At 34.6% G+C, this 72,089-nt stretch overlaps 1 protein-coding gene across 1 annotated transcript; it reads left to right on the forward strand.

Annotated features, from left to right (window-relative positions):
- The first annotated feature begins 36,905 nt into the window (after nucleotides 1-36,905).
- Nucleotides 36,906-42,044, forward strand: LOC110672353 (uncharacterized). Its single transcript, XM_021835115.2, has 4 exons — nucleotides 36,906-36,994; nucleotides 38,151-38,453; nucleotides 38,752-38,837; nucleotides 38,935-42,044. Exon 4 carries the CDS (start codon nucleotides 39,238-39,240, stop codon nucleotides 40,717-40,719), a length of 1,482 nt encoding a protein of 493 aa, XP_021690807.1. The 5' UTR covers nucleotides 36,906-36,994; nucleotides 38,151-38,453; nucleotides 38,752-38,837; nucleotides 38,935-39,237; the 3' UTR covers nucleotides 40,720-42,044.
- Nucleotides 42,045-72,089: the final 30,045 nt, after the last annotated feature.

Consider the following 72,089-nt stretch of genomic DNA (forward strand, 5'->3'; position numbering starts at 1 on the left):
CATTTATATGATTTATGAACTGTGATTTAAAGTTGTATTTGGTTAATGTTGTGTATCACTGAAACATTGTCTCAGCGATAGCTTTTCATTGCTGTCGCAGGTAGACAGACGGACAGGGCAGCAGACTAGGCTGCTAGTACATCCAGCGAGAGATTATCGGGTATAATGAGTATACCACATTTTGCATTTTGTACTATAATGTATATACACTGTATGTATATATTGTTTTTGTTTTTGAGCAGTTGTAAATTAAAATTGTACATTGAAGTGGTAAAGTAAATTATGAGTTATTTTGACTTGTAAAAATTGTATTATATTTCTTGTATCTCAGTCTTTGAAAAATCACTGTGGATTTGAGTTGAGAAATATGTTGTGTTGAGAAAAATGTTGGAGTTGAGATTTGGAAATATATTGAAGTGCTTTTTACAGGCTTTCTGAAGAACTGTTTTATCCAAAATAAAGATGGCACTCTGCCAAAATTTTTACAGAAATTCCAAATAATTTAAATGTGTTAGTTCTATCACTTCAGTACAAAAGGGTTTTTAACACCTGTAAATAGTGCTCACCACTGTAAAAGAAGTAAGAAAAGTTTTAAAATCCCTTATATTGTATTTAATGGGTTATCAGTAAACAAAGTTGGTAATTCATTAGGTATACTACGGGATCATGTTATGCCTTACAGAGGGGTAGGGTGTGACAGGTGTAACACCCTCCCGGTAACTACTCCGTACATCCTACTGTTCCGGTGACCAGTGTCGGTCCGGACAGCTAGAATGTCTGGAAAAATATTTAAACTAAAGTGAAGAACCATAATCAACTCAAATATTGATAAGAAAAATTTAGTAAAAATTTTAAAATTAAAATACAACCAAATTAAACGAGCCGGTGCCCTAGCGATGGGCAACCCTGAGGGAAGTTGCGGTTCTCGCAACTAGGAGCCCTAGACCCGAGAGAAAATTTATAAAATAATTTTTGGGACTCCAGAGAAGGGTTATTGAGGTTCCCATGGCATTAGAATGCCAAGAAAATACCTAGAAAAATTTTTCAATCGGTACAGACAATTTTGACCCGTTAAGCCAAACGGAGGGCATTTTGGTCATTTCGCCTTTAGAGGTGATTTTTGGCCGACTTGTCCAGTTGAGTAAATAATTAATATGACACAAAATATGAATAAACATTACTAGAAATTAAATTGAAAATGAGTAGTAAAGAAAAGAAAAGAAAATGAGGAAAAAGGCTTATTTGTGACATCATGATGATGTCATTTAAAAGCTATAACCAATTATAATTAAACAACCAATTCATTAACTAATAAAAGAGATAAATGAAGACCAAAATCATCAAAAAGCCAGCAGCTATCCCCTTTCCTCAAGTGCAGCCAAAACCCTTGCATGCCCAAACCTCCATTGACAACTTCAATCAAAGCTCAATTTCCCTCTTTATTTCACCTTAAACCGTAGACACCTTTCACCAAAAACTTGTCTATACCTCTTGGGAAGTGTTTGGAAGCCAAGAAAAGGAAAGAAAGTGAAGTTTTGAGCTTAGGAAAAATCTGCCTACAAGAGGTTAGTGCACCTATCTATTTAAAACTCTTATTTTCTATGTTAGGGACTTGAAATCAACATGAACTTGTGACTTAAATGAACAAAAGTTAAGTGTATGTAGCCCATGGATTTCGGCTGCCCCTAAGTAAGGAACAAGATTGAGTGTTTTGATGGACTTGGAGTGCACTAGAGATTATGTTTAAAGTATGTAAATATAAGTATAATGGATTAGTTAGTTAATTAAAGCATGTTGTGAAAACTCATATGGGAATTAGGGTTTTGAGAAGTGAAAATTTGGCTTGGCTTAGGAAATTGTTAGAGAACATTTTAATGGTCAATTAGTGACCATTTTAGGTAAGTTGACCATAATTTGGACTGAAATATAGCATGGCAAAGTGAATGAGTATGCTGCCTAGGGACAGCAACAAGGGTGGCTGTTATTCCAACCCACTTGGACTGCCATATCTTTGGCTGTGTTGGTCCAATTGGTGTTTGGACAATTGGACATGAAACTAGGCTTATAATGGCACATTTTTTTCTGAAGAAACCATGCCCAAAAGACCAAAGCAAGAGGACCAAAAGTTGGCCCCAATCCGGATACCCTGCAACAGCACCTGCAGAAATGACCAAATGAACAGTAACTGTTCATTTGGCCATAACTCACTGTAGATATGGTCAATTGACCTGAAATTTTTGCAGAAACAAGTTAAGACATAGAAAAACAACTTTCATGAAGAAACTTACCCCAAATTATGACCAGAACCTAACCCAAATGGCAGTCACAATCACTGTTCATGGTACTATAGATTTGGTAATTCTGCAGTTTTGGCAATCCGGCCAGCTGTGGTTTTTGGACCATATCTAGAGCTACAAAACTCCAAATGGAGTGATTCAAAAAAAGAAATTCAACTAGACAAAATAAGGAACAACTTTCATGTTTACCATTTCCTCAAATTCCCACTACAACAGGGCCCAATGGAACAGTAAAGTTAGGTCACAAAAACTGAAAATTCTGCTCTCTAGGTTTTAGGTTTGGAAATGGAATTAGGGGTTAATTCCAACAAGTTTTAAATGCAAAATGTGGTATGTTGGGAGTGTCACAACCAATATACCTATTTTCTATCCAAAAGTCAACATTTTTGTTGACCAATGGGGTGAATAGTGACACCAAAACTTGAAATTCACAAATTGAAGAATTTAAAAGTTTCAAATGCCCTAGTATACCTAACAAGATTGGTTTGGATAGTTTGGCATGCCAATAGGGTTCAATTAGCAGTACTGCACATGGCAATATGCCATTCTGTGATTTTATGGCTTTTAGCCATTCTGAACTTGTATTGAGATTTGGCCTTGTGCCTGATGTTATCACAGCTTGTTAGCTGTTCTGTTGCACACCGGGAGATGCGTATGTGACCGATGGTGTGACGGCCCGAGGTACTTGATACCCAGTGCCAGTTTACCCGTTTATCCAGTCCAGTCATCTAGTGTAGGTTACTTGGGCAAACAAATGAATGAAAGTGGACAAAGTTAATGATATACAAATTCAAAACAAATAAAACATATACATTCACTACATATTTATTTTCTGCTATTTTCTTTTATTTTATTATTGCACCACTAAGCATTATTGCTTAGCGCGTTACTTTTGCCACGCGTAGGTTCTGGAGATACAGATCGTGAGCCCAGTAGACCGTAGACTAGGTGAGTCCATCCTGCAGCTCTGTACAGTGTCCGGGTCACCTCAACTTCTACAATGCATTGGTAGGACACTAGGTGTCATTTTGGTCTTTTGTAATTAAATTTTCAGTTTCTCATATGTAGTTGAACTTATGAAATGTATTTTAATGATCATTCAAATAATGAGAATTGTGTTTATGAATGGAAAAGAGAATGTTTATTTGTGATTTATACTTGATTATTACATGAGATGAATGAATGAAAAATGTTGAGATTTTGATATTGGAGTTTGAGAGTAATGAGATATGAATATTGGAAGTGTTTTTAACAGGTTTCGAAGAACTGTTTTCTCCATTTTTAGCCGGTACTCTGCCGGATTTTCTTTAAAATTTTCGGAACCTCAAATAATTTATAATTTCGATCAATGGCTCAAATATATTATATTTCACAAGTTATATTCAAAAGCATGATAAAAATTAATTAAGGTATATTAGAGTGTGCCGATACACCGTGTGACATTGCTTACTCGGGTATACTGTACACGGGTATGGGGTGTCACAACAGGTTTCGCCAAAGGCAAGGAATTGACTATGAGGAGACTTTCTCGCCTGTTGCCATGCTTAAATCAATTAGGATTTTATTAGCAATAGCTGCATACTATGATTATGAGATTTGGCTGATGGATGTCAAAACAGCTTTTCTCAATGGATACATTGAAGAAAACATTTTCATGGAACAACCTAGGGGATTTGAATCCCAAGATGGTTCCAAGGTATGCAAGCTAAAGCGATCCATTTATGGGTTGAAATAAGCTTCGAGGAGTTGGAACATTCGTTTTGATAAAGCCATTAAATCCTTTGGTTTTATCAAAAATGAGGATGAACCATGTGTATATAAGAAGGTTAGTGACAGTGCTATCACTTTCCTTGTCTTATATGTGGATGACATACTGTTAATGGGTAATGACACAGATATGTTGACAACTATAAAGGTATGGTTGTCAAATACATTCTCCATGAAAGACTTAGGGGAGGCAACCTATATTCTTGGGATTCGCATCTATAGAGATAGAGCGAAAAGAATAATTGGTTTATCCCAAAGTCTATACTTGGAAAAGGTGTTAAAGAGGTTTAACAAGCTTGATTCCAAGAGAGGATTGTTCCCAGTGAGACATGGTATCCACCTTTCTAAAGAGATGTCTCCAAAGACACCTGAAGAACGAGATAAGATGGCCAGGATTCCATATGCTTCGGCTATTGGAAGTTTAATGTATGCAATGTTATGTACTAGGCCGGATATCGCATATGCTATTAGTTTGACTAGCAGGTATCAATCCAATCCAGGTTTGGAACACTGGATAGCTGTCAAGAATATCCTTAAGTACTTGAGAAGAACTAAGGATTTATTCTTGATTTATGGAGGTGGAGACTTGCAATTAGATGGTTATACTGATTTTGATTTCCAATCAGATATCGATGATAGAAAGTCTACCTCTGGATATGTGTTCATTTGTAATGGAGGTGCAGTCAGTTGGAAGAGTTCCAAACAGAGCACGACTGCAGATTTCACTACAGAGGCTGAGTATATTGCTGCATCAGATGCTGCAAAGGAAGCTATTTGGATAAAGAAGTTTGTGACAGAACTTACAGTAGTTTCTTCCATTGAGTCAGCAGTTCCACTACATTCTGACAATAATAGAGCAGTCATACAGGCTAAGGAACCAAGGTCTCACCAGAAATCCAAACACATAGAAAAGCACTACCACATTATCAGAGAAATAGTTGGGCGAGGCGATGTAGCCATGCAGAAAATAGCATCAGCTGAAAATCCAGCTGATCCATTCACTAAGCCTATGTCACAGACTCAGTTAGACCGACATCTTGAGAAGATAGGTCTAAGATATTGTAATGAATGGCTCTAGTGCTAGTGGGAGATTGTTAGTAGTATGCCCTAGAGCATATCATTTAGTATTTATCTTGTACATATTTTTATTAATAAAAGGCATTTCCACTTTTCCGTTTACATAATATATTTATGTGTAATAGAAAAGGTCCATTGATATTTTGTTAGAAATATTATTCTTAAGTTGTTAAGAATATGAGTGACAATATTTCTAGCACAAAGTATCATAAATAGGTTCACAATCGAGGATACTTCATAATAAGGACATGACTTATCCAGAAAGATTGTATTCATATTTGTTCCCAAGTTATTTATATGAGATATAAATAAGATGGAATGGTGAGTCTCATGCCATATGACAAACATGATAGGCACTTATAAATGATAAGTAGGCCGAAGCAATGACACTTATGACAAGCACATGGAGTTTACTCTTGTCAATGTTTTGTCATAAATCATATCAGTGCATATAATCTTTAGACCTGAGATAGCACAGTTATCTTGTATATAGGTAGTTTGAGTTTGATACTGCTTTCATACTTGTACTATGTATGGTTATATGGGCATGTGTTGGCTCCTACTAGTTATATATGGAGGTAGATGTTGATCAAGATGGAATCTGTTCCTCTAAGTAAATAGAGATAAAATCCTATGTTCATTTAATTGTTCTTGATGTTTCAAATTCCTGGCCAGGACAGATAGATTTATTCAGAAAAGAGTTTCTGATGAGAAAATCTTTTTAATCAAGACTAGAATTAAAAGAGAACATAATATTCATAGCAAATAGAGTTTGACATAAACCATGACTCCAGCTTGAGTTAGGATTTTGTAACAGAGAGATTCTAATGCATGGTAATATATGATTATAGGTTCATTTAAGGTAAACCTTATTACTAATTGGGTGGCCATGGCATGCTATGCTAGGTGTTAACCATGGTCTATGAGGTGCATAAAATGATTTAGAGAAATCATTTATGGTAAGAAAGAGTTCTGATGATATTAAGAGTTGATATCATGTCTCATTGCCAATTAGTGATGAGCCTAGTAAGTCACACACATATACAAGTTATCACCTATTTAAATATGATTTAATTAATTAATTAAAGAGTTTAATTGATTAATTAAATAGGTTTGGTTTGCAATTAAATTGCACAGTTCCTAGCATGACTTGAAACCAAATCTAGATTATTGGATGTGTAATATAAATTAAATTTATATTTAAACTGTTTAAATATGAATTTAATTAATGAGAAATTAATTAATAGAGATTAATTAATTAATTTATATTTGATATAAATTAATTAGAAGAAGAAAAATAATTATTTTGGGTTAAGAACTCAAAATTAAGACACAGGGGCATTTTGGTCATTTCACAGTGTGACACGTGGCACCATGAAATGGTGATACATGGGATTACACATAAGCTTGCCAAATTTTTTTTAATCATGTAAGATGATTAAAATCAACATTAAATATAGGTTTGACACTTGGCACAATATGATTGGGTCACTTAAACCTAGAGCTAATCAAAGGGTGACATGTGGCAAGGGTTTAATGTGTTAACCTAGCTATTTAAGTGTGGTTATGAAAAGAAAAATAACCAGCAGCCACTCCTCTCCTTTGTCACGCCACTTTGAGGCTTTTCATCTATTCTTCTTCATCTCTCATCAATTCAAAGAGATTAGCCATCAATCTCTTGAATTAAGAACACTGGAAATTATTTCTAGTGTCCTGTTTACATCTCTAATCTCTTAAAAGGCAGAACTTGAATTTCTAATTAATAGAAAAAGCTTTAGAAGTTGTTCAAGGGCTACCATAGGTGTTCTTGGTGTGGACAAGCTAGAGGGACAACATCCGTGTCTCAAGACGAATCTCAAAGCGCAGAACACGTGCGATTGCATCAAGTGGTTAGTGTAATCGTTCTTGATTTAATCTAAGGTTCTAAAATTAATCTGATTAATTTTAAAATTTTAAATGGCAAATACAGATCCAAAAACATATTAAAAGAGTTTTAATATGTTGTTTATCATTGAAATCAAATAGATAAAAATAGATCTTGCATGATGCATGTGACCCTAGGTGAAAATTTTTGAATTCAATGGTATAAACTTGTGTTTTTCACGCTTCCATTCCTTCAATTGGTATCAGAGCCACTATATTTGCCATTTAGATTGTTGATTATATGATTTAATTGTGTGTTTGATCATGAGATCAAAAGATCATTGCTGGTTGCAAAGCAAGGTAGCGGCATATTTAAAACTGGAGAAAATGGGGATTCTATCCTCATTGGGCTCTGAGCCTACTCCAACTTGTGAATCTTGCCTTCAGGGCAAAATGACTAGATCACCCTTTATTGGACAAGGGCTAAGAGCTGAAAATATTTTGGAGCTAATACATAGTGATGTATGTGGTCCATTTAAAGAAATGGCTAGAGGGGGTTTTCATTATTTTATTACCTTTACTGATGATAAATCAAGGTTTTGGTATTTGTATTTGATGAAATACAAACATGAATCTTTTGAAAAGTTCAAAGAATTTAAATCTGAAGTAGAAAATCAAACACGAAAGAGTATTAAAGCTCTTCGATCAGATCGTGGAGGTGAATATTTGTGTACTGAATTTGATGAATACTTGAGAGAGCATGGCATTGTTTCTTAGCTGACTCCTCCAGGAACGCCACAACTGAATGGTGTATCTGAAAGGAGAAATCGTACTCTATTGGATATGGTACGTAGTATGATGAGCTATACTGATATGCCAATCTTCTTTTGGGGATTTGCATTAGAATCAGCTTTGTATATTCTGAATAGGATTCCATCAAAAACAGTTTCTTCCACACCTTATGAGATATGGCATGGAAGAAAACCAAGTCTTAAGCATGTTAAGATTTGGGGTTGTCCAGCTTATATCAAAAAGCTGAACACTGATAAATTGGAGACCAGATCAGAAAAAGGTCGATTTGTTGGATATCCAAAAGATAGTTTTGGATATTATTTTTATTTGCCTACTTCACAAAAGGTTATGATAAGTAGAGATGCCACATTTCTTGAACAACAGTTTGTTCAAGAAGGAGGCAAAGGAAGGCAAATAGAGTTAGAATTGGAGAATTCTGACCAACCAACAGATCAGATGGATATAGATCCATCTAGTCAACCTATACCCGTTGATGAAACATCTACAGCTGTTCCTCATAGAACAACTAGGGTATCTCACCCACCAGTGAGATATGGTTTTCTTCATGAAGAAGAACAAGAGTTGTCTACTCATGAAGAAGTAGATCATGGAGATGATTCACTTACTTATGAAGAAGCTATATCAGATATAGACTCTTCAAAATGGATTGATGCTATGAAGTCTGAAATTGATTCCATGTATAAGAATCAAGTTTGGGATCTTGTTGACCCACCTGAAGGTATTGTACCTATAGGGAACAAATGGGTTTTCAAGAAGAAAATTGGTTCTGATGGAAAGGTAGAGACCTATAAGGCAAGGCTAGTAGCGAAAGGGTTTTGTAACACCCCTAAGTTCGGTAGTGCGTTCTACTGTTCCGGTGACCAGTGTTGTCCGGACAGCTAGGATGCCTAGAACTACACTTCGTTATGATTGAGGAGACATAAAATAATGAAATACAAGAAAAGAAAATACAAGAAAAACAAAGGAAAAATAATAGCAAAGAAATGTAACCAAGTTAAGCGAGCCGAGAACCCTGGAGATGGGTGACCGCACCGGGAAGTCGCGGCGTGGATCGTTGACTAGCCCTGGACTGCAGGGAACCCTAGAAAATATTTTTAGGACTTAAATAGACACCTATTGAAGTACAAATACCATTAAATATATCAAAGAAAAATTAATTAATTAATACAAAGAAAAGTGAGAAATCGAAAAACGGACAGAACCCGGTGCTACCAAAAAATCGAGAATGCAACCCGAACAGGGGCATTGTGGTCATTTGATACCCCGAGTTGTCTTTTGACCTAAATGTCCATTAAAAATAAATAATATTACACTTGGAAAATATAATGAAGAATTAAATTAGGGGTACCTAATGTAAATAGCAAAAATGGGATTCAAATTGAGTAATTAACACATTTAACATATAATATTAATTAAATAAAGTTTAGTGGAGAGTTAGTGGGAATTATCTACACCTAAGTGGACAGCCACATCATTCAGCAACTTCATCTTCTTCATTCCTCTCTTCCAGTCGAATTGGAATCCCTCCCAAAACCTCCATTGCCATCCATGTGTGGAGCTTCATCCACTCAAGATCAAGCCACAATTTCTTCAAGCCTCCTTCATTAAAGTTTGAGTAGACACCTTGGGCAGTATTTTGGGAGCAAAAAGGGAGAGATTTGAAGAGGTTTGACATGCTCCACTTGAGGTATATGTCCATTTCCTTCATCCTTGCTTCATTAAAGTTTGTGTGGGTGTTATGGATAGTTGAATTGTGGAAGGAATTTTGGAGTTTAATGTTCTAAGGGGGATGTGTACTTTTGGCAGCCATGGAAACACTTTGAAGGCAGTTTATTTTTGCTTGTAAATGGTGAATTAAATGATTGATTAAATGTATATTGTGTATGAAATTGTTTGGGTGATGTATACTTAGTATATGTAAATGTGAATTGAAATTTGAAGCTTGGAAATTAATGGAATGTAAAGGTACCATTGCGGCAGTTTGTTAAATCTTGAGGAATGCTGGAATTCATGCTTGGTTTATGGAATAATGGTGTTGAATTGTGATAGTGGTTATGGCAGTTTGAGGGTATGTATGATGGTGTGAAGTTGAACATGTAAAAGTGTTATGGTTAGGTACTTGAATTGTTGTAATTGAGTTGAAAAATTCTGCACTTTATGGTGTATGTTGAATGTAATTGTAAGCTACCAAAATGACCTATAATATGTTGTAAATTATGTTTAGGTTATGGTACAACCAGAATTGACTTGAATGTTGAGTTTGGTAAGTGTTAGGAGTGATCCTTGATGTGTATGAAAGAAATGCAATAAGGCAGTTTGAGTTTTAGGCATAGAACTTTGAGTGTGTGGCTCCAATTGGTATGAGACCAATTGGAGGTGAAACTAGACACAAAATGTGCCAACTTTCGTGGAGAAAACTTGCCAAAATTCTGCTTGCAAGGTAGCTTGAAAAATGACCAAATCCGTATTAAGTGCAAATAAGGCCTGAAAATTGATCATTTGGGCAACAGTTAGTGTTTAGGCTATAACTCACTCAAAACATGTCCAATTAACCTGAAATTTTGACCATGAATAGTTAAGACCCATATCTACAAGTCTTATGAAGACACCAAAGCCCAGAAATGACCATAAGCAAGCCAAACAGCTTGCACAATTTCGGGTCCAAAAACTGGCCGAACCAAAATTGACCTAAAGTGACCAATTTTGATGCAATTTGACCAGCAATAGTAAAATGACCATAACTTGGTCTACATAACTCAGAATGACCTGAAATTTTGCCCCGCGTTCCATAAGACATAGATCTACAAGTTTGTAGTTTTGACCGAAACCCAAAAACCGAGGGAACTAGGTCGTACGGCTAGGTCAAACTAGTATCCCGGAATCCAGCAAATTGCAAGAAAATGCAAGATACATGGAAATGAATTTGGTAACATGTACCAACCCTAAAAGACTATCGAATGTGACATATTGGTAACCTTAAAACCTAATTTACCTAGAACGCATCGAGGGTTGATATATTAGGTTGATTAAGCAAATAATAGCATTCAGTGAATTACTTATCAAGCATTATCGTTAGAGACAGTTTAATTAAGTACTGAAACACTTCAAATTGTATTTCTCAGTTAGCAAAGACTCAGGAAAAGGGAAGGAAACACTGAGTCAAGGCCAGGAGACAGTTATCAGAGATTTGTGCACAACAGTTATTTCTTTTGAATTATTCAATTGAAATAAATTATAACTATTTGTATATTATTGTTTTCAATTATGGAAATATGTTTGAATGGATACTTATTGCTTGAAAAGCATTGTAAATGGTTTGAAACTGTGGAAAAATTGATTTAGTGTGATTTGTGAAAATTTGAAGTTAATTATGAATTGTGTTGCCATTTTGTGAATGAATTTATGACTTTAGAAATTTATTGGATTCTCACGAATCATTTCAATAAAATGTTTGGAATTTATTTTGTGTTCACACTTAGCATGACAGTATCATATCATTCCTTCTCCATTTATGGGGTTGTGATCATTTATTTTCCTTCTCCATTTATGGGGTTGTGATCATTTATTTTCCTTCTCCATTTATGGAGTCGTGATCGTTTATTTTTCTCCCTCTCTGGTTTACCAATTGAGGTGACCGGATGAGTACTCATTATATAGCTAGCTCCCTTCCTCATTGATTTCAATTAGTGGGGTTGTGATTGCTTTGTCGTGGTGTACAACGCGGCATTGATCGGAAGTTTTGTGTCATGGCTTAAGTTGTGTATGAATTGGCAACACTGTGTTCGTAAATTATTTGACTAAATTGTGTTATTATGAGCTTTGATAATTTGTGAAATGGAGTATAAATTCTTATTGACATTCACTGTCTTTTGAATTTTACTACATTTTGATTACTGAGATTTATTGTGATATTGTGTTAAATTCCTTATGACATTATTGTCTTGAATTTAACTATGGTTTTACTTATCTATCATTTATATGATTTATGAACTGTGATTTAAAGTTATATTTGGTTAATGTTGTGCACCACTGAGACATTGTCTCAAATGATAGCTTTCATTCTTTGTCGCAGTGAGTGAAGCAGAAGAACAGGCGTGAGACTAGGTTGCTAGTACATCCAGCGAGAGATTATCGGGTATAATGAGTATACCACATTTTGCATTTTGTACTATAATGTATATACACTGTATGTATATATTGTTTTTGGTTTTAAGCAGTTGTAAATTAAAATTGTACATTGAAGTGGTAAAGTAAATTATGAGTTATTTTGACTTGTAAAAATTGTATTATATTTCTTGTATCTCAGTCTTTGAAAAATCACTGTGGATTTGAGTTGAGAAATATGTTATGTTGAGAAAAATGTTGGAGTTGAGATTTGGAAATATATTGAAGTGCTTTTTACAGGTTTTCTGAAGAACTGTTTTATCCAAAATAAAGATGGCACTCTACTAAAATTTTTACAGAAATTTCAAATAATTTAAATGTGTTAGTTCTATCACTTCAGTACAAAAGGGTTTTTAACACCTATAAATAGTGCTCACCACTGTAAAAGAAGTAAGAAAAGTTTTAAAATCCCTTGTAGTGTATTTAATGGGTTATCAGTAGACGAAGTTGGTAATTCATTAGGTATACTACGGGATCATGTTATGCCTTACAAAGGGGTAGGGTGTGACAGGTTTCGCCAAAGGCAAGGAATTGACTATGAGGAGACTTTCTCGCCTGTTGCCATGCTTAAATCAATTAGGATTTTATTAGCAATAGCTGCATACTATGATTATGAGATTTGGCAAATGTATGTCAAAACAGCTTTTCTCAATGGATACATTGAAGAAAACATTTTCATGGAACAACCTAGGGGATTTGAATCCCAAGATGGTTCCAAGGTATGCAAGCTAAAGCGATCCATTTATGGGTTGAAACAAGCTTCGAGGAGTTGGAACATCCGTTTTGATGAAGCCATTAAATCCTTTGGTTTTATCAAAAATGAGGATGAGCCATGTGTATATAAGAAGGTTAGTGACAGTGCTATCACTTTCCTTGTCTTATATGTGGATGACATACTGTTGATGGGTAATGACACAGGTATGTTGACAACTATAAAGGTATGGTTGTCAAATACATTCTCCATGAAAGACTTAGGGGAGGCAACCTATATTCTTGGGATTCGCATCTATAGAGATAGAGCGAAAAGAATAATTGGTTTATCCCAAAGTCTATACTTGTAAAAGGTGTTAAAGAGGTTTAACATGCTTGATTCCAAGAGAGGATTGTTACCAGTGAGACATGGAATCCACTTTTCTAAAGAGATGTCTCCAAAGACACCTGAAGAAAGAGATAAGATGGCCAGGATTCCATATGCTTCGGCTATTGGAAGTTTAATGTATGCAATGTTATGTACTAGGCCGAATATCGCATATGCTGTTAGTTTGACTAGCAGGTATCAATCCAATCCAGGTTTGGAACACTGGATAGCTGTCAAGAATATCCTTAAGTACTTGAGAAGAACTAAGGATTTATTCTTGATTTATGGAGGTGGAGACTTGCAATTGGATGGTTATACTAATTCTGATTTCCAATCAGATATCGATGATAGAAAGTCTACCTCTGGATATGTGTTCATTTGTAATGGAGGTGCAGTCAGTTGGAAGAGTTCCAAACAGAGCACGACTGCAGATTCCACTACAGAGGCTGAGTATATTGCTACATCAGATGCTGCAAAGGAAGCTGTTTGGATAAAGAAGTTCGTGACAAAACTTACAGTAGTTCCTTCCATTGAGTGTAACACCCCTATGTTCGGTAGTGCGTTCTACTGTTCCGGTAACCAGTGTTGTCCGGACAGCTAGGATGCCTAGAAATACACTTCGATATGAGTGAGGAGACATAAAATAATGAAATACAAGAGAAGAAAACACAAGAAAAATAAAGGAAAAATAATAGCAAAGAAATGTAACCAAGTTAAGCGAGCCGAGAACCCTAGCGATGGATGACCGCACCGGGAAGTCACGGTGTGGACCATTGACTAGCCCTGGACTGCGGGGAACCCTGAAAAATATTTTTAGGACTTAAATAAACCCCTATTGAAGTATAAATATCATTAGAAATATTAAATAAAAATTAAATAATTAGTACAAAGAAAAGTGGAAAATCGAAAAAAGGACAAAACCCGGTGTTACCGAAAAATCGGGAATATAACCCGAACGAGGGCATTGTGGTCATTTGACATCCCGAATTGTCTTTTGACCTAAATGTCCATTAAAAATACATGATATTACACTTGAAAAATATAATGAAAAATTAAATTAGGGGTACCTAATGTAAATAGCCAAAAGTGGAGTGAAATTTGGGTAATTAGCACTTAAATAATATTAAATCAATTTCTTATGTGAGTGGACCACTAAGGGATTATAATATGCATTAAGTGGGCAGATTACTCCACTAAAAATAATCTTCAACCTTTGAAGACCACCATTGCCGTAAAGAAAGCTTTAGAAACCACCATTGTTGTCCCATTTGTGAGCTTCATGCATCCATGATCCCAGCTTCAAGTGGTAAGGGTTTCTTCACTAAAAGTAACCACCACACCTTGGGCAGCATTTAGGGAGTGAGGTAAGTTTTGATGAGTTTTTAAGAAGCTTCAAAATAGGTAAGTTTGTGTTTTTGAATATTGCTTTGTTAAAGTTTGTAAGGATATTATGGGTGTTTGATTTATGGAGAAATTTTTGAGTTTTGATGTTGAATGGGAATGTGCACTTTTGGCAGCCATGGAAGCACCTTGAAGGCAGTTTACTTGTGCTTGTAAATGGTGAATTAAATGATTGATTAAATGTATATTGTGTGGGAAATTGTTTGGGTGATGTATACTTAGTATATGTAAATGTAAAATGAAATTTAAAGCTTGGAAAGTAATGGAATGTAAGTGTACCATTGTGGCAGTTTGCTAACCCCCTTGAGGAATGCTGAAATTCATGCTTGGTTTATGGGATAATGATGTTAAAGTGTGTTGGTTGTTATGGCAGTTTGAGTGCATGTATGATGGTGTAAAGTTTGACATGAAAATGAGCATGAATTGGTGATTGAATTATTGTAAATTGAATTGGACAAATTCTGCACTTGTTGGTGCACATTGAATGTAATTGTAAGTTGCCAAAATGACCTATAAAATGTTGTAAATTATGTTTAGGTTGTGTTACAACCAGAATTGGTTTGAATGTTAAGTTTGGTGAGTATTAAAAGTGATGCTTGATGTGTATACAAGAATTGCAATAAGGCAGTTTGTATTTTAGGCCTATAACTTTAAGTGTGTGGCTCCAATTGGTATGAGACCAATTGGAGGTGAAAATAGGCACAAAATTTGCTAACTTTTATGAAGAAAGCTTACCAAAATTCTGCTTGCAAGGTAGCTTGAAAAATGACCAAATCCGGATTGAGTGCAATTGAGGCCTGAAAATTAACCATTTGGGCAGTAGTTAGTGTTTAGGCCATAACTCACTCAAAATAGGTCCAATTGACCTGAAATTTTAACCATGAATAGTTAAGACCCATATCTACAAGTCTTATGAAGATACCAAAGCCCAGAAATGACCATAAGCAAGTCAAACAGCTTGCACAAGTTCGGGTCCAAAAACTGGCCGAACCTAAAATGACTTAAAGTGACCAATTTTAGTGCAAGTTGACCAACAATAGTAAAATGACCATAACTTGGTCTACATAACTCAGAATGACCTGAAATTTTGCCCCGAGTTCCATAAGACATAGATCTACAAGTTTGTAGTTTTGACCAAAACCCGAAAACTGAGGAAACTAGGTCGTCCGGCTAGGTCAAACTAGTATCCTGGAATCCAGCAAATTGCAAGAAAATGCAAGATACATGGAAATGAATTTGGTAACATGTACCAACCCTAAAAGACTATTGAATGTGACACATTAGTGACATTAAAACCGAATTTACCTAGAACGCATCGAGGGTTGACATATTAGGTTGACTAAGAAAATAATAGAATTCGACAAATTAATTATTGAACCTTATTCTTAGAGACAGTTTAAATGAGTACTGAAACACTTCAAATTGTGTTTCTTAGTTAGCAAAGACTCAGGGAAGGGGAAGGAAACGAGTTAGAGCCAAGAGACAGTTATCAGAGGTTTGTGCACAGCTAGTTTTTAACTGATTTTATTTTGAATATTTTATATGATTAAATGACATATTTTCTTATGTATTATGTTTAACAAGCATTGGATTTAATTCAATGATTATTGAAATTGTTATAGTATATATGAATTTAGCTTTGTGAAATGGTATTTCCACAAGTATTAAGCATTGTTATGGATTGAATAAATTATGTTTTGGAAAATTGTGATAGAACATGTTTTGAATTGTGATGGTAATTTTCATGGAAAAATGCAAATTTATGATTTGAATTGTGATGAGCATAAAAATTATTGGATATTGGAATTGACTTTGAATCGAATTATATTGTGATTTATGTTCACTAAAAGGATTGTGATATTATTTTATATCTCACTATAGATGCTTGACTAGGTTATTACCCGTCTCTCTCATTTGTTGAGAAGACAATGGAGTTAGTTGTGTTTTGATTACCATGGTACGTGCACAGGCTTAGATTTTTCTCTGATTTGAGGTTAGATCTAAGTTTATTTTATCATTATGGCCCTTGCGGAAGATTCATTATTGTGATGGTACTGTGCACGATGATTCGACCTCCCCGACCATAGGGAGTTAGAATCACATCGAATATGGCCCTTTCGGATTAGTCTTGCATAGTTAGTGAGATAAAGAATGATTTTTGAGATAAAGAATGATTTTTGAGATACATAATGGTTTTTGAGATACAGAATGGCTTTTGAATGGTAAAGAATTATGATTTCAATTATGATTTATATACAATTGATTTTGTTGGAATTACCTAAATGGTTAGTTATGATTTGATAAATTGAATTTCAAGATCGAAGTCATTTTATATAAATGATTTACATTATTGGCAATGAATATTTTGAGTTTTAGAATTTGATGAGTATTCAGATTTCCAAATTATTTACTGTAAATTTTGTCAATGTATATTGTACTATGTTTTAAATTATAGTTGTGCACCACTGAGTTCACCACTCAGTGATAGTTTTGTATGCTGTCGCAGGTAAGAAGAGCATAGAGCAGTGAGTAAGTTTCTTTAAAGACACTTTCAGTTCAGCTCCAGGTATATCATAGGTATACCCATGTACATAGATTTTGATGTATGCATGTAATAATATGTATGTAAATTATTTGAGCAGTTGTATAAAAACTCTTGTAAAATATTTTAGTATGTAATTAAATGTAAATTATTGTAAATGTAAATTTGGAATTTCAATTATCTGAATAGTTTTGTAACATTAATTTTGAGTCTTGTAATCAATGAAATGTTTCTTTTTATGAGGAGATTGATTTGATTATTGAGATTTGAATTATGGGTTCAAATGAAGTTATTGAAGTTGTATTTGAGAAAACATATTGGAAGTGTGTTCTTTGCAGATTTTGAAGAACTGTTTTCTCAAAATACAACCGGCACTTTGCCGAAATTTTGAAAAAAATTTTATAACACCAGATTTTAATCGATGATTTAAATTTCATGAAAATTGTTTTAAAATCCCTTGTAGTATATTTAATGAATTATCGGTAGGCGAAGTACGGTAATTCATTAGGTGTACTATGGGATCATGTTACATCTTACAAGGGAGTAGGGTGTGACATTGAGTCAGCAGTTCCACTACACTGTGATAATAATGGAGCAGTCATACAAGCTAAGGAACCAAGGTCTCACCAGAAATCCAAACACATAGAAAGGCGCTACCACATTATCAGAGAAATAGTTGGGCGAGGCGATGTAGCCATGCAGAAAATAGCATCAGCTGAAAATCCAGCTGATCCATTCACTAAGCCTATGTCACAGACTCAGTTAGACCGACATCTTGAGAAGATAGGACTAAGATATTGTAATGAATCGCTCTAGTGCTAGTGGGAGATTGTTAGTAGTATGCCCTAGAGCATATCATTTAGTATTTATCTTGTACATATTTTTATTAATAAAAGGCATTTCCACTTTTCCGTTTACATAATATATTTATGTGTAATAGAAAAGGTCCATTAATATTTTGTTAGAAATATTATTCTTAAGTTGTTAAGAATATGAGTGATAATATTTCTAGCACAAAGTATCATAAATAGGTTCACAATCGAGGATACTTCATAATAAGGACATGACTTATCCAGAAAGATTGTATTCATGTTTGTTCCCAAGTTATTTATATGAGATATAAATAAGATGGAATGGTGAGTCTCATGCCATATGACAAACATGATAAGCACTTATAAATGATAAGTAGGCCGAACCAGTGACACTTATGACAAGCACATGGAGTTTACTCTTGTCAATGTTTTGTCATAAATCATATCAGTGCATATAATCTTTAGACCTGAGATAGCACAGTTATCTTGTATATAGGTAGTTTGAGTTTGATACTGCTTTCATACTTGTACTATGTATGGGTATATGGGCATGTGTTGGCTCCTACTAGTTATATATGGAGGTAGGTGTTGATCAATATGGAATCTGTTCCTCTAAGTAAATAGAGATAAAATCCTATGTTCATTTAATTGTTCTTGATATTTCAAGTTCCTGGCCAGGACAGATAGATTTATTCAGAAAAGAGTTTCTGATGAGAAAATCTTTTTAATCAAGACTGGAACTAAAAGAGAACATAATATTCATAGCAAATGGAGTTTGACATAAACCATGACTCCAACTTGAGTTAGGATTTTGTAACAGAGAGATTCTAATGCATGGTAATATATGATTATAGGTTCATTTAAGGTAAACCTTATTACTAATTGGGTGGCCATGGCATGCTATGCTAGGTGTTAACCATGGTCTATGAGGTGCATAAAATGATTTAGAGAAATCATTTATGGTAAGAAAGAGTTCTGATGATATTAAGAGTTGATATCATGTCTCATTGCCAATTAGTGATGAGCCTAGTAAGTCACACACATACACAAGTTATCACCTATTTAAATATGATTTAATTAATTAATTAAAGAGTTTAATTGATTAATTAAATAGGTTTGGTTTGCAATTAAATTGCAAAGTCCCTAGCATGACTTGAAACTAAATCTAGATTATTGGATGTGTAATATAAATTAAATTTATATTTAAACTGTTTAAATATGAATTTAATTAATGAGAAATTAATTAATAGAGATTAATTAATTAATTTATATTTGATATAAATTAATTAGAAGAAGAAAAATAATTATTTTGGGTTAAGAACTCAAAATTAAGACACATGGGCATTTTGGTCATTTCACAGTGTGACACGTGGCACCATGAAATGGTGATACATGGGATTACACATAAGCTTGCCAAATTTTTTTTAATCATGTAAGATGATTAAAATCAAGATTAAATATAGGCTTGACACTTGGCACAATGTGATTGGGTCACTTAAACCTAGAGCTAATCAAAGGGTGACATGTGGCAAGGGTTTAATGTGTTAACCTAGCTATTTAAGTGTGGTTATGAAAAGAAAAATAACCAGCAACCACTCCTCTCCTTTGTTACGCCACTTTGAGGCTTTTCATCTATTCTTCTTCATCTCTCATCAATTCAAAGAGATTAGCCATCAATCTCTTGAATTAGGAACACTAGAAATTGTTTCTAGTGTCCTGTTTACATCTCTAATCTCTTAAAAGGAAGAACTTGAATTTCTAATTACTAGAAAAAGCTTTAGAAGCTGTTCAAGGGCTTCCATAGGTGTTCTTGGTGTGGACAAGCTAGAGGGACAACATCTGGTATCCTGAAGACGAATCTCAAAGGCGCAGACACGCTGTAGTGCATCAAGAGGTTAGTGTAATTGTTCTTGATTTAATCTAGGGTTCTAAAATTAATCTGATTAATTTTAAAATCTTAAATGGCAAATACAGATCCAAAAACATATTAAAAGAGTTTCAATATATTGTTTATCATTGAAATCAAATAGATAAAAATAAATATTGCATGATGCATGTGACCCTAGGTGAAAATTTTTGAATTCAATGGTATAAACTTGTGTTTTTCACGCTTCCGTTCCTTCAGCTGATGCTTTAAGCAGGAAATCCATCACAGCTTTAAGATCACTCAATGCCTGTCTGTCCATAGCTCAAGATGGAGCTATTTTGGCTGAGTTGCAAGTGAGGCCAAACCTACTACAGCAGATACAAGATGGGCAGAGGGCAAATGAAAAATTAATGGCCATTGTGGGTAAAATTCCAGAGGGAAAGGAAACTGATTAGGAGGTGAAAGCAGATGGGTGTCTGTATTACAAAGGAAGAGTGTGTGTACCAGATGATGGGGAACTAAAGACTAGTATTCTGAAAGAAGCACACACTAGTGTTTATGCTATACACCCGGGAAGCACGAAAATGTATAATGATTTGAAGCCTCATTATTGGTGGCCTGGTATGAAGAGGGATATAGCTGACTATGTGACTAAGTGTTTGACATGTCAGCAAGTTAAAGTAGAATATCAAGTTCCATCAGGATTGCTACAGCCTATAAGCATACCTGAATGGAAATGGGACTGGGTCACTATGGATTTTGTTAGTGGTCTACCTCTCACCCAGAAGAAGCATGATGCAGTATGGGTGATAGTGGATAGATTGATGAAGTCAGCACATTTTCTGCCTGTTAGGACTGACTACTCACTAGAGAAGCTAGCAGAATTGTATATCAATGAGATAGTTAGACTGCATGAAATCCCACATTCCATCATATCTAACCGAGACCCAAGGTTTACATTGAGATTCTGGAAAAAGTTGTAAGAAGCCTTGGGCACACAACTCCGCTTTAGCATTGGATGGACAGTCAGAACGAGTAATCTAGGTAAACCTAGAAACTAATTGAATTTTCATAATTAATAAATTGAAATGATAGTAACAATGTGAATTATGTGATAGATCCTGGAGGATATGCTAAGAAGTTGTGTCATTGAGTTTGAGGGGAGTTGGGATAGATATCTCCCACTGGCAGAATTCGCATATAACAATAGCTACCAAGCTAGCATTCAAATGGCTCCGTATGAAGCACTGTATGAGAGGAAATGTAGAACCCCAGTGTGTTGGACTGAATTGGGCAAAGATAAGCAAGTAGGACCAGACCTGGTGAAATAGACTGAGGAGAAAGTGAAGATAATCAAAGCTAACTTGAAGGTTGCCTCAGATAGACAGAAATCTTATGCTGACTTGAAGAGAAAAGAGATAGAGTATGCAGTTAGTGATAAAGTGTTTCTCAAAGTCTCATCGTGGAAGAAAGTACTAAGGTTTGAAAGGAAGGGTAAGTTAAGCCCTAGGTTTATTGGCCCATATAAAGTCATTGAACGTGTGGGACCAGTGGCCTATCGGCTAGCTTTACCATCAGAATTGGATAAAATCCATAATGTATTCCATGTTTCTATGCTGAGAAGATATCGCTCAAACCCTTCACATGTCATTTCCATGGAAGAAATTGAAATCTAACCGGACTTGACATATACAGAAGAACCTATACAGATCCTAGCTCGGGAAGTGAAGGAATTGAGAAATAAACAAATTCCACTAGTGAAAGTGCTTTGGAGGCACCACAACACTGAAGAGGCAACTTGGGAAAGTGAAGAGACGATGAGGCAATAGTTTCCTCAACTGTTTGCATCAGGTAAATTTCGAGGACAAAATTTTTATTAGAGGGGAAGAGTTGTAACATCCTCACTTTAGCTAGTCCGTACAGTCTACTGTTCCGGTGACCAATGTCGTTCCGAGCAGCTAGAATGTTTGAAATTATAAATAGACTAGAGTGAGGAGTTATAAAGAAACTAAATAATGCTCATAAACATCAAGAAAAAATTTTAAAAATAAAATACAACCAAGTTAAACGAGCCGAAACCCCAGGGATGAGTAACCCGAAGGGGAAGTGACGGTGAAAGCCGTTAGCAACCCTAGACTCAGGGAAAAAAATTATAAAATAATTATTGGGATTCCAGAAAAGGCTTATTGAGGTTCTTATGGCATTAGAATACCAAGAAAATGCTTAGAAAAATTTTTCAATCGGTAGAGATAATTTTGGCTCGTTAAGCCAAACGGAGGGTATTTTGGTCATTTCGTCTTCAGAGATGATTTTTGGCCAACTTGTCCAATTAAATAAATAATTTCTATGATATAAAATATGAATAAATATTGTTAAAAATTTAATTGCAATTAAATAGACAAGAAAAGACAAGAAAAAGAAAGAAAATGGACTTATGACATCATAATGATGTCATTAAGATTCTCCCAACCAACCCTATGTGGACACATGGCATAAACTTATTTAAAAGAGACAAAATGGGCTGGAAAAATGAAAAAAATCAGAACTCTTTCTTCTTCTTTCTTCTTTGCCGTGACCCTCCTCCATAGCCACCCATTTTCAAGCTTTTGAAAGCTTGATTTCACTAGCTTCTACCCCATTAAACCTTATACTCCCAACACAAAAAAATGTTCTTACACCTTGGAGATTCTTTTGGGAGCAAAAAGAAAAGGAAAACAAGAACCCTAGCAAGTGGGAAACTTCACTCCATAAAGGTTTGTGACCTAACTTTGAATTTCACTTTAAATTTATGTTAAGGACTTTGAATGAGTGTAAATTACAAAGAAAAATTGTTGAATACCATTGGTATGCTAACCCTAGATTTCAACAGCCTTGGTTGGGGTATGCTTGTGATGAATTCTATGGAGCTAACATGCTATTGTGGCTGCCCTTAATATGCATCTTGTAAGTGGATTGAAGAAATACAATGATAATGCATGAATTGTAATGTGTGAGTTAGGGTTTGGGGTGAAAAATGAGACCTTGACCATGTGATGATGAAAGTAGGCTTTAATGGTCAATTAGTGATCATTTGGTTCTGTTTGAATCAAAAATGGAGTAAATTGTGTAGTGGGATTAGAGTTTGGTGTGGCTGCCCTTCGCTGACCTGCAGGAGTGACCATGAGTCCAGCAGGTTTGGGCAGCAATAAATTGAATTGTAGAGGTTCAATTGGTGCAAGGCCAATTGGATATGAAACTAGGCACATAATGGCACAACTTTGGTGAAGAAACCATGCCTAGAAAACCAAACCAAGTTAATCAAAAGTTTGCCCTAATCTGGGTGACCTGCATTCTGCCTAGGCAAAATGACCAAATGAACAGTGTTTGATCATTTAGCCATAACTCTGTGTAGAAAGGTCCAATTGACCTGAAATTTTACCAACAACAACCTGAAAATATAGATCTACAACTTTCATGAAGAAACCTAACCCAAATTATGACCAGAACATATTCAAAAAGTGAGTTGCAGGCACTGTTCCAAGTACTGTAGATTTGGTCAGATCAGAAATTCTGGATAAAATTTTAATTCGGCCAGTTGTGGTTTTTGGGCCATAACTAGAGCTACAAAACTCCAAATGGAGTGATTTAAAAAAGGAAATGCAACTAGACAAAATAAAGAACAACTTTCATGTTGATTATTTTGCCAAATTCCCACTGCAAAAATGACTAATGAAACAGTAAAGACAAAGCATGAAAATTGAAAATTTTGTCCAATTAACATTAAGTTTAGAAATGGTATTGGCAATCAATACCAACAAATTTAAAATGCAAAATGTGGTATGTTGGGAGTATTAGAACCAATGTACCTATTGCCTATGCAAAAGTCAATATTTTTGTTGACTAATGAATATAATAGTAACACTAAAACTTAAATTTCAAAAATTGTGAAACTTAAAAGTGTAAAATGCCCTAGTATACCTAGCAAGATTGGTTTGGATAGGTTGGCATGCCAATAGGGTTCTGTTAGTAGTACTGCATATGGCTTCATGTCATTTTGTGTTTCATTGCTGTCCATGCCATTCTGTGACATAATAGCCTTTAGCTATGTTATTTGAGTTGTTACACTCGAGTTTTATCCCTGATAATTATTACAGCTTATTAGTTGTTCTGTTGCACACCGGGAGACACAATGTGACCGATGGTGTGATGGACCGAGGTACTTAGTACCCAGTGTCAGTTTACCCGTTTATCCAGTCCAGTCGACTAGTATGGGTTACTCGGGCAATGTTAATAAATCTTACCAAATTTAAGTCGAATAATACTATAAATAATATCAGAAATTAAGTCTACCCAAAGATGTAAACATACATTCTGCCTGCTTATCTTTATTTTATTTTATTTTATTTTATATTATCACCACTAAGAAGAATTGCTTAGCGCGTCACTTTTGCCACTCGCAGGTACTGGAGACCTAGCTGGGGAGCCCAGCAGACATCAGACAGGGTGAGCCTTCAGAGTTGCATTCGGAGTCCAGAATCACCTCACATCTGCAGTGCATATGGTAGGACATTAGGACTTTGTGGTAGCATTTTGTATTTTGTATTTTGTATTAGTTTTGGATTGTAACTATAAACTCTTGAAATTATTTGATGGTGTAAATATATGAAATTTCATGTTATTGAAAATTTCTGTATAATGTATGTTGATAAATGATATGTTGAGAAATATTTATGAATGAGCTTCAAGTGATGAAGTGAACAGAAAAATTTCTGAAAATAGTGTTGTGATTTGAGATTGAGATTTTGAGATTGATTTGAAATGTGTATAATGGAGTTTGAATTTGAAAATTATATTGGAAGTATTTTTAAACAGGTTTAGAAGAACTATTTTTTCAAATTACAGCCGGCACTCTGTCGGATTTTCTATAAAATTTGCGAAAAAAAATTGGACTTATCAAAAATTGTAAATAAATGAATTAAAAGGGATAAATTGTAATTAAAATATGAATTGGTGCTCTGGCACACTGAGTGACATAACTTGCTCGGCTACGCTGTAGATGGGTAAGGGGTGTCACACTAAAGCATGACAAGGAGACTTTTGTGGATAAAAAATTTAGGGCGATACATGTACGGTATACTTTAATTTATTTCACCTCAATTTTTTTATTGTATTATATGATGAATGAATTATAATTGATTTTCTTTTTTTTCTTTATTACATACAGGAGGCTATAGTAGCAAGAGGGAGGAGCTAATGCAAAACATACCCGACAACATCAATGAGAACCAACTTTATTTGGATGTTGTTGAAGGCGATGAGAAGAGATGAAAGGTGTATGGCCTTGGATCTAATCATCTACCTTTTACCCTTTAGTTGGAGCATCTTTGAGTCAGGCATCATTAAGCTCTACTCAGAATGCTGCTTTATAACAACGAATACAAGAGTTGGAGAAATAGCTTGAGGATGAGAGGCAAGCTATGACAGATTGCATGAATCAATTGAAGTTACAAATGGAGTTGCAAATGGAGACGAATATAGAATGTATGAGAAGCTCTATGATATAGGAGGTTATGAGACTAGTTAGAAGGCTACCAACGCTTCCAACTCCACCTCTATAAAATTATGGGTTTAAATTTTATATTTGACTTATTGGATTTTAGTATACTTTATTTTCCTGATATGAATTTTATATTTAATTTGCTATGTTTAGTAATTATCTTTATTATTATTATTATTATTATTATTATTATTATTATTATTATTATTATTATTATTATTATTATTATTATTATTATTATTAACGTTCGAATTAATTATAAAATATTTTAAAATTTAAAAAATTAAAAAAGTTATAAATAAAAAATCTGAGGTAATTAATTAAAAAAAATACGGATCAAAATATTTGGCCAGTACTAATTTTCAAATTAAATACAATTTAAAAGAATAATGTACAAAATTTAGCTACTATCTTTTTTGTAGGTTAATAAATAGTAAATAATTCAAAATATTACTGACTAATGTGTTCAGTTGGTAAATTTTATAAAATTAAAATATAATTGATACTTTACTGACTAAATGGATTATAGTGTTAGTAGTATGCCCTAGAGCATATCATTTAGTATGTATCTTGTACATATTTTTATTAATAAAAGGCATTTTCACTTTTCCGTTTACATAATATATTTATGTGTAATAGAAAAGGTCCATTGATATTTTGTTAGAAATATTATTCTTAAGTTGTTAAGAATATGAGTGACAATATTTCTAGCACAAAGTATCATAAATAGGTTCACAATCGAGGATACTTCATAAAAGGACATGACTTATCCAGAAAGATTGTATTCATGTTTATTCCCAAGTTATTTATATGAGATATAAATAAGATGGAATGGTGAGTCTCATGCCATATAACAAACATGATAGGCACTTATAAATGATAAGTAGGCCGAACCAGTGACACTTATGACAAGCACATGGAGTTTACTCTTGTCAATGTTTTGTCATAAATCATATCAGTGCATATAATCTTTAGACCTGAGCTAGCACAGTTATCTTGTATATAGGTAGTTTTAGTTTGATACTGCTTTCATACTTGTACTGTGTATGGGTATATGGGCATGTGTTGGCTCTTACTAGTTATATATGGAGGTAGGTGTTAATCAAGATGGAATATGTTCCTCTAAGTAAATAGAGATAAAATCCTATGTTCATTTAATTGTTTTTGATGTTTCAAGTTCCTGGCCAGGACAGATAGATTTATTCAGAAAAGAGTTTCTGATGAGAAAATCTTTTTAATCAAGAACTGAAATTAAAAGAGAACATAATATTCATAGCAAATGGAGTTTGACATAAACCATGACTCCAGCTTGAGTTGGAATTTTGTAACAGAGAGATTTTAGTGCATGGTAACATATGATTATAGGTTCATTTAAGGTAAACCTTATTACTAATTGGGTGGCCATGGCATGCTATGCTAGGTGTTAACCATGGTCTATGAGGTTCATAAAATGATTTAGAGAAATCATTTATGGTAAGAAAGAGTTCTGATGATATTAAGAGTTGATATCATGTCTCATTGCCAATTAGTGATGAGCCTAGTAAGTCACACACATACACAAGTTATCACCTAATTAAATATGATTTAATTAATTAATTAAAGAGTTTAATTGATTAATTAAATAGGTTTGGTTTGCAATTAGTTTGCAAAGTCCCTAGCATGACTTGAAACCAAATCTAGATTATTGGATGTATAGTATAAGTTAAATTTATATTTAAAGTGTTTAAATATGAATTTAATTAATGAGAAATTAATTAATAGAGATTAATTAATTAATTTATATTTGATATAAATTAATTAGAAGAAGAAAAATAATTATTTTGGGTTGAGAACTCAAAATTAAGACACAGGGGCATTTTGGTCATTTTGCAGTGTGACACGTGGCACCATGAGATGGTGACACATGGCATAACACATAAGCTTGCCAAATGTTTTTTAATCACGTAAGATGATTAAAATCAAAATTAAATATAGGTTTGACACTTGGCACAATGTGATTGGGTCACTTAAACCTAGAGCTAATCAAAGGGTGACATGTGGCAAGGGTTTAATGTGTTAACCTAGCTATTTAAGTGTTGTTATGAGAAAATAAAATACAACCAGCAGCCACACTCCTTGGTCACGCCATTTTGTAGCCCTCCCTCTATTCTTCTTCATCTCTCATCAATTCAAAGAGATTAGCCATCAATCTCTTGAATTAAGAACACTAGAAATTGTTTCTAGTGTCCTGTTTACATCTCTAATCTCTTAAAAAGCAGAACTTGAATTTCTAATTAATAGAAAAGGCTTTAGAAGCTGTTCAAGGGCTGCCATAGGTGTTCCTGGTGTGGACAAGCTAGAGGGACAATATCTGGTGTCCGGAAGACGAATCTCAAAAGCGCAGACACGCTGCAGTGCATCAAGAGGTTAGTGTAATCGTTCTTGATTTAATCTAGGGTTCTAAAATTAATCTGATTAATTTTAAAATCTTAAATGGCAAATACAGATCCAAAAACATATTAAAAGAGTTTTAATATGTTGTTTATCATTGAAATCAAATAGATAAAAATAAATCTTGCATGATGCATGTGACCCTAGGTGAAAATTTTTGAATTCAATGGTATAAACTTGTGTTTTTCACGCTTCCGTTCCTTCAATTGGTATCAGAGCCACTATATTTTCGATTTAGATTGTTTATTATATGATTTAATTGTGTGGTTTGATCATGAGATGATTGATCCATTGCTGGTTGGATCAAGAGGTGTGGCAGCATGCTTGATGAACTCCAACATGGTGCGCATGGCTTTGGAAGATCATGGTGCGCATGGTTGTTATTAAATTCTGCAATTGTTGCATGGTGAAAGGTTCATCATATGACTAATTAAAATGTTTAATTAGGATTTTTAATCACATAATTAAATTATGATTCAAATCAGAATTTTAAAAATTGTTTGAATGTGATTCAAATCTGAATTTTAAAAGTTGTTTGAATATGATACAAATCTGAATTTTTAAAGTTGTTTGAATCATATTTAAATCTGATTTTTTAAAATTGATTGAATAAAATTCAAATCTGATTTTTTTAAAAATGTTTGAATGTGATTCAAATCTGAATTTTTGAAGTTGTTTGAATGTGATTCAAATATGAATTTTTAAATTTGTTTGAATGAGATTCAAATCTGAATTTTTAAATTTATTTGAATCATATTCAAATCTGGATTTTTAAGTTGAATATGAGATATTCAATTTAATTTAAGTATGTATGTTTTATTTAATTGTTAAATAGTGATATGCATGATGGATGATCATGGACTATAAAAGACCAATGTGATTGGATTTATTTCTTTTATGTTTCTTTGGGATTGTAAATTAATTAATTTATTTAATTTATTTTGGGCATGTATTATTAAGTTTGTAATAATTTTTGGGTTGCAGTTTCATTTATTTAAGTTCTTGTAAATTCACCTTGGTATGCCAAGGATTACTATGTAATATTGGATTGCAAGAAGTTCAAGGAGAGCATTGGTAGGACCAGTGGGAGGAATTCAAGATCAAGTGTTGATTATGTACTCCTTCAGCAACTCTTGTAAAATGAATGAATGAAATGCACCTAGGAATGCCCTGATTCAATTCTTGGTGGCTCAAAATTGAATCCCTTAGAAAGTCCATGATCATACCATATTTACTGCTTATCCATGAATGCATGAGATGTATGAGAATGTATGCAATTATATGATATATGCATGCTAAATGGATAATGTGCAAAGTGAGACCTTAATAGTAATTAGAATGACCATAAAATCTTCCAAACAAATGATTAAGTTGGATATGATATAATTAAAGTAATTATAAAATAGGCCCTCCATTGGGGCAATTATTTTAAGAAATTTTAAATAGTTGCATGAGATGCAATTAATTTAAGAGATTTTCTTAAGAATAATTGTTAAGCATGAGATGTTGTAAATATGTAAATGGTTTGGTGGCCAATATTGGATGTACCTGAGGACATTAAAATTATTTACATAATTACTGGCTCAATGGGATCAACTTAACTAATGCAAGATAAGTCAATAATGGATGTACCTGAGATTTTGAGCATTAGGGGCTAGGTAAAGGATTGAACCTCACATGAGATGTGATGAGCAAGGAGTTGCTCACTTATAGTTTATTGTAATTCCAATAATGGATGTACCTGAGGATGATCAATAGAATTATAAGAATTCAATCACCCCACTAGAAATCCATCAACTAAAGATTTCCGTTTCCTACTTTGGAAGTGTAGGATTCGCTAAGTTAGTGGGATGACCAATTGGATTAAAAAACCATAATCATTTTGGTTAATTACATAATACATTTACTAATTAATCTGGTTATTTTCTCAGCTTAATTTTCTCGATAAAAATGAGCACAAAACAACCACCACCATCCAATATCCTTGCAAGCATACTTGATCACAATAGGTTGACTGGACCTAATCATGCGATTGGCTAAGAAATTTGAAACTTGTCTGAACCTTGAACATATAGGATATGTTCTAGATTCAAATGTTCTGGTCCCTTACCTCCGGAGGCCACTCAAGAGGAACATGAAACTTTGGACAAGTGGAAGGAGCAAGATATGAGAGCTAAGTGTTACATGCTTGCTACCATGAGTAATGAGTTACAGAAGCAGCATGAGAACATGCAGAGTGCGAGTGAGATCATCCTTCACCTACAAGAGTTGTATGGTGAGCACAAAGAGAATGCTAGGTATGAGATATCTAGACAGTTATTCCGTATGAGGATGTCTGAGGGACAGAATATTAGGGATCATGTCCACAAGATGATTCGGCTGATTGAGCAGTTGGAACATCTTGACTTCAACATGGATTTCCAACTACAGACGGATTTGATCCTTCAGTCCCTTCCTGAGTCTTTTGGGAATTTTGTGACAAATTTCCATATGACTAAACAGGAATGCACCTTAGCTGGTTTACTCAACATGCTGGTTATTGCCCAAAAGAATATGCCAGGCAATAAAGGAAAAGAGGTAGCTTTGGTTGCATCTTCTTCTGCTGGAAAGTCCAACAAGAAGAAGGGCAATAGGAAAAAGAAACCTCTGATTCCTGGTCCTTCCAAGAAAATAGCTAAACAGAAAAGGAAGACTAAAGCTGATTGAGGCAAAGGAAAGTGTTTCCACTGCCAACAGGAAAGTGTTTCCATTGCCAGTAAGAAAGTGTTTCCACTGGCCAGAGTATAGCAATCTAAATGAATGCAATGCCATGGTGAAAAACCAACTCAAGTTCAAAATATATTTGGCACTTAACGTTATGTCATGTTGCAGAAGATAGGATTACAAAATTGGAGAAAATGGGGATTTTATCCTCATTGGGCTCTGAGCCTACTCCAACTTGTGAATCTTGCCTTCAGGGCAAAATGACTAGATCACCCTTTGTTGGGCAAGAGATAAGAGCTAAAAATATTTTGGAGCTAATACATAGTGATGTATGTGGTCCATTTAAAGAAATGGCTAGAGGGGGTTTTTCATTATTTTATTACCTTTACTGATGATAAATCAAGGTTTGGGTATTTGTATTTGATGAAATACAAATATGAATCCTTTGAAAAGTTTAAAGAATTTAAACCTGAAGTAGAAAATCAAACAGGAAAGAGTATTAAAGCTCTTCGATCAGATCGTGGAGGTGAATATTTGAGTACTGAATTTGATGAATACTTGAGAGAGCATGGCATTGTTTCTCAGCTGACTTCTCTAGGAATGCCACAACTGAATGGTGTATCTGAAAGGAGAAATCATACCCTATTGGATATGGTACGTAGTATGATGAGCTATACTGATATGCCAATCTTCTTTCGGGGATTTGCATTAGAATCAGCTTTGTATATTCGGAATAGGATTCCATCAGAATCAGTTTCTTCCACACCTTATGAGATATGGCATGGAAGAAAACCAAGTCTTAAGCATGTTAAGATTTGGGGTTGTCCAGCTTATATCAAAAAGCTGAACACTGATAAATTGGAGACCAGATCAGAAAAAGGTCGATTTGTTGGATATCCAAAAGATAGTTTTGGATATTATTTTTATTTGTCTACTTCACAAAAGGTTGTGATAAGTAGAGATGCCACATTTCTTGAACAACAGTTTGTTCAAGGAGGAGGCAAAGGAAGGCAAATAGAGTTAGAATTGGAGAATTCTGACCAACCAACAGATCAGATGGATATAGATCCATCTAGTCAACCAATACCCGTTGATGAAACATCTACAGCTGTTCCTCATAGAACAACCAGGGTATCTCACCTACCAGTGAGATATGGTTTTCTTCATGAAGAAGAACAAGAGTTATCTACTCATGAAGAAGTAGATCATGGAGATGATCCACTTACCTATGAAGAAGCTATATCAGATATAGACTCTTCAAAATGGATTGAAGCTATGAAATCCGAGATTGATTCCATGTATAAGAATCAAGTTTGGGATCTTGTTGACCCACTTGAAGGTATTATACTTATAGGGAACAAATGGGTTTTCAAGAAGAAAATTGGTTCTGATGGAAAGGTAGAGACCTATAAGGCAAGGCTAGTAGTGAAAGGGTTTCGCCAAAGGCAAGGAATCGACTATGAGGAGACTTTCTCGCCTGTTGCCATGCTTAAATCAATTAGGATTTTATTAGCAATAGCTGCATACTATGATTATGAGATTTGGCAGATGGATGTCAAAACAGCTTTTCTCAAAGGATACATTGAAGAAAACATTTTCATGGAACAACCTAGGGGATTTGAATCCCAAGATGGTTCCAAGGTATGCAAGCTAAAGCGATCCATTTATGGGTTGAAACAAGCTTCGAGGAGTTGGAACATCCGTTTTGATGAAGCCATTAAATCCTTTGGTTTTATAAAAAATGAGGATGACCCATGTGTATATAAGAAGGTTAGTGACAGTGCTATCACTTTCCTTGTCTTATATGTGGATGACATACTGTTGATGGGTAATGACACAGGTATGTTGACAACTATAAAGGTATGGTTGTCAAATACATTCTCCATGAAAGACTTAGGGGAGGCAACCTATATTCTTGGGATTCGCATCTATAGAGATAGAGCGAAAAGAATAATTGGTTTATCCCAAAGTCTATACTTGGAAAAGGTGTTAAAGAGGTTTAACATGCTTGATTCCAAGAGAGGATTGTTACCAGTGAGACATGGTATCCATCTTTCTAAAAAGATGTCTCCAAAGACACCTGAAGAAAGAGATAAGATGGCCAGGATTCCATATGCTTCGGCTATTGGAAGTTTAATGTATGCAATGTTGTGTACTAGGCTGGATATCGCATATGCTATTAGTTTGACTAGCAGGTATCAATCCAATCCAGGTTTGGAACACTGGATAGCTGTCAAGAATATCCTTAAGTACTTGAGAAGAACTAAGGATTTATTCTTGATTTATGGAGTACTAAGGATTTATTCTTGATTTATGGAGGTGGAGACTTGCAATTGGATGGTTATACTGATTCTGATTTCCAATCAGATATCGATGATAGAATGTCTACCTCTGGATATGTGTTCATTTGTAATGGAGGTGCAGTCAGTTGGAAGAGTTCCAAACAGAGTATGACTGCAGATTCCACTACAGAGGCTGAGTATATTCTTTGCATCGGATCTTTGCAAAGGAAGCTGTTTGGATAAAGAAGTTCGTGACAGAACTTACAGTAGTTCCTTCCATTGAGTTAGCAGTTCCACTACACTGTGACAATAATGGAGTAGTCATACAGGCTAAGGAACTAAGGTCTCACCAAAATCCAAACACATAGAAAGGCATTACCACATTATTAGATATATAGTTGGGCAAGGCGATGTAGCCATGCAGAAAAATAACATCAGCTGAAAAATCCAGCTGATCCATTCACTAAGCCTATGTCACAAACTCAGTTAGACCGACATCTTGAGAAGATAGGTCTAAGATATTGTAATGAATGGCTCTAGTGCTAGTGGGAGATTGTTAGTAGTATGCCCTAGAGCATATCATTTAGTATGTATCTTGTACATATTTTTATTAATAAAAGGCATTTCCACTTTTCCGTTTACATAATATATTTATGTGTAATAGAAAAGGTCCATTGATATTTTGTTAGAAATATTATTCTTAAGTTGTTAAGAATATGAGTGACAATATTTCTAGCACAAAGTATCATAAATAGGTTCACAATCGAGGATACTTCATAATAAGGACATGACTTATCCAGAAAGATTGTATTCATGTTTGTTCCCAAGTTATTTATATGAGATATAAATAAGATGGAATGGTGAGTCTCATGCCATATAACAAACATGATAGGCACTTATAAATGATAAGTAGGCCGAACCAGTGACACTTATGACAAGCACATGGAGTTTACTCTTGTCAATGTTTTGTCATAAATCATATCAGTGCATATAATCTTTAGACCTGAGATAGCACAGTTATCTTGTATATAGGTAGTTTGAGTTTGATACTGCTTTCATACTTGTACTGTGTATGGGTATATGGGCATGTGTTGGCTCTTACTAGTTATATATGGAGGTAGGTGTTGATCAAGATGGAATCTGTTCCTCTAAGTAAATAGAGATAAAATCCTATGTTTATTTAATTGTTCTTGATGTTTCAAGTTCCTGGCCAGGACAGATAGATTTATTCAGAAAAGAGTTTCTGATGAGAAAATCTTTTTAATCAAGAACTGAAATTAAAAGAGAATATAATATTCATAGCAAATGGAGTTTGACATAAACCATGACTCCAGCTTGAGTTGGGATTTTGTAACAGAGAGATTTTAGTGCATGGTAACATACGATTATAGGTTCATTTAAGGTAAACCTTATTACTAATTGGGTGGCCATGGCATGCTATGCTAGGTGTTAACCATGGTCTATGAGGTTCATAAAATGATTTAGAGAAATCATTTATGGTAAGAAAGAGTTCTGATGATATTAAGAGTTGATATCATGTCTCATTGCCAATTAGTGATGAGCCTAGTAAGTCACACACATACACAAGTTATCACCTAATTAAATATGATTTAATTAATTAATTAAAGAGTTTAATTGATTAATTAAATAGGTTTGGTTTGCAATTAGTTTGCAAAGTCCCTAGCATAACTTGAAACAAAATCTAGATTGTTGGATGTATAGTATAAGTTAAATTTATATTTAAAGTGTTTAAATATGAATTTAATTAATGAGAAATTAATTAATAGAGATTAATTAATTAATTTATATTTGATATAAATTAATTAGAAGAAGAAAAATAATTATTTTGGGTTGAGAACTCAAAATTAAGACACAGGGGCATTTTGGTCATTTTGCAGTGTGACACGTGGCACCATGAGATGGTGACACATGGCATAACACATAAGCTTGCCAAATGTTTTTTAATCATGTAAGATGATTAAAATCAAGATTAAATATAGGTTTGACACTTGGCACAATGTGATTGGGTCACTTAAACCTAGAGCTAATCAAAGGGTGACATGTGGCAAGGGTTTAATGTGTTAACCTAGCTATTTAAGTGTTGTTATGAGAAAATAAAATACAACCAGCAGCCACACTCCTTGGTCACGCCATTTTGTAGCCCTCCCTCTATTCTTCTTCATCTCTCATCAATTCAAAGAGATTAGCCATCAATCTCTTAAATTAAGAACACTAGAAATTGTTTCTAGTGTCCTGTTTACATCTCTAATCTCTTAAAAAGCAGAACTTGAATTTCTAATTAATAGAAAAGGCTTTAGAAGCTGTTCAAGGGCTGCCATAGGTGTTCCTGGTGTGGACAAGCTAGAGGGACAACATCTGGTGTCCTGAAGACGAATCTCAAAGGCGCAGACACGCTGCAGTGCATCAAGAGGTTAGTGTAATCGTTCTTGATTTAATCTAGGGTTCTAAAATTAATCTGATTAATTTTAAAATCTTAAATGGCAAATACAGATCCAAAAACATATTAAAAGAGTTTTAATATATTGTTTATCATTGAAATCAAATAGATAAAAATAAATCTTGCATGATGCATGTGACCCTAGGTGAAAATTTTTTAATTCAATGGTATAAACTTGTGTTTTTCACGCTTCCGTTCCTTCATATAGTTGGTAATAATAAAAATTTAGTAAGGAATTACTGACTAAATGTCAATTGGTAAATAGTAGATAACTCCCTAAGTTTTGGCGATAAACTTACGTACTGAATTTTGTATATTACCGATTATATAATTCGTAGGTAATTATTGACTAAAGTTTAGTTGGTAAAGTAGCTAACTTCTGTTCTAACATAAAGTTTGGCTACAAAATTACTAACTAAATGTTGCATATTACTAATTATATAGTTAGTAGGAAATGGCCAACTAACATCTAGTTGGTCAATAGTAGCAAACTTTCATTCTAGTATAAAGTTTGGCGATAATATTACTGGCTAAACGTTGCATATTATCAACTATATCGTTAGTAGATAATTATTGATTATATAGTTAGTAGATAAGTACTGATTAACATCTAGTTGGTAAGTAGTGGCTAACTTCCATTCTAGCATAAAGTTTGGTGACAATGTTACCAACTAAAAGTTGCATATTACCGATTATATACTTGGTAATTACTAACTAATATCTAGTAAGTAAATAGTAGCTAACTTTCGTTCTAGCAAAAAATTTAGCTTCAAAATTGCCAAATAATCTTTGCATATTATCGACTATACTTTTAGTAGATAATTGCCGACTGAATTTCTGTTGGTAAAAAGTAGCTAAGTCTCTTTTTAACTGAAAGTTCAGCGATAAAATTACTTACTAAATTTTACATATTACCGACTATATTCTTAATAGGTAATTACTGACTAAAATAAATTTAGTAGGCAAGTAATAGCGACAATTCAATTATTGTTCAACTCAAATTTTGTCGGTAATTAATTAGTAACAAAAATTACCTTTTAAATATCCTCATATTTAGTCAGTAAATTTAGTAACTTTTTTTTTAAAATTTTCTTGTAGTATTTGCTCATAAATAATTAGATATTTACTAGATTATATATATATATATATATATATATATATATATATATATATATATATATATATATATATATATATATATAAGGATTAATTGACCCCATTTGACACTATAAATCCAGCACTATACAAGAGTTTTACTTTTTGAAAAACAATTTTATTTTATATTTTTAAGTTATTTAATGATAGTTAATTGATAATGGTAATTTAAATAAAAAAGTTTAATTTATTTGACAATTATTAATTTTTCAAGAGTAAAGATGTAAATTTTTTTTTATTTTCTTAAAGGTTGCAAATTTTTTTTTAAAAAAATTTAATTAAAATCTTTTGAAAATTTTGCCTCCTTTTAAAATGGGAGAAAATATAAAATACATATGACAATTATTTTAAATAAAATTATTATTATTTTTATTTTAGTTATAAATAATTAATATTTAATGATATTTTTATATTTTTTATTTTAATTATATATTATATTGAATTATGAAAATAAAAATTCATATATATATATATATATATATATATATATATATATATATATATATATATATATATATTTTTTTTTTTTTTTTTATCCATGGAGTGAGGCCCAGCAGGCCGACGTGTCATGTGGGGTTTTACAGAATTACGGAAAAGCCACGAGACTCACTGTGACACTATACCACTTGGACCGCCTATAAATTTGCTCATTTGGCTTCGCAAACATCTGAATATTTCTCTCCCTTTCCTGTGCGATAATCACAAAGTTCTCCTTTCCAAAGTTCAACGTTTCTCCTTCCTCCTTCTCGGTAAAACCCATTCCCCTCTCTCTATCTCTTTTTGTTTGACGAACTGCTTTCCATCAAATATGATACGTTTTAAGATATAAATTCGCTCATATGATATGGATTTCTGTATATTTTCTATCTTGGTCCTTTTCCCCAGAAAATTCTTATTTCTTTATACTATAAAGGACTGAAAATTTTTCCGGAATATGACATTTAACCTTCAATGATTTCGTGTTGTTATTCTAATTCTTGTTTGCGGATTGCACTTTCCTTTTGGGTGTTATAAATATTCTGCCATAATAATGTTAATCTGTGAAATGATTTCCTATTGTTTATGTTTGTATCTCAGTTCATGGTGAACTGATGCTAAAATTGTATGTGGTGTAAATATTGTTATTATTTGTTTTATTATCATCACCATAATGAAATCATCGGTAATTAAATTTGTAAAAGTTTTGAGCGTGGCCAAATATACACTTTGTTTTATTTTACTTTAATTCCTGAAGTTGGTTAATGGTTTCAAATTTCAGTCCTTGAAATTTTAAAATTTGATTACATTTTTGCCTCTGAATTAGACATTATTGTAGAATAATTTTGTTTGTTAAAATCTTACACTTTTCATTGAGTTTCTAATTTTGAAATGCAAGGATGGAAGTGTGTTTATTAGGTCAAATTTCAAGAATTTTTTGGTAAATCATATAAAAGGTAGACATAATGCCAATATCAGTTGAGGCATAATGGTTAGGTTTGTATGTTTTGCTTGTAATTTGTTGAGTTTCTATTCATTTCTTTCCCCAACCTTGAAATCATGGCCAATGCTATCGAGTGGCATGGAAGTATTTTTCCCTTCATTTGTTGTTTGCTGCTAGCTTTTTATTCTCTCTCTCTCTCTCTCTCTCTCTCTCCCTCTCTCCTTTTTCCTTATTTGATGAAATGAAAGATTAGCAATTATCAGGCTGCTTTTAAGTTTTTTAGATAATGATATTCTGTTGTTCTCCAAATGTTCTCATTCCTCATTTTATCTTTCTTAGTTTTGCTGTGGGTTCTCACTTTGTACTTGGCACTTAAGTACTATAGTTGGAATTCTAACATGATACCAGCAAATATACTGATTCTTGTTGCATGTAGTCCATCTAAGAACTATTGTTTGTGTCTCTTATTGTTGTTATCTTTGCAGCATGTCATGATGGCATCAAGGGAAGTCGATGTGGACAAGAATAGTGTCGCTGGAAAAATTCCTGACTATGGTGCCATCTTTATTTCTAACCTTGAGACAAAGAAAGAATGTTTTAGAAGGAAACTATTAGGCCTTCCAATGGGGCAAGCACACTTTGTAAAGCAGATTAAAGCTGGAATGATCTTATTTCTGTTTGAATTTGAGAGGAGAGAACTTCATGGCGTATTTCAGGCATCCACTGATGGTGCGATTAACATTGTGCCCCATGCCTTCAAATCTTCTGGAAAGCAATACCCTGCACAGGTATGCATTTCTTACTTGACCATCAGAGACAGGAATTTAGCGAGATCTAGTTCTCTTCTACGCTTAGGCCATTCATAGGCAAATTTCCCCTATGATGACAGGCGGACTAATGAACCCAACCCAAAATAAATAAAAATAAAAAAGGAAGCCAAAGGAAAGGCTATAAAAGTTTTAAGTGGAATCATCCATTGGTACTATTACTGTAATTGATTATCTTTTGTGGGAATTATCTGTAACTTGTTTCATTCTTTTTTATTGTTTTTGTCTATGTAAGTTTCGTCCCAATTTGGTTTTGCAGCCCGCTCCCTGAAAGTGAATTTCGTGGTGCAATCAGAGAATTATTTTTCAGCATACAAGTTTAACTTTGGGCTGTCTGAGAAACAGGTTCTTTCCGTATCAATATGAGACGTAAATGAGATGAAGAGTTTTATATATATTGTATTTAATCAGTTTTTCTGACTGTAAATTTCTGTAATCATAGGTTCGCAAGCTCTTGTTATTTTTCAGTTTGAGAAAGTTAAAAGATAAATGTCTTCAGAGACATTTCACCAATTTTGAGGTTGGATGCCCTATGAGTAAGGCTAGAAATGCTGTTACTGAGGGCAGCAATGTAATAATTGATGACGGGGAAGATGAACAAAATGCAGAGGCCAATTTCTCTGGTGACTCCATTAACAACTATTGAATCAGTAATGATAGGTTTGTGAGTGCTTCTGCAGGAAATGGGCTTAAATTGGGCCATGAGTCTGGGCCGCTAGTTTCAAATGAGCAGGTTGGGGACCCAATGGGAGTGAGAAGATTTTTTTATGATATCCGGTTTGTAACAAGAAATGCAATGCGAATTGAGCATAATGTGGATATTGATCCTATGTCAGTTGTTATGACCAACAATCTTGGGCATGCCACTCCAAGCAAGGCTGATCATATCACTACTGGAATGATTTCTGGGCTAGAAGACAAGTGGAATGAGCAAAATGGTTTTGGGATGCAAATCTCATCTGAGTACCCTTGTTTATATCAGTCTATTTCACCCGTGCATTCTAGCAAGTCCAAATTTGAAGAAAATTCTTTGGTTAATAGTCAGCATCAGCTGTCAATGGAGTCACAAAACTTGAATATTTTTAATTCAACAACTTGTGGCGATGCAACCATTAGTAGCGCTCTTACTGCTTTACCTTATTACACTGATGCCTCTGTCCTTAATTATAGGCACTCATCATTGCTTGAATGTACTCTTCACAACAGTATATTTCCTTGCCTTGAAAACGAATCATTATCATCATATATGGAGTCGAAATGTACTAGCAGATCTGGGATCATCAGTTCTGGTTTATCTGCTAATGTTCCAAATGTTCTGTCACGTTGTCCTGTTCCATACCAGTACTCTGACAGGGCCGGTATGCCTTTCCCAGGGCCCAAATATTCTAAAAACATGGTGAGAGTGTCCTATGAGTATGAAGGCTCCAAGGGCTTTTCTGTTCCAAATCCCTCTTCAGATCCTTTTCTCTTGTCAGAAAGTGGAAATAATGAAAGAACGGGTAAGGGTGCATCTTTTTCCTACAATTCCAGTATGCTTGATTGTAGGTGTCCTGTTGCTTCACAAGACAAACATGAACATAAACTCATGCACGTAGAAAACAATGAAGCTTTTGCAGACTGCCATGAAGACAAATTAATGGACCTGGATATCTGTCCTTACTCAGAAAACATGTATTCGGTTTGTCAGAAGAAGAAAGTAAGTGTATTTTCTCGCTTGGCCTTGCCTCCAAAAATATGTGAACAAGGTAATGGTAACCAAATTCAACATGATGAATGCAGTACGGATTCATCAGTGGATAAATTGTGTGAACTTCTTCATTTTGAAAACAATGAAGCATTTGTGGGTGATGTTCCTGTGTTGAAAAAGGGTAAATCTAGAAGCATAGACTATGAGGATGACTCATCAATGCAACTTTCAGAGAAAATGTATTCCGTTTGTCAGAAGAAGAGAAAAAGTGTGTTTTCTCGCTTGTCCTTTGCTCCAAAAGTATGTGAACAAGGCAATGGTACTCCAGTTCAACATCATGAATGCGATATGGATTCATCAATGGATGAAGTCATGACCATGTTGAACCAGAGTCATTGCAAATGGGTGAGGAGGGAAAAATGTTTCAAGCAGATGACCAGTGATCTCACAAAGAAGATAAGAAGAAATGTTGACTCCAGCTGGAGAAGAGGTCCAAATAGAAGAACAGATACCTTTTGTGGATTTCAAACGTCGCAGTGAAGTGAGAAAGGCTGAAGATGATGCCAATCCTGGGAGCTCCATTCTTACTGTTGAAACCCATGGCTTCTCAGATGGGCAGCAAAAAAGGAGAAAGTTGATTAGGCCAAACTTCAGCATGAATGAATCATCTGGCAATGTCATGGTCGGAAGCCAGGATAAAAAAGGCAATATATCACAAGTCTTTGAGTTACCGCATTTTGGCATCGGAAACAATGTAGTTAATGAGCAAAATGTTCATTTTAGCTGTGAAGAGAAGAATGTAGAAGTTGACAAAGACTCAAATTATGAAAGAGGAGAATGTGAAAAGTTTTGTGCTGTCCAATACAGATAAAGAGAGGAAAGAAGGATCACATAATGTTGGCATCCAACATGTGCCTTTTTGAGGTTTTTGGAAAGGTGAAAGCTGTAAAGATGAAGAGCATTCAACTTCCAAGAATTTTGAGGATGATGGATCATCACCGAATCATGATAATACTGTTTATTCCAATTTTCAAGAAAAATCTGTAGGTGGAATAGCTTATGTTGCACTTGACTGTGATGGGGATAGTAAAAAGTCATTTCAAAATGTTGAACTTGAGAATAAAGCTTTACCAGCTGCTGATAGCGGCATGATGAGTAGCACAACTGATAATGCTTATGAATCAGAAAAGTTAACTGAAGAACTTGGAGATAGTAAAGGAAGCAAACGACATTTATCTGTAGAATCTGTTACTGTGGAGGGCAAGGCATTTGTTGAGACTGTCAGTTGTCTCAATATGCAAGAACCATCTGAAGGGATAGGTGAAGGAAATGGTGTAAACGGAGAACTATTGCATGCAACTGCAGGAAAAGACTGTAAAATGAATTTTGAGGATAATGTTGGAAATGGAAATAAGATTCTTCCTGTGCGTTGTGAAACCATGGTTGGGCACTCTGAGATCTGTTTAAGTAATCAGCAGTCGTCATCGTTTCAAGAGGTAGAAGATATTGGTTTCACTGGGCGAAGGCCAGGACAGAGAAATGAAACCTATGGAATTTACTGCTATATAGGTTGACGTGTTAAAATGGCACCAGCAGGCAATAGCTTTTTAGTTCTCTCTCATTCTGCCGCCACATAGTACATGCACATTTTGTCCTCTAGCATCAAGGGCTGATACTATTCTAACGGAGCTATGATTCCATCAACTTTTGGGCCTTCCATGTTTGCTTGCTAGTTTCATTGCAGCTATTTTACCCATGGAGATGATATTTTGCCTAGTTTTTGTACGTGGATGGACTATTTTTCTGGTTGTTTACGAATGGAATGTGGTTGGAGACCTGTTAAGGATTTTGGTCGTTGACTGGAATTTCTCCTTAAATTTTGATTTTAAACATATTTGTCTAAATCGGATCGGCTGATTGGATTGAGTTAATTGAGAATCGGACCATTAGCTAATCTTGTTTAGTCAAGAAAAAAAAATCCCATTTTCTTAAGAATCGGATTTAACCTATCAAATTGGTTTGTTAACTATTGAATTCTTCAACACAGTCACGGTTTAATGGGTTTAACCGGGTTTTTAGGTGGGAATTTAGCACAGAGGGCAATTGCAATGGAATCCTCATTTATTAAAGGGGAATTAGCAAAATAAATTCTCAAATTTTGCTTTTTTTTTTTTTGGCAACTAGTAACTTAAATTCCCAAAAATCATCTGAACTAATGATCAGTGCTTTTGGAATGGAGCGAAGGCACAAAAGTCCCCTTGGATATTGCAAGTATAGGTATCTTTGTTTGGTTCCTGTGTCCAAAAACATGGTGCCTCTTTGCTTTTTCTTCCTTGATTCCCATTTAAGTTTTTGCCAGTAAAATGTTTCTGATTCTATATAGAAATTTGACCTTAAGCATGCCAGGGCAAGTTACTTGTAAATCCCCAAAAAACTATGTGATTCTACATAATAGTTGTCTACCATTGGGCTCAAGCATGATGCATGATTAACAGATGCCAACTTACATTGAATGTAAAATTACCTAAATGATTTGCTAAACACATAAGTCATAGGAAAACACACTTGGAACCTATGTTTCCATCATGTATAAAATAACAATACTTATATATGTATAGTACATGACATAAAATAATGAAAGTGATAAATACATAAGTTATATGAATATGTACTTGGGACCTTTGTTCTCATTATAATGACATGAAAATGGTATAAAGCATAGATAGTACATGAATTGAAATAACAATATGTTATGAACCCTTAATAGTACATAACATGAAATAATAAAACTATAAGTGCTTAATAATACTAATTTGCCCAAAGTGTACCTAGACTTATATATATAGTTGGATCGATTGGTATATCAATTAGTAACTACAGATAGCAGTACTGCCTACATGAATAATCATTGATTGACAAAATATGTCTGATATGATTTCTGACTGTTGGCCTTGTGCCTGACAAACAGTTGTATACAGGTTATTATATGCCTGCCCATTGGCCTTGTACCTGACATGACAGATGCCATTGTATATAATTGTATTTTTGGCTTCAACAGCTTGCCCACTAGCTTTGTGCCTAACATGACAGTTATATACAGGATAGACATATAGAGGTCTAACTCATATACTCCCATGTATTCAGCATTATAGTTTGTTATAAGTTACTTAGGCACAAATACACTGATATGATATGAAATACACTTATATAACATGAAAGACACTGAAGTAATTTTAAAGACTCTAACATGAGTTTAAAAAGACAGAGAATGAAATTAATACACAGAGAAGATACTGCTTATTCCCAAAGTGCAGTAAAATATGCAAATGACCTAGAATTGCAAAAGTTTACACAGAACTAGTATTTATAATTATTTAGTTGAATTTCTTTAAAATTATGCACCACTAAGCAATTTGCTTAGCACGTTGGATTTTTCATCGTGTATGCACTGGAGACTAGACACAACAACCGACATAGTAGTAGCCACCACAGTAGTACTTTGATTACAGTTGTTCAGATCTACTACAGTCCAGAACTCACGTCAGTAGTGTTTATTTTGGTAGGGCCCAATGTAATTAGGGTTTTGCATTTTTGTTCATGTATAATGAAATGTATATTAATTTTGAACTCTGTAAATAAATTGTAATTATATTTTGAGACTGTAAATTAAGTTTGAGAATGTATGTATATAAATTTCTATATGAAGGAACGAATGAAAAACATATTCACTTGAAATTGTATGTGTAACACCCTCCCTATAGCAATTCCGTACATTCTACTGTTCCGGTGATCGGTGTCGGTCCGAATAGCTAGAACGTCTGAAAAAATATTTAAACTAAAGTGAGGAACCATAATTAACTCCAATATTAATAAGAAAAATTTAGAAAGAATTTTAGAAATAAAATACAACAAAGTTAAATGAGCCGGCGCCCAAGCGATGGGTAACCTAGTAGGAAGTTGCGGTTCTCGCAACTAGGAGCCCTAGACCTGGGAGAAAATTCATAAAATAATTTTTGGGACTCCAGAGAAGGGTCATTGAGGTTTCTATGGCATTAGAATGTCAAGAAAATACTTAAAAAAATTTTTCAATCGGTACAGACAATTTTGGTCTGTTAAGCTAAACGGATGGCATTTTGGTCATTTCGCCTTCAGAGGTGATTTTTGGCCGACTTGTCCAGTTAAGTAAATAATTATTATAACATAAAATGTAAATAAATATTGCTAAAAATTAAATTGGAAATGAGTAGAGAAGAGAAGAAAAGAAAATGAAAGAAAATACCTAATTATGACATCATATGATGTCATTAAAAACCTATCCACCAATTACAATTAAGCACCACTTAAATAACCTATTAAAGAGGATAATTGAGACAAAAAAAAAAACAAAAGCCATATGCTCTTCCTCACCCAAACCAGCGTCACTTTCTCTCCCAAAGCCATTCCACCATGAAAGCTCACTAAAGCTCCCAAACCTCACCTTATTTCACCTTAAAACCACAAACTTGCTTCACAAAAAATTAACCTAGCAACTTGAACATCCTCTAGGCAGCCAAAAGAGGAAGAAAAAAAGAAGTTGGGTAGCTTGAAATTTTGCTCCATTCAAGGTTAGTGCCCTAAACAATTTCTTTTCTTTCTTTAATCTTGTAAGCATGCTAAATCAAATAGAAATTGTGTGAAATTAAAAGAAAAACTTGAGTAAATGAAATCTCTAAATTTGGCAGCCATGAGAAATTTTAAGCATTGTTGGTTTTTGATGAAATTAAGTGGCTTAATTATGTTATTGATGAGTATAGATGATTGATAAAGTGATTTGGTATGAGTTTGGTATGTGTATGCCATGAATTGGAAATTGGAGTTAGGGTTTGAGCATGAAAATGAGACTTTGATCATGTAATGATGAAAGTGAGTTTTAATGGTCAATTAGTGACCATTTGGTTATTGGTAAAAAAGAAATGAAGTGTGTTTAGTGATGGGATTTAGGTTTAGAGTGGCTGCCCTAGGTGACCTGCAGAATTAGACATGAATCCAGCAGGTTTGGGCAGCCATAACTTGAATTGTAGAGGTTCAATTGGTGCAAGGCCAATTGGACATGAAATTAGATACATAATGGCACAACTTTGGTGAAGAAACCATGCCCATAAAACCAAACCAAATGGACCAAAAGCTTGCCCCAATCCGGGTGACCTGTAGTCTGTTTCTGCAGAATGACCAAATGAACATTGTTCATTTGGCCATAACTCAGTGTAGAACGGTCCAATTGACCTGAAATTTTACCAGCAATAAGTTGAGATATAGACCAACAACTTTCATGAAGAAAACTAACCCAAATTATGGCCAGAACCTATCCAACAAGTGAGTTACAGTCACTATTCACTGCATTGTAGATATGGTCAGTTCAGAAAAATTCCAATCCGGCCAGTTGTGGTTTTTAGACCATAAATTGAGCTATAAAACTCCAAATGGAGTGATTCAAAAAAGGAAATTCAATTAGACAAAATAAGGAACAACTTTTATGTTGATCATTTTGCCAAATTCCCATTGCAAAAATGACTAATGGAATAGTAAAGATAAGGTATGAAAACTGAAAATTCTGCTCAATTAACTTTAAGCTTAGAAATGGTATTGACAACCAATACCAACAAATTTTGAATGCAAAATGTGTTATGTTGGGAGTATTAAAACCAATGTACCTATTGTCTATGCAAAATTCAACATTTTGATTGACTAATAAAGTGAATAGTAACACCAAAACTTGAAATTCAAAAATTGTAAAACTCAAAAGTATAAAATGCCCTAGTATACCTAACAAGATTGGTTTGGATAGCTTGGCATGCCAATAGGGTTCAGTTAGCAGTACTGCACATGGCATTATGCCATTCTGTGATTTTATGGCTTTTAGCCATTCTGACATTATGTTGATACTTGGCCTTGTGCCTAATGTTATTACAATTATTAGTCGCTCACACACCGGGAGACACATATGTAACCGATGGTGTGACGGCCCGAGGTACTTGATACCCAGTGCTAGTTTACCCGTTTATCCAGTCCAATCGTCCAGTATAGGTTACTTGGGCAACCAAAAATGAAAGTGGATAAATTTAATGAAATAATGAATATAACCAGTACAAAATAAGTACGACTACAAATACTGATCGAAAATTTATTTGTAATGAGACATCAATACATTCACTGCATATTTATTTTCTGTTATTTCTTTTTATTTTATTATTGGCACCACTAAGCATTATTGCTTAGCGCGTTGCTTTTGCCACGCGTAGGTTCCGAGATATCTGCCGAGAGCCCAAGAGACCACGCATCGGGTGAGACCTCCTGCAGCTCTGCATAGTGTCCGTGTCACCTCACCATCTTCAGTGCATTGGTAGGACACTAGGTTTCATTTTGGTATTTTGTAACTAACTTTTATTTTCTCTTGTGTAATTGAGACTTCTGTAATGTATTTTAATGTTAATGTAAATAGTGGAAATTGTGTTTATGAATGGAAAATTGAGTATTTATTTATTGCTTGTATATGAATACCATGAGAAATGAATGATTGGGAAATGGAAATGTTGTTGAAAAATATTGAGATTTTGATGATGAAATGGAGTTTGGGATTGGTTGAAAATTTTGAAAGTGTTTTTCACAGGTTCCGAAGAACTGTTTTCTCCATTTTTAGCTTTGATCACTGCGGATTTTCTATAAAATTTTCGGAACCTCAAATAAATTATAATTTCAATAAATGACTTAAATGAATTATATTTCATAAATTTTACTTCATAACTATAAAAAAAAAAATAATAATAAATTAGGGAAAAAAATGATTGAATTAAAATAAGGTGTTCCGATACACTGCGTTGCATATCTTGCTCGACTATACTGTAGACGGGTAAGGGGTGTCATAGTATGAGTAAAGAAAGGATATAATATGACATGTAGAGTTATGAATAGATATAAAACTGTTTTTAACAAGTAGCCAATGGAACCCGCCAGATGCTAATAAAAAAAAGGGGACTCTGCCCGAGTTTCCACAGAGATAAATTGTGATTAAAAAAATATATTCCCACATGATTTCTATAAGTTAAAAATTAACAAGAGACACGACAGGACAAGAGAGGGTGCCCTGGCACCGAATGCGGCACACTTTGATCAGTTATACTGTAGACGGGTGAATGGTGTTATATTTAGTGGCATCAGAGCAAAGGTTTAGGCGATTCTAGACCTAGATAGATAGAAAGAAATAGTTTGCATCACATGCATGGGCCTTTAGATAGAGTCGAGGTGACACTAATGCAGATCTGTTTTCTCTGGTTATTTTAGGTTAAGGTATGGATCTCAGTCCACAGAAAGTCATAGATTCGAAAAGGATAAGTATAGAAGGAAAAATCTGATCTATTGGGACATACCGTCATAACTACGCAATATTCTCGATGTATGTGCTGTAAGCTATAGATTACAGTAACAACTTGGGACTATTGTACAGAGCTACATATTTCCGATAGTAAATCGAGATGAGGATAAGATTGTAAAGCTAGGACCAGTAAGAAAGACTAAAGAGAAAGTGAAATATTATAATACGAAAAAGCAGAAAGATAAGGAGATAGCAGTTCCTTGATTATTTACACTGGATAAATTTCGAGGACAAAATTTTTATTTAGAGGGGAAGAATTGTAACGCCCTCACCGTAGGTAGTCTGTACGTTCTACTGTTTCAATGACTAACGTCTGTGCGGATAGCTAGAATGTCTGGAACTACACTTAAAGGATAGTAAGGAGAAATGAAATGATGAAATAAATGATAAGAAAATGCAAGAAAAATTAAGGAAAAATAAAAGAGATAAAATGTAACTAGGTTAAACAAGCCGGAATCGTAGCGATGGGTGATCACACCGGGAAGTTACGGCGAAGATAATTGCTGACCTAAGGATCATGAGGAGCCCCAAGGAATAATTTTTGGGACTTAATTAAAGGTCTATTGAGGTATAATTGAAATTAAAAATGTCAAAAAAAATTTAGTTAATTAGTACAGTGAAAAACAAAAAATTAAAGGAATCGGCGGATCAGGGATTAAATCAGTAATAAAAAAGTTGAAATATAACCCAAAGAGGGGCATTTTGGTCATTTAACACCTAGAGTTGGCTTTTGACCTAAATTTCCATTAAAAATAAGTGATATTAAATTTAAAAATTCCATGAAAAATGAAATTAAATATAAAATATAATTAAAGGAAAAGTGGGGGATTAATTTGTAAATATTGAAACTTTGAATTATAACAATAATTACCCTGAGTTAGTGGGCATATAAATAGTGTAAGATGACATGGATTTCTCCACTAACTCTCATCTTCTTCCTTTCATTCTAAAATGGCTGAATTTCCTCCCAACTTCCTCCATGAAAATTGTTCATGCAAAGCTTCCATTTCCGATGTTCATGCCATGATTTCTTACAACTTCCTTCATTAAAAGTGATCCTCACATCATGGGCAGTATATAGGCAGCAAGAAGGAGAGGATTTGGTGAAGATTTACAAGCTTGGGAAATCCTTGGTTTAAGATTAGTGCTTAATCTTCCCATTTTCTTTCATTAATTCTTGTTTAGAGCTTTGGATGAGTTGATTTGCTAAGAAAAATTGATGAAAATTGATGAGTATGTAGGAGCCATGAATTTGGCAGTCATAGACATTGAAGGAGTTTGAGTTATTTTTACATGTAATTAATGGGCAATGAAGTTGATTAGGCTAATTACATATATTAGCAATTTGATGTTATGTGTAAGTTTGAAATGGATACTTCGAAGTAGGGTTATGAAATGAATATGGAAGTTAGGAGCAATCTTCAATTCGGCAGCCTTAATATTCATGAGAATATGATTAATTCTTTCATGTATATGGTGATTAGTAAGATTGATTAGTGTGCTTACATATACTAGAACTAATTGTCATGGGTATGCTTGAGGTTGATACATTGAAGTAAGGTTTTGAAATAAATATTAAAGATTTATATGAATGTGTGATTCGGCAGCTTTGAGGTACCTAGGAGATGGATTATTTCATGAATTTAAATGGTAATTTGTAATGTTGATAAATAAGCAAATGAGGGTTGTATGTTCATTGATGAAAATATTTATACTAGAAATTTAATGGAATGTGAATTGAATGTGTAATTACTGGACATTTGACTTAATTGAGTTGAGTAGAATGTGTAATTGCTGGACATTTGATCAAATGGCATTGAATGTATTATTGATGGACATTTGCCCAAATTGAGATGTGATTGATGCCAATTAGAAGTGCTATGTATGCAATTTATAGTTTGGGAGAAGGAGGAATGAAAATTGGAAGTGCAATTTTCTGTGCAAGTTGAGTTTTATTGAGGGTAGTATATATTTTGACCCATAACTGACCTTGTGCGACCCCAATTGGTATGAGGCCAATTGGAGGTGAAATATGATCTATAATGGACCAATTTTCATGTAGATGTCATGCTAAAATTCTGCCTAGAAAGTGACCTAAAAATTGACCTAATCTGGATTACCATTTAGTGAACTCAGAAATTGATCAAATGAATAGTATTCATTCATTTGGCCATAACTCACTCTAGACAGGTCCAAATGACCTGAAATTTATATCATTGGAAAGTTTAGACATAGGGCTACAATATTTATGAAGATCATAGAACCCAGAAAAGCCATTAACCATGTAACACCCTCCCGATAACCACTCCGTACATCCTACTGTTCCGGTGACCGGTGTCGGTCCGGACAGCTAGAATGTCCGGAAAAATATTCAAACTAAAGTCAGGAACCATAATTAACTCAAATATTAACAAGAAAAATTTAGTAAAAATTTTAGAAATAAAATACAATCAAGTTAAACGAGCCGGTGCCCTAGCGATGGGTAACCGGAGGGAAGTTGCGGTTCTCGCAACGAGGAGCCCTAGACCCGGGGGAAAAATTATAAAATAATTTTTGGGACTCCAGATAAGGGTAATTGAGGTTCCCATGGCATTAGAATGCCAAGAAAATACCTAGAAAAATTTTTCAATCGGTACAGACAATTTTGACCCGTTAAGCCAAACGGAGGGCATTTTGGTCATTTCGCCTTCCGAGGTGATTTTTGGCCGACTTGCCCAGTTGAGTAAATAATTAATATGACATAAAATATGAAGAAATATTGCTAGAAATTGAATTGAAAATGAGTAGTGGAGGAAAGAAAAGAAATTGAGGAAAAATGGTTATTAATGACATCATTTAAAATTTTCCAACCAATCAAATTTAAGCAAGTCCATAAAAAGGAAATTAAAGTGGGTAATGAGGCAGAATTTTAGAAACCCAAAACCAGCTCCCTCTCCTCTTCTTCACGCCACTCACTCACCCTTACCCATTCCACCATTAACAACCTTTCATCCTTCATTTTTCTTAGTTTTCTTCCACTAAAAACCCTAACTACCAACACAAAAATTCATTCTATCATCTTGGTGATTATTGTGGGAGCAAAAAGAAAAGGAAACCAAGACTTTGAGGAAGGGAAAAATCTGCCCTAAGTGAGGTTAGTGCTACAATCTTATTTTCCTTCTTTTAAATTCTAGTTAGAACATTTTTGAGCTAAGAAATCTTAAGGAATTGAAGTCAATTACATGTGTTAAGGGTACCTTCAATTTTCAGTAGCCCTATGGAAGATTGAGTTTGATTGTTTAATAAACTTATAGTGGCTGGAAATGAGGGTTAAGGTATTAAAATGCATGGATATTGAACTAATTATGTAATTAAGGTTTATGAGTAAATTTAGTTGAACATTAGGGTTTGGGAAGGTGAAATGGTGACTTAGCTTTGGAAATGGTTAGAGGACTTATTAATGGTCAATTAGTGACCATTTTAGGTAGGTTGACTCTAATTAGAACTGAAAAATGGGATGGTAAAGTGAAAGTATAAACTGCCCTATGGACAGCAGCATAGGGACTGAAATTTCAGTCCCTTTGCACTGCCATAACTTGGGCTGTGCTTGTCCAATTGATGTTTGGCCAATTGAACATGAAACTAGGCTTATAATGGCACATTTTTGCTGAAGAAACCATGCCCAAAAGACCAAAGCAAAAGGGTCAAAACTCAGCCACAATCCGGAACCCTGAAACTGCCTCTGCAGAATTTGACCAAATGAACAGTAACTGTTCATTTGGCCATAAGTCACTGTAGATTTGGTCAATTGGTCTGAAATTTTTACAGCAACAAGTTAAGACATAGACAAACAACTTTCATGAAGGAACCTACCCCAAATTATGGCCAGAACCCATTCAACCAAGTGACTCAAGTCACTGTTCATGCACTGTAGATATGGTAAATTTCTGCAGACTGCATATCCGGACAGCTTGGGTTTTTGAGCCATATCTGGAGCTACAAAACTCCAAATGGAGTGATTCAAAAAAGGAAATTCAACTAGACAAAATAAGGAACAACTTTCATGTTTTACATTTCTTCAAATTCCAACAGTAACAGTGTCCAATGGAACAGTGAAGTTGACTCACCAAAACTGAAATTTTCTGCTTGTGTGGGTTACACTTTGAAATTGCATTAACACTTAATGCCAACAAGTTTTAAACACCAAATGTGGTATGTTGGGAGTGCCAAAGGCAATGTACATATTTTTATTCCAAAAGTCAACATTTTTGTTGACCAATGATGAATAGTAACACCAAAAAAGTTGAAATTCACAAATTGACGAATTTAAGAGTTTCAAATGCCCTAGTATACCTAACAAGATTGGTTTGGATAGTTTGGCATGCCAATAGGGTTCAGTTAGCAGTACTGCACATGGAAAAAATGCCATTCTGTGATTTCATGGCTTTTAGCCATTCTGACTTTGCATTGAGACTTGGCCTTGTGCCTGATATTATTTACAGCTTGTTAGCTGTTCTGTTGCACACCGGGAGATGCATATGTGACCGATGGTGTGACGGCCCGAGGTACTAGGTACCCAGTGCCAGTTTACCCGTTATCCAGTCCAGTCGTCTAGTGTAGGTTACTTGGGCAACCAAATGAATGAAAATGAGCAATGTAGAAGAAATAAAGGAATGAATATACAAATACATGACAAACAAAACATGCACATGCAATACATATTTATATCTGCTATTTTCTTTTATTATATTATTGCACCACTAAGCATTATTGCTTAGCGCGTTGCTTTTGCCACGCGTAGGTACTGGAGACCCCGATCGTGAGCCCAGTAGACCACAGACTGGGTGAGTCCATCCGACAGTTCTGCTCAGTGTCCGTGTCACCTCACTACCTGCAGTGCATTGGTAGGGTACTAGGTGTCATTTTGTCATTTTGATATTTTGTAGCAGATTTTTACTTTTTCATATGTATTTAAACTCATGTAATATATTTTGATATTCATGTAAATAATGAAGGTTATGACTATGAATGCAAGATTTGAGCATGTATTTATTGCTTGTATATGAGAAATGGATGTTGAGAAATGAAAAGATTATTGAGAATTTGCTATTGAGAAATATTATTGAGATTTTGAATATTGGAGTTTGAGATGATGGAATAAAAATATTGGAAGTGTTTTTAACAGGTTTCGAAGAACGGTTTTCTCCATTTTTAGCCGGTACTCCGCCGGATTTTCTTTAAAAATTTTCGGAACCTTAAATGAATGATACTTTTGATAAATGGCTTAAATAAATTGTATTTCATAAATTATATGCAAAAGCATGATATAAATTAACTGAGGAATATTAGAGTGTGCCGATACACCGTGTGGCATTACTTACTCGGGTATACTGTACACGGGTAAGGGGTGTCACAAACCAAGTCAAATTGCTTGCCAAATTTTGGGTACCAAAACTGTCCAGAATTGACACTGCTCAGAATTGCTAAATAAGACTACTTAACCACTTTTGGCAAAGAAGCCATAACTTGGTTCATAGAACTTCAAATTCTCTGAAAACAATGCCAAAATTTCAATAAGACATAGACCTACAAGATTGGTACTTTGACGAGAACTCAAAAATGAAGAAAAATAGGTCAATTGGCTACGCCAACTTAGTGTATAAATTCTAAAAATGTGCATAGGTAACCATTGACTCCAGCATAGTTTTTTAAGCATATCTCCCACCAGAAATCTTCAATTGAAATGAGCCATAGCATTCTGGAAACCTAAGAAATAGATCTTCAACTTTGTTTTAGACATCTTTCTCAACTTATGAATGTAAGAAGCTTAAATTATAGGTCAAATTTACTGACCTAATTGAGGATTATGTTAGTATAGGACATTTAAGTCCAGTCCAATAATATAACTATAATAAATTCTACAAGATTTGAAAAATTGTAACTAGAAATTTTGAGTGACCATAAGACATAGGGCAACAAATCCTATGAAGAACACTAGGCCTAAATATTACTACAAGCTGTTCAAATAAATTGATAAAGACCAGAACCAAAACTGCCTAGTTAAAAGAACCAAAATTCAAAATTGACCTAGTTATGGTTATTTGACAATAACTTGAGTTATACAAATCTAAATGATATGATTCAAAAAGGAAAATAAAGACAAAACATAGAGGAACAACTTCCATTGAGGAAGTATGGCCAAACAGTAGCCACAAATTGCTTAATTTGATATGCAAAGATAAGACATTAAAGCTGAACCTAAAGAAAGGTTCTTGGAATAAATTATTGACTTATCCCTAATAAGTTACTACATGCTAAATTACATGAAACAGGTATGTGGGTCCCACTTTTCCCACTTTCCCTCTACAAGGTGACATAAAATCAGTTGATACATAGAATGTAAAATTACCTAAATGGTTTGCTAAACACATAAGTCATAGGAAAACACACTTGGAACCTATGTTTCCATCATGTATAAAATAACAATACTATAAATATGTATAATACATGACATAAAATAATGAAAGTGATAAATACGTAATTTATATGAATATGTACTTGGGACCTATGTTCCCATTATAATGGCATGAAAATGGTAGAAAGCATAGATAGTACATGAAGTAAAATAACAATATGTTATGAACCCTTAATAGTACATAGCATGAAATAATAAAACTATAAGTGCTTAATAATACTAATTTGCTCAAAGTGTACCTAGACTTATATATATAGTTAGATCGATTAGTATACCAATTAGGGACTACAGATAGCAGTACTGCCTACATGAATAATCATTGATTGACAAAATATGCCGGATATGATTTTTGACCGCTGGCCTTTTACCTGACAGACAATTGTATATAGGCTATTATATGCCTGCCCACTAGCCTTGTGCCTGACATGACAGATGACATGACAGATGCCATTATGCATAATTGTATTTCTGGCTTCAACGGCCTACCCACTGGCCTTGTGCCTGACATGACAGTTGTATACAGGGTAGACATATGAAGGTCTAACCCGTATACTCCCGTGTATCTAGCTTTATAGTTTGTTATAAGTTACTTGGGCACAAATACACTGATATGATATGAAATACACTGATATAACATGAAATACACTGATATAACATGAAAGACACTAAAGTAATTTTAAAGACTCTAACATGAGTTTAAAAAGACAGAGAATGAAATAAATATATAGAAAAGATACTGCTAATTAATTTATTCCCAAAGTGCAGTAAAATATGCAAATGATCTAGAATTACAAAAGTTTATATAGAATTAGTATTTATAATTATTTAGTTGAATTTCTTTAAGATTATGCACCACTAAGCAATTTGCTTAGCCGTCGAATTTTCCATCGCATAGGTACTGGAGACCAGACACAGCAGTCGACATAACAGCAGCCGCTGCAGTAGTACTTTGATTACAGTTGTCCAGATCTGCTACAGTCCAGAGCTCACCTCAGTAGTGTTTATTTTGATAGGCCCCAATGTAATTAGGGTTTTGCATTTTGGTTCATGTATAATGAAATGTATATTAATTTTGAATTCTGTAAATAAATTGTAATTATATTTTGAGACTGTAAATTAAGTTTGAGAATGTATGTATATAAATTTCCATATGAATGAATGAATGAAAAACATATTCACTTGAAATTGTATGAGCAAAGAAAAGATATGATATGACATGTAGAGTTATGAATAGATATGAAACTGTTTTTAACAGGTAACCAGTGAAACCCGCCCGATGCTAATAAAACAGAGGGGACTCAGCCCGAGTTTCCACAGAGATAAATTGTGATAAAAAAAATATATTCCCACCTAATTTCTATAAGTTTAAAATTAACAAGAGACATGACAGGACAAGAGAGGGTGCTCGGGCACCAAATGTGTCACACCTTGCTCGGCTACACTGTAGATGGGCGAGGGGTATTACATAGATAGACTTAGTCGGAAAAGAGTTTTTAAAAAGAAAGTCTGATTAATCAAGAATTAGAATTAAAAGAGAACATAATATTTATAGCATATGGAGTTTGACATTAACCATGACTCCAGCTAGAATTGGGATTTTGTAACGAAAAGATTTTAGTGCATGGTAACATATGATTAAATGTTCATTTAAGGTATTTCTAATTACTGATTAGGTGGCCATGACATGCTATGTTAGGTGTCAATCATGGTCTATGAGATACCTATAATGATTTAGAGAAATTATTTACGGTAAGAAAGAGTTCTAATGATATTAAGAGTTAATATCATTTCTCATTGCCAATTAATAATGAGCCTAGTAAGTCACACATCTACACAAGCAATTCACCAAGTGTATTATGATTTAATTGATTAATTAAAGAGTTTAATTAATTAATTAAACAGGTTTGATTTGCAATAAGATTGCAAAGTTCCTAGCATAACTTGAAACCAAATCTAGGTTATTGGATGCATAATATAAATTAAATTTATATTTAAAAGGGTTTAAATATGAATTTAATTGTAAGATTAATTAATGAAGATTAATTAATTAATTAATTTATATATGATATAAATTAATTTGAAGAATAAAAATAAAAATTTTGGGTTAAGAACTCAAGGATATACATAAGGGCAAATTACTCTTTTCACATGGTGACATGTTGTAACACCCTCATTGTAGCCAGTCTGTACATTCTACTGTTCCAGTGACCAGTGTCGGTTCGGACAACTAGAATGTCTGGAACAATCTTTAGACTAGAGTGAGATTCATAAATAACTCAAACAATTGTAAGAAAAATTAAGGAAAAATTTTAGAAATAAAATATAACCAAGTTAAATGAGCCGGTGCCCTAGCGATGGGTAACCTAACGGGAAATTGTTGTTTTCAAAGCTAGTAGCCTTAATGTCACACCTTACCCTTCTGTGAGGCATAACATGATCCCGTAGAATACCTAATGAACTACCGAACTTCACCTACCGATAATTCATTAAGTACCCTACAAGGGATTTTAAAACAATTTTCTTATCTTTGACAAGTGGTGAGCATTTCTAATAAGTATTAAAAACATTTAGTTGAAATTAAAACTAATTAATATTTTTGGCCATTTTAGTTTTTCGCAAATTTTATAAAAATTTTGACAGAGTTTCCTCTGTATTTTGAGAAAACCGTTCTTCGAATACTTGTAAAAAGCACTTCTAAAAGTTTTTCTCAACCACTACTTCGGTTTCACAATCAAACTCAGTCAATTTCTCAAAATTCACAAGTTCAATAGTTTTCAAAATACTGTCAATCAATATTATTCATATTTCATTAAAAACAAAATAATTTATACACAACCTTACAAATTTATATCAAAAGAAACATAAACTAAACTTTATTACAAACTTCATACAAATTTGTGTACAAGCTGCTCAAGACTCATTTTTACATGTCCATACATTTATGTGCAATATATACATCAAAAGAAGTATTTACAGTTAGGGTATAAATTATACCCGAAGGCTTCAATCTGATGACTTCACACACTTCAAGATAGCTCTCACGCTGCTCCTCTAGTTCTCAGATTCTGCGACAAGAATAAAGCTATCGCTGAGTACTAGGACTCAGTGGTGCATAATATACTAAAATAATCTTTATGCAAAGCTTAAAGCACATTCATTCAAAAATTTGGCTAAACATGAAAATTAAATACAATCATGCATTGTGAGATTTTACATGTAAACCAAGTTCATTTCAAAGTATCAAAACACATTTCATAAAACCCACAGTTAGATCACGCCATTCGAAACAAATAGAATCTCAATAGCCAGAGGCTAAAGAGAAATCACATGAATCTCAATAGCCAGAGGCTAAAGAGAAATCATATCACAAGGCTAGCTAGCTCAAATATATGGATATCCATTCACATCCTTTTCTACTGGCACACCTCAACACTTCTCCAGAGAAGGAATCAAAATTCAAAACTAATTACCCCCACTAGTCGTGCTAGTGAGGTGTTCAAATATGTGGTCATGACACTGTAGTTTCAAAACTTATCTTAACAATTTGCTAAACACTGTCTTTTCAAATATACATAATAACTTTCAACAATTTAGATCAAACATCATAAGAATGCCATAATCCGATATTTCATATTATTCAAAACGATATGCAAAAGATGATTATAAAAGTATATGTTGTGCACAAACCTCAAACGAGTCGCCTGTTGGCCTTGACTCGACTCCTCGGGTTCTTTCCCGATATTCTTTTCCACTGAAACACGAAATTTTCCAATGTTTCAGTACTAAAACTTAAAATAAATCCAAAATAAACTTAACTTCACATTTACCTAGCTCTAACATGTTAAATTCGATGTTCTCAAAATTTTGTGTTTTGGGTTACTATTCACTGCACTATTCAAGTCAAATTATTAACTTTCTAAGGCTTAATAGGTATGGGAACTCCAACTTCACCCACATACCACATTTTGGTCATCAAACTTGTTGGTTTTGGTCATTTGTTTAAAGCTTAGGTCATTTTGGCAAAATTGCTAATTTTCGGTTTTGGTTCTCCGAAGTTGCACTATTCCATTGGTCGATCTACTGTTGGAATTTAACAAAACTTCCTTCATAGAAAATGTTCCTTATTGTCTTAAGTGTATTCTCATTTTTGGATCACCTCAATCGGAGTTTTGTAGCTCAAGTTATGGCCAAAATAAGTTTATCGCTCACGCAATCGCTCATGCTGCAATTTTGGGTTCTGGTAGATTTTGATCCAACTTTGGTCAATAATTTGATCAAGTTAAGTTCATAATTTGGTCTCATTTTCTTCATATGAAATGTTCTACTATGTCTTAGGTTTCCATCGGTTCAAGAATCGCCTAAATCCGAGTTATCTAGAGGGAATTATAGCCATCCAAACATTGCTGCTCACTGAAAATTCTGCAGAGTTGCAGGTTTAGTAACCTAACTTTGCTCAATAATTTGAATGGGTTAATGGCATAATTTGGGGTGATGTTCTTCATGAAAGTTTTAGATCTATATGCCCTCTAACCCCTGGCCAAATTTCAAGTCAATTTGACCTGTCTAACTCGAGTTATGACCAAATGAACAGTTACTGTTCATTTGGTCAGTTTAGTGCAGTGGTAGCCTGCAATCAATTCACTTTGGTCAATTGTTTCACCAAGTTTTGGTCAGTTTTTGGCCATGGTTCCATTGGTGGCATATCAATGGGACTTGTAAAATTTGAGTTTTGGTCCTTCAAAGTGGGTTTGGTCATGCTGCCAGCAGCATGACCATTGACCTACGAATTTGGTTTAATTTCCTACCATTCCCACACAACTTATTTGGTCATAATTGACCATTATTTCATGTCACAATAGGTTAAACATGCCATTTATACATTTCTCCAAATTTTGGTTCATAAACCCTAGCATTGAAACCCTAATCTCACTAACTCTTGCATTTAACTACTTCTAATGATTTTAATGTTAATCATTTAACTAAGTAAAGTTTCTAAACTCACTCAATTGCATCATATTCATGCAAACCACACTCCTCTCAAGCTGCCCGAAAATTCAGTTTAATTCTTCCCCCATATTTGTTTCATTTAAATCAAGTTCTAAGCTCACTTAATTACCTAAACATGCATTTGAATGGAAAAATAGTAAGTTAGCATACTAACCTCAACTATTTTGCCAATTCTCCAATTTCTCTCCTTCTTTCTTCTTTCTTTCTTGTGCTTAAGTTGAGATTGCAAGGTCTAACAAGGTTTTTATGGGATTTATGAAGATTAAGTGGAGCAAATTAAGCTTAAATGTAAGCTTAATGAAGGATTTTTCATGGGAGCTAAGAGGAAGAAAATGGGGCGGCAAGATTGGAAGGAAGAAGAGACTTTTCTAATTTTTTTTTTGTTTTATTTTCCTTAGTCTTATCCCTTTTTGAAGACCAAAATTCCCTAATTAATAAAATAATTAAATTAAACCTTTATGACATCATAAATGATGTCATCCCTTTGACTTTTCCAACCTCTTTCCTTTTTTTTTTTTTCTATTTATATTTTTTTCTATTAGTTCTTTAATTTAATTCTCGATTCCGAAATTTTTTTTTTCTCCGATTTTATTTGTGATTAGATCAGAGTCACTCGGGGTCAATTGACCAAATTGCCCCTCGCCGGTTCATCCCGGTTTGCAAATAATCCAATATTTCTTCTGGCTCCCTAACCTAATTATTTGACTGGCTTAACAGTTCTTTTTCGTGATTTTCTCTTTTCCACTGTGTTCATAAGGGTCCTAAGGACCGCAGCGTCACTTTTTACGGTTCGAAATTTGAGTTTAAAACGACTTCGCAGTCGTTCTCGAGGAGGTCACTCATCGCTGTGACTCTCGGCTTGTTTAACCTCTTATGTTCTGTTTTTCTTATTTATAGTTAACTAATTAAACATTACTAATTATTTGTATTTATGGCTTCTCAAGTTGTCTTAAATGTGGCTCTAATCTCCTTAATTGTCCGGACCGACACCGGTCACCTGAACAGCAGCGAAATATACTAGGCTATGCAACGGGGTGTTACACTTAAACCCAGGGAAAAATTCATAAAATAATTTTTGAGACTCTAGAGAAGAGTCATTGTGGTTTTGATAGAATTAGAATACCAAGAAAATACTTAGAAAAATTTTTAGAACAGCACAGACAATTTTAATCTGTTAAGCAAAACCAAGGGCATTTTGGTTATTTCGTCTTTAGAGATGATTTTTGGCCAACTTGTCCAGTTACATAAATAATTATTATGACATAAAATATAAATAAATATTGCTAAAAATTTAATTGAAAATAAGTAGAAAAGAAAAGGAAAGAAAATGAGTTAAATGGGATTTATGACCTCATAATGAGGTCATTAAAAACTCTCCACCCAATCACATTGTGACACCTATTTCTAAACCCCATTAAAAGATTTAAGTGGGCAAAAAATGAACAAAAATATTCTATCTTCCGTTACCTCCAACCAACCGAAACCCACCTCCAACATCAAGCCATCATTAAAGCTTTATTAAGCTTTCAACTTCTGTCCAATTCACCTTAAAACCTCATCCTCCCTTCACTAAAAATTACCCTTACCACTAGAGCAAGACTTGGGTAGCAATTAGAAGAAGAGAAAGTCAAAGAAAGTGAGGTGTGAATAAGCTTAGAAAATCACTAAAGAGGTTAGTGCCGTATTCTTTACTCTTACTTCCTTCTAAGCATGAATTTAAGTAAAGTTGAAAACTTGATGAAAAATGAATTAAATATGCATGATTATGTTCCATGGAATTTCGGCCAGCCTTTACATGAGTTAGGGTTAGGTGAATTTCTTGATTTAAAGTGATATATTAGCTGCCCCTAGTATGAATTATATGATTAGTACAACAATTAGGAGTAAGATGCATGAATTGAAGGCTTTGGTCAATTAGGATTAGGGTTTTGACACTCAAATTTGGAGGTTGATGCAAGTGAACATAAATTAAATTTGTAATGGTAAATTAGTGACCATTTTGCTATATTTTATGAGGAATTAAAGTGATTTGTGCCAATGGAATTGAGGTTAGATATGCTGCCTTTGGTGACCTGCAGGGCTGGATGTGAGTCCAGCAGGTTTGGGCAGCTGTAACTTGAGTTGTGTAGGTTTAATTTGTGCAGGGCCAATTGGACATAAAATTAGATACATAATGGCACAACTTTGATGAAGAAACCATGCCCAGAAAACCACAATAGATTGACCTAAAAATTGACCAAATTCAGGTAACACACATTCTGCCTAGGCAAAATGACTAAATAAATAGTATTCATTCATTTGGTCATAACTTATTGTAGAAAGGTCTAACTGACCTGAAATTTATATCAATAAAAAGCTTAGATAATTTAGAACAACTTTCATGCAGAACACAAACTCAAATTCTAGACTTAACTAAATGAAATTGCTAGCCAAATTTGAGCTGGCAGAACCAGGACTGACCAGAAATTTTGGGAAAAAGGTAATCCGGCCAGTTATGGTAAAATAACCATAACTTGAGCTACAAAACTCCAAATGGAGTGATTCAAAAAAGAAATTAAAGAAGATACATAAAGGAATAACTTTGATTGAGAACATTTGGCAAAATTCTCACTGTAGAATAGCCTAATGGAGCAATGAACTCTAGCACCCAAAACTGAAATTTTTGATTTATTTCCTATTGGTTTTAAGTATTGATTGGCAACCAATGCCAATACTTTTGTGAATCAAAATGTGGTAATTTCATGTGATTAGAACTCATGTAACTATAATGTATGAGAAAGTCAATATTTTGACTTGAATAGTAAAATGAATAGTAACCTTACATGTTAAACACAAATATTCAATTAAGAGCTTTGTAATATGCCCTAGTAGACCTAGTAAGATTGGTTTGAATGGGTTGGCATGCCAATAGGGTTCTCATAGCAGTATTGGGTATGGCTTCACACCATTCTGTGTTTTATGGCCTATTATGCCATTCTATGATATGATAGCCTATGGTTATACTGATTATGATGTTATGATTGGCTTTATGCCTTATTGCTTTTATTGCTTATTAGCCATTCTGTCTGCACACCGGGAGATACATTGTGACCGATGGTGTGAGAGCCTGAGGTACTTAGTACCTAGTACTAGTTTACCCATTTATCCTGTAACGCCCCTTACCTGTCTACAGTGTAGCAGAGTAAGGGGTGCTACACGACGTGTCGGAGCACCTAGTCTGTAATTATCTCATTTTCTGAACTCAATTTCATTTTAAGAAGTCTTTTATGTAAAATTCATATCATGCTGGTTCTATTTTCATACTTTAATAAAATCAGTGTTTCAAAAATGGTAATAAAAATCCGGCAAGGTACCGTCTGTATTTTGGACAAACTGTCCTTCTAAACCCATAAAAAAAGTAGTTCAATATGATAATATTCTCAACTATTTCATAGTTTCAAAATACAATCCATCATAATTTACATTCATCCAAACACTCTCCATAGGAGTTTAATATATATAAATTATTACAAATCTTAAAATTTTATAATATGCATATTACATAACAAAATGTCAAAATACAACTGATAGTCATTACATAAGATCCTCAGTCCTACCATGTATGCAGTGTAATGCAGATGACTCTGAACTCCTGTGCAGAGCTAATGTCTCACCAGTTGTAGGTCTGCTGGGCTCCCCAGCTGTGTCTCCAATACCTACGCGTAGCAAAAGCAACGCGCTAAGCAATTCTGCTTAGTGGTGCCAAATATAAAGAAATATACACTAAAATAAAATAAATGAATTATTTATGAATTTGTGACATCGATATTCTTTGTAGTTGTTGTTTCTACTTTTATTTGCTAATATTTCATTTTTACTAATTTTTGGTGGTGTTGTCTGTCAATAAACTGAATTTAGCTATTTGAATTTAATAATGGTTAAATTAACTGCCTGTGTAGCCTATACACTGACCAAACTGGATAAATAGATGTACTGGTACTGGGTACCTAGTACCTTGGGCCATCACACCATCGGCCATAAAGTGTTTCCCGGAGTGCAAACAGTGTGGCTAAAAAGGCATATAGTTAATCAGATAATAAGCCAAGTATAATAACACAATCCGTATAGCCGTAGGCTATTAAAATCACAGTGCGACATAATAAGCCGTAAAAACACAGAATGGCGTAAAGCCATTTACAGAACAGTTGTCAGAATCCTATTGACATGCCAAACTATCCAAACTAGTCAACTGGGCAAACTAGAGCACATTACAAATTAATTATTTAATTCTTCATTTTTTTGAGTTTACTAGTTATCATGTAATTCACAAGTCAATGTAAATGTTGACCTTTTTAGATAATATGGATAAGGTGATTCTAGCATCAACATGTCACAATTTATAATTCAATATGGTGCCATTATAGTGCAATTTACCCTTTTCACAAGTTGGCATTCATTGCCAAATTACTTCAAGCTTCATTGTATATAAATGTCAAATTTTCAGTTTTAGTGTGCTAGATTAGTCTAGCTTAATGTCCTATTTTTCTTGGTTTTTAGCTTCTGGTCAAAGAAGCAAAATTGTAGCTCTATGTATTATTGAACTTTTGGCATAAATTTCAGGTCATTCTGAGTTATATAGACCAAGATATGGTCAATTTACTAAAGCTTGATAGATTACATCTTTAGTGCAAAATTTGGTCAATTTTAGGCCAAATTCAGTTCTTGCAGTTTTGGTACCCGAATTTGGACAAGCAATTTGACTTGGTTCTAGCCATTTCTGGCTTTGTGCCTTCATAAGAATTGTAGCTCTATGTCTAAGCTTTCCATGGTAAAAATTTTAGGTCATTTGGACTTGTTTTGAGTGAGTTATGGTTATCTTAGTGACTACTATTCATATGGTCAAAAATCTGGGCTTGCACTTACCAATTCCGGATTAGGTCATTTTTAAAGTCAGTTTTTAGGCAAAATTTTGGCAATATTTCTACATCAAAGTTGGCTTAAATTGTGTCTAGTTTCACCTCCCATTGGCCTCATACCAACTGGGGTCACCAATTGTCACTTATGGTTCAATTTACCTACTGCCTTCATAACACAAATTCTGCACACAAAGAACACTTCCAAATGACACTTCTCCTCCTCCCAAAACTACAAATATACATTCATAACACTTCTATACCATTCATCATATCTCAAACATGTCCATTTGGGAAGAATATACAAGTGTTCCATGTACATTATACAATCCTAATTTGCAAAGTTAAATTCAACATAATATATATATGAAAACACTTGATTATAACATATACCTCCCAACCATTACTTCACATACACTGCCCTCAATTCATCTTCACCATAATTCATCAAGAAAATTCATGAAACCAAACACTAATTCATGAATTTAAAGGCTGCCAAAAGTGGCAGTTTGCTAAGGTATACATATTGCTTTCCAAACCCTTAAATTCAAGTACTCAATGTACATATACATGGGAACTAAATTACTACAACATTAAAATGGCTAAATAAACATTATTTTCCATCCATTAGAGGTCAGAAAAACTCAAGCAATATATGTTCTCATGGCTGCCAAAATTGAACAACACCATAACTCAATAAATTCTTCCATTCTCTTCACCATTCAACTCACCTTAACCTAAACATGAAGTTTACTAAAGCAACGGAGAGGATATGGACACTTACTTCTTTTGGAGCTTGCTAAAAACTCACTAAATCCCTTTCTTCTTGCTGCCAATGGCTTTCTCAAGTTGAATGCATAAGCCTTAATGAAGACACTAGTGAGAAAGGATGGCTAGAACATGATTGCATGGTGGTCCTTCCATGGTTGGTAATGGAGTTCTTCCATGGTGAGCTTCGGCTGGTTATTTGGGAGGATGAAGATGGACTGAAATTCTGTCCACTTTGCAGTATTTAGGTCCCATAATTCATGATTAGTGGAGCACTAAGCTTTATTTTAATGTTTAATTAGTTAAAGTTTCATAAATTAGATTTTATGCCCCATTTCTTTCACTATTCTTATAATGTACTATAATTTAATTTTTCATGACATTTTCAAAGTTTAATATCATTTATTTTTAATGATATCACTGTCAGTCCAACATTCCCAAATAATGACTTACCCGTTTCTTATCATCCGGCTGTCTCAAACGCCGAATTTCACCCTTCCATACCAATCCCTTCAGTTTAACCTGCAAATAATTTCCCAACCAGAGGCATGGCTTATGTAGCAGGGGGTGAAAATAAAGAAAAGGAAAATGAGAAGTTGTATGCTCTAGAAGAAAGACTAAGAGCTATAGAAGGTCTGAATATGTATGGCTCAATTAATGTATCTTCACTGAGATTGGTACCGGATGTAGTAGTACCACCTAAGTTTAAAGTCTGGGATTTTGACAAGTATACTGGAAATTCAGATCCCTGCATCCATTTGGCCACTTACATAGCCAAAATATCCACCCTTACGGAAGATGACAGACTTCTAGTCCATTTCTTTCATGAAAGCCTCTCTGGGGCAGCCTTACGATGGTGCATACAGCTGGATAGGAGTAAACTACGCTCCTGGAAAGATTTGGCCGATGCTTTCCTCAAACAATACAAATTCAATTGCGATGTCACATCAACACTAACAGACCTTCAAAATCTAGTGCAGAAGGAGAAGGAGAGCTTTAAGGAATATGCACAGAAATGGAGAGAGAAGGCAGCTGAGGTATATCCTCTGATTACTGATGATGAGCTTTGCTCTATATTCGTCGAAACCCTAAAGGCCCCGAATTTCAATTTAATGATAAAAAATATGTCCAATAGCTTTTCCGACATTATCCAGGCTGGCGAAAGGATTGAAGCTAACCTCAGGTTAGGAAGGTTGCAGGAGTTGACTGGAGAAAACTCTACAAAGAAAACTGTCAATTTCGGCAAAAAGAAGGAAGGTGATGTACACTCTATCACCAAACAAGCTCAACCACTAATCCCTCAAAATAACTTTTGACCATACCCTCCAATTCAAGGTCCAATAATAACAAATGTTTCGCCCCCTTTTCCAAATTATCCTCACCCTCGCCCGCAATATCCACCTCAAGTTGCCTACCACCACAAACTGCCTGCTTAACCTATCCAATTAAGACCACCTGCTCCTCAAACCAACCCAAGACCACCAAGGAATCCTGATTCGCCTCTCCCCCTTCCACTCAGTGAAATCTATCGATACCTAGTGGGTATAAATCAGATAGTGCCCATTCCCCTTGATCCAGTTCAGCCACCATATCCTAGGTGGTATGATGCTAATGCTCGATGCGAATATCATGGTGGGGCAGTGGGGCATTCAATTGATAATTTTGGAGCTCTTCGGGGGAGGGTACAGGCTCTGATTAGAAATGGATGGTTAAAAATTGAGGGAAATGACTCTCTTCCCAATGTTACTTCAAACCCATTACCTAATCATAATACAGGAAATGGCGTGAATGTGATAGAACCTTGGGATGAAAGATCAATCTTGGAGGTAAATCAGCTGATTCCGCATTTCAATGAGATTTTTGCAATCGCGGTAAGAGAGGGATATGTATGTCCTCAGGAATCTGGGTTGGGAAATGATCAGCATAATTCAGGATGCCCCTACCATAGAGGAGCAGTCGATCATGAGTTGCACAACTGTGATGAATTCAGGCAAGAAGTTCGAAGAATGCTATCACTTAGAATTTTGAAATGTCAGCGGAGGTCAAGAATGGAAGATGAAGTGAACACAGCCAGATTTGGCTGAGATACCTCTACCCCCAATCCAAGAATAGTCTTTTCTGCTCCTAACATGCCAACACCACTAGTATCACCAATAACGATCATCCAAACTCTGCCTCAACTCCCAGTCACTAATACCCATGCAGTACCTTGGAACTACAACCTCTAAGTATTTACTCAGAGCACATCCAGCAGCTCTTCAATTCCTACCCTCAACCATACCTACATTCAACCCATCACCTCTCCTAAGCCATGCTTCATCCCACACGAGCATTTTAAGATGACCTATACAGGGCCCTCCAATAATACTACTCCCCAACCAAAGCCAAAACCTATCACAACCAGTAACTTGCTCCCACAAGATCAGGAAGTAGAATTTATAACTAGGAGTGGGAGATGTTACAGAAATGATGAAGCAAAGAAGAAGAAGGGGAAAGTAAAAATGGGAGAGTCACAAGAAAATATGGAGGAAGGGGCTGTAAGGGTTGAGAAAGGGGAATCTAGTGAAAAGAAAGAAGAAGAGGAACTGCTGCTGCAGATCATGAAACAAAGTGAATATGATGTCATCGAGCAGTTAAGAAAGACACCCACTCGAATTTCCTTACTGTCATTGATATTGAGTTTAGAAGTGCATCGTCGTGCCTTACAAAAAGTTCTGGACCATGCCTTTGTGACCCCCAATATCACACCGAGGCAATTTGAGAAGATAGTTGGGCAAATTCAGGCATCCAATTTTGTCACTTTCTAGGAAGATGAAGTAGACCTGGCTGGCTTGAAGCATACTAAGGCTCTGCATGTGACAGTTAAGTGTAAGGGGTGCATAGTCGCTAAAGTTCTAATTGATAATGGATCTACTCTCAATGTCTTGCATAATGCCACCTTGGTGAAACTACCTGTTGATTCATTAGCCGTACGCCAAAGTGCCATGGTATTAAGAGCCTTTGACGGTACAAAGAGAGAGGTACTAGGGGACATTGATTTGCTGCTTTAGATTGGGGCATGCACTTTTAACGTCACATTCCAAGTAATGGATATTGAGCCAGCATACACCATGTTGTTGGGAAGACCCTGGATCCATTCAGTAAAAGCGGTATCTTCAACTCTGCACCAGAGGATCAAATACATCATGAGCGGCAAAATCATCACAGTAAGAGGGGAGGAAGCCATGCTAGTCACTAAGCCTCAATCGGTTCCTTATGTAGAAATAACCGAAAGATCCTTGGAAAGTTCTTTCCAAGAGCTGGAGTTACAAGGAACTACCCCGAGGGATGAAGGAGCTGCGGCAATGGTTGCAAAAGTGATGTTGAAAAATGGCTATGAAAAGGGCAAGGAATTGGGTGCTACGTTACAAGGGATTGTCGAAACTGTATCGGCTATTCAGAAGATCGTTCGCTTTGGCTTGGGATATGAAGAAGATGCTCTAGTGGATGGAAGATTCTGGATGAGGAATATGCTCAGAGATCAAAGGTTTGACAGAACATTCGGGAAAGTGAAAGTTGTCCCAAAAATCACAGATGTTTTTACCAAACCAATCATTGAGAATCCAGGAGAAAGTGAAGAGTCTCCTTCAGAACCATCCATCGATGTCATACAGCTAGATTCTATGTTTGAGGCGCTGATTTCACCAATCGCTAAAGGGCAAGAGCTTGATAATTAGGAAGCAGAAGATATCCCTATGCTTAATCTCAAGTAAAGTACATTTTGTTATCAACACTTGATCATTCTGTCCATGGTGACAAGTGTAATGCTGTAAATGGACCCTTTTCTTATGATTGAAATATTAATAAATTAATAGCACATTTTGTGTCCAATTCTCTTTTCCTTTCGCCATTAAAATCCATTTTTTTTAATATACTCCTCTTTCATTTCTTTAGGACCATTGATCAATCGAGACATAATAATTCAATTGACTATGAAATTCCTTATGTTAACTTTGAAAGTCCCATAACTGCCATTGATTCAAGTGATTCCGAAGAAGAGTCTGTAGAAGAATAGGTGTGACACCCCTTACCCGTCTACAATGTAGCCGAGCAAGTTATGCCACTCAGTGTGCCGGAGCACCAATTTATGTTTCTATTACAATTTATCCCTTTATAATTCATTTATTTTCAATTTTGATAAATCTAAATTTATCCACAAATTTTATAGAAAATCCGGCAGAGTGCCGGCTGTAAATTAACAAAACAGTTCTTCTGAACCTGTTTTAAAAAAAACACTTCCAAAATAATTTCCAAATCCAAACTCCATTATATATATTCAAGTCAATCTCAAAATCTCAATCTCAATCATGATATTATTTTCAAAACTTTTCTGTTCACTTCATCACTTGAAGCATATTCACAAATAATTCTCAACATTTCATTTATCAACATACATAATGTAGAAAATCTCAATAATATGAAATTTCATATATTTACATTAATACATAATTACAGGAGTTTATAGTTACAATCCAAACTAATACAAAATGCAAAATACAAAAGGGCCACCTATAGTCCTAATGTCCTACCATATGCAGTGCAGATGTGAGGTGACTCTGGACTCCTGATACAGCTCTGAAGACTCACCCCGTCTGATGTCTCTTGGGCTCCCCAGCTAGGTCTCCAGTACCTGCGCGTGGCAAAAACGACGCGCTAAGTTTTAATACTCCCAACACACCACATTTTGCATTCAAATTTTGTTAGTATTGGTTGCCAATACCATTTCTAAGCTTAATGTTAAGTAAGCAGAATTTTCAGTTTTCATGCCTCATTTTTACTGTTTCATTAGTCATTTTTGCAGCTAGAATTTGATAAAATGATCAACATGAAAGTTGTTTCTTATTTTGTCTAGTTGAATTTCCTTTTTTGAATCACTCCATTTGGAGTTTTGTAGCTCAAGTTATGGTCCAAAAATCACAACTGGCCAGATTAGAATTTTTCTGGACTGACCATATCTATAGTGTAGTGAATAGTGACTGCAACTCCCTTGTTGGATAGGTTCTGGTCATAATTTGGGGTAGGTTTCTTCATGAAAGTTGTTCGCCTATATCTTATCTTGTTGCTGGTAAAATTTCAGGTCAATTAGACCTTTCTACATTGAGTTATGGTCAAATGAACAATCACTGTTCATTTGGTCATTCTACAGAATCAGACTGCAGGTCACCAACTGCAACTCACTTGTTGGATAGGTTCTGGTCATAATTTGGGGTATGTTTCTTCATAAAAGTTGTTGGTCTATATCTCAGCTTGTTGCTGGTAAATTTCAGGTCAATTGGACCTTTCTACATTGAGTTATGGCCAAATGAACAATCACTATTTATTTGGTCATTCTGCAGAAACAGCCTGCAGGTCACCCGGATTTGAGCAAGCTTTGATCCACTTAGTTTGGTTTTATGGGCATGGTTTCTTCACCAAAGTTGTGCCATTATGTGTCTAGTTTCATGTCCAATTGGCCTTGCACCAATTGAACCCGTAAAATTCAAGATATGGCTGCCCAAACCTGCTGGACTCATGTCCAATTCTGCAGGTCACCATGGGCAGCCACACCAACTGCAATTCCCACTAATCAAACCACCTCATTTCTTGTTTACACATAACCAAATGGTCACTAATTGACCATTAAAACTCACTTTCATCATTACATGCTCAAAGTCCCATTTTCCACCCCAAACCCTAACCCTAACATCTCAAACATTACCCCAAATGCATTTTCACTTCATTTCATCAATCCATTTAGTAAGTACATGTTGTGGGTAGCCATGATAGTCTTTTAATTTCATTAAACTCAACACAATCAAACCCTAACCATGGCTACCAAAAATCTAGGGTTTCTGTCCAAATGGTATTCAACAATTTTTTTCTTTTGCAATTTACACATATTCAAAGTTCTTAACATGAATTTAAAGAAAATTTCATGGTTAGGTCACTAACCTTAAAGGAGTGAGCTTTCCAATTTGCTAAAGTTCTTCCTTTCCTTTTCTTTTTGCTCCCAAAAGAATCTCCAAGATGCTAGAATAATTTTTTGTGTTGGGAAATTTAGGTTTTAATGGATAGAAACCCAAGAATCAAGCTTGGTAAAGCTTTGGTTATGGAGGGCAAAGGGGGTGGCATGAAGAAGAAGGAGAGAGGAGCTTCACGAATTTTTTGGCTTCTTTTTCTTTCTTTTCTGCCACTTAAGTCTTTTTAAATACCTTGGTGACATGTGTCAACACTTGATTGGGTTGGAGACTTTTAGTGACATCCTTATGATGTCATAATTTCAATTTCTTTCATTTTTCCATCCTTTTCTTGTCCAATTAATTTCAATTAAATTTTTAACAACATTTAATCACATTTTATTTTATATAAATTATTTATTTAACTAGACAAGTTGGCCCAAAAATCATATCTGAAGACGAAATGACCAAAATGCCCTCTGTTTGGCTTAACGGGCTAAAATTGTCTTTACCGATTGAAATATTTTTCTAAGTATTTTCTTGACATTCTAATGTCATAAGAATCTCAATGACCCTTCTCTGGGGTCCTAAGAATTATTTTATAATTTTTCCTAATTTTTTTTAATTAATTAATTTTTTTTATTAATTATTTTAGTTAATTTTTTTGTTCCTCACTTTAGTTTAAATATTTTTCCGAATGTTCTAGCTGTCCGGACCGACACTGGTCACCGGAATAGTAGGCTGTACAGACTAGCTAAAATGAGGATGTTACAACTCTTCCCCTCTAATAAAAATTTCATCCTCGAAATTTACCTGATGCAAACAGTTGAGGGAACTGTTGCCTCATTATCTCTTCACTTTCCCAAGTTGCCTCTTCCGTGTTGTGGTGCCTCCAAAGCACTTTCACTAGTGGAATTTGTTTATTTCTCAGTTCCTTCACTTCCCGAGCTAGGATTTGTATAGGTTCCTCTGTATATGTCAAGTCCGGTTGGATTTCAATCTCTTCCATGGAAATGACATGTGAAGGGTCTGAGCGATATCTTCTCAGCATAGAAACATGGAACACATTGTGAATTTTATCCAGTTCTGGTGGTAAAGCTAGCCGATAGGCCACTGGTCCCACACGTTTAATGACTTCATATGGGCCAATGAACCTAGGGCTTAACTTTCCCTTTCTCCCAAACCTCAGTACTTTCTTCCACGGTGAGACTTTGAGAAACACTTTATCGCCAACTGCATACTCTATCTCTTTTCTCTTCAAGTCGGCATAAGACTTTTGTCTATCTGAGGCAATCTTTAGGTTAGCTTTGATTATCTTCACTTTTTCCTCAGTCTGTTTTACCAGGTCTGGTCCTACCAGCTTATCTTCATCCAATTCAGTCCAACACACTGGGGTTCTACATTTT

This window comes from Hevea brasiliensis, chromosome 11 (genome assembly GCF_030052815.1).
Source record: "Hevea brasiliensis isolate MT/VB/25A 57/8 chromosome 11, ASM3005281v1, whole genome shotgun sequence".
NCBI classification, from domain to species: domain Eukaryota; kingdom Viridiplantae; phylum Streptophyta; class Magnoliopsida; order Malpighiales; family Euphorbiaceae; genus Hevea; species Hevea brasiliensis.

Excerpts from the sequence above, each read along its gene's own strand:
- LOC110672353 (XM_021835115.2), top strand. The coding sequence starts at position 39,238 with ATGGGAGTGAGAAGATTTTTTTATGATATCCGGTTTGTAACAAGAAAT.